The sequence below is a fragment of the Pinus tabuliformis genome, chromosome 6, assembly GCF_031772625.1.
Source record: "Pinus tabuliformis cultivar Carrire ecotype Pingquan chromosome 6, CPIR1, whole genome shotgun sequence".
Lineage (NCBI taxonomy): Eukaryota > Viridiplantae > Streptophyta > Pinopsida > Pinales > Pinaceae > Pinus > Pinus tabuliformis.
The window spans coordinates 1,923,838,438-1,923,910,526 of NC_142292.1; the positions used below are offsets into that span (position 1 = coordinate 1,923,838,438).

Consider the following 72,089-nt stretch of genomic DNA (forward strand, 5'->3'; position numbering starts at 1 on the left):
TCTTGGGAATGTTGGTGCTCCGTATATGGCGACGTTGTCCCTACCAGGGTTAACTGTCGGGTTGCCTGTGTGGTTGTTTTCAACCTCTTTGGTCCCTACCGTATCGGCTGTTAGTCCATCAGTCCCTCCACCTGAACAACGTCATGTTGATCCTAAGGTGGATCTCTCCCCTTCGACGCCTACTTCTATGTCTTCCTCTTGTACTTCGCCTGGTGAAACTCTCGATGTGGGTAACCAGGTGGCTAAGAAGAAGAAGAGGAAGACCAAGAAGAAGAAGTCCCCTAAGGGAGAGCTTACACACACAGTCCCCCCCTCAAGTCCAGCTATCCCCTCAAGTATACCTGAAGTCGGGTCACCTTCTACTCCTCCGCGGAAGGTTAAGTTTCCTTGTCGATTATGTAGGGAGGACCATCTGCTTCGTGATTGTCCTGGCATTCCCAGGGTATTAGAAGTTTGGTCTCACGATCCGGCCCGCCCTTCATCGTCCACTGATGATCATGGCAATGCTACCTCATCAGTTGGGAATAGTAAGGAGAAAGGGAAGTTTTGAATCCCCTGTCGACTTTGTGAAGGCAAACATCCCCTTCACCTTTGTCCACTCATGGATAAAGCCTCTGCTGTGTTGGAAAGTCTTGCTGCTCCCCCGAATCCATTTCCCGCCGGTTATCAACGTCTTTCTACAACTGTAGATCGTGCCCTTGTTGACAAAGAGATTGCTTCAGACTCTTCTCTTGTCCAGCCCCCTCTTCCCGAACCTGGCTGTTCCCAGCCCGTCCTAGACCAGTCATTGGTCGGAAAGAGTGTGGACTCGAGTTCGCCACTCACTCACTCTGTTCCGGAAGAGCAAAATTCCCATGTTCTTCTCGTCTCCTCAGATTCTCCTGAGCTTGATAAAGGTTCTCCTGAAACCTCTCCGGAGAATTTAGATTCGGTTCTTTCCGAGCAGGGGGGCAACCATATGGTTCCCCCACCAAGTAGTTTGGTCATTTCCTTTGATTGGAATCGTTTGACTGCCCCTCCCCTTCCATCCCATGTGCCTTTCTGGGTCACCGCCTATGCCTGCAATATGGCGTTGCCTGGCACTATGTTGGATGAAGGAGCATCGGTTAGTCTTATGCCCGTTACTACTTGGCGAGCTTTGGGTTCCCCATCGCTTGTACCTGTCGCACCGAATCTCACCGCCTTTGACGGAGGAACGAGTCAACCATTAGGGATCCTTCCACAGTTTCCTATTACTTTGGGAGGCAAGACCGTCTATATAGACGTCTCGGTTACCCAAGGTTCTTTAGACTTCAGTCTTCTTCTTGGTCGTGACTATGTGTATGCCATGGGAGCCCTTTTTTCTTCACTTTTCCGTGTGGTTTGCTTTCCACACGATGGAAGAATAGTGACGATCGATCAATTATCGTTCGTTCGTCCACAAGCCCCTCCGGCACAATTGTCCTTCCCTCCTGGTTTTCATCCACCTGTTGCATCTGTCTCACCCCAAATCAACTACGTGGCCACCTACCCCGTGCCCTTACCCAGTGATGACACCATCGTGCATAGTGTCCTGGGGGCATTAGGTCCTGATTTCCAAGATGTCGGCCTTCCCTCCGGAGCCACTTTCTTGGGGGCCTCCACTTCCCATTCATTATGATGAAGTCTGGAGCGGAGCATAGTTCCTGATCTTGTGTCAAGCTCCTTAAAAAATGAAACAAGGGTTGTGGAGCATAGTTCTTTTCCGGTGTCAAGCTCCTTAAAAAATGAAACTGAGTCTGGTTGGAGCATAGTTCTTTTCCAGTGTCAAGCTCCTTAAAAAATGAAACTGGGTCTGGTTGGAGCATAGTTCTTTTCCGGTGTCAAGCTCCTTAAAAAATGAAACTGGGTATGGTTGGAGCATAGTTCTTTTCCGGTGTCAAGCTCCTTAAAAAATGAAACTGGGTCTAGATGGAGCATAGTTCACTTTCCTATGTCAAGCTCCCTAAAAAATGAAATTAGGTCTAGATGGAGCATAGTTCCTGCTCTTGTGTCAAGCTCGTTAAAAAATGAAACAAGGGTTATGAGGATAGTTCTTTTACTGTGTCAACCTCATTAAAAAATGAAACACCTCCCTTTCAAAATCGAGTCTTTTGATTAAGATCTCGTAAAATACAAGTCGAGTCTTTCATCGATCTCGAGAGTGAACCTTCATTCCATCCACTTTGTTGAATGCAATGAAGCTTGGGGGGCATGTACCTCGATGTGCGTCATTATGCTGGGGGCATGTGCGTCATTATGCTGGGGGCATGCGAGCTTATAACAAGCATAGTTTTTCGTTTCAAGCTTGTGTAAACATGAAACCGAATCCAAGCAAAGTTCTCCACGGTTCAAGCTTGTGTAAAAATGAACCCATACCCGATTTACATCTCGTGATTGCCATTTTTATCCGCTGAATTCTGCTAGATGAACCTTGGTTGTTTCATTCCATTGCTACCATCTCTTTGGCCGATCATATGCTCTCACTTGGTTGTTTATCCTTTCCTGAGGAACCGCAGCGATGAGTGGTTTTATTAGCCAGCCTCTTAACCATTACATGTTTTGAACAGTTCCACCATTACCGGAACCAGTTGCTACCCTTTATACCACTCGTTCCTCTAGGACGAGTCTTCTTTAAGCTCTTTTCTGACTCGTAAAATGTGAAAAGATTGCCGAGTATTTTTCCCTTTTTGACTCGTTAAAGAGAATAAAAATGGAGGTCTGCTTTCAGCTCTTTTCTGACCGTTTAAAGATGAAAAGATTGCCGAGTTCCCTCTTGACTCGTTAAAAGGAATGAGAGGCGGTCGCCTTTAAAGCTCTTTTTTCGACCGTTTAAACTAAAAAAGATTACCGAGTTTTTGTCGTTTCGAACTCGTTATTGGCTCCAAAACGACGTGCTTCTGACCGTTTTTTTACTTTTTCGGGTCGAAGTCACTACTTACGAAAAGTACTCCTCGATCATACTGATCGGGCGGTTCTTTTGAGCATTGTTTTATACTTTTTCGGGCTCGAGAGACACAACTGTACGAAAAAGGACCCCCCTGGAGTCTCCTTTTCCGCTATCTTTTCAGACTCTCTAAACAAGAAAAGACGCCGAGTTTTTCCTTTGTCAGACTCGTTAAACACTTGATGACATTGGGCATTGTCGAAATGACACTCTTCAAGCATATGTTATCCCCGTCAAGCTTGTCATCCAAAAATAACCGGGGTACCTGCCAGAAATGGTGGGGAAAATGGAACTGTAATAATTGTCGTGTCGGTAGTATGTCGCTCTTGAACATGGCACTAGCCTGCATTCGTGTCTGGGTGGGGATATCTCATCTCATTTCACATTAGCCTCCGTGGGTTTGGGTTACCCTGTTTTGACCTCTCATCTGCTCATTGCCCTGTCACCATGACCTCTGCTCATTTGATGTCAAATACTGCCAAATCCGTTATAGTGCCGCCGATATGTTCAAGAGAAGTTGACCTCTGCAATAATACAACCTCATCTGCTATCTCACACAAATCATTTTTCCTCTGTCTCGCGTCGATGATGTGGGAAACATTATGGCCCACCTTCGATCAAGGTCACTTCCTGTCGACTTCAGCTCATTATCCGGGAAGGTGACTTAGAGACTCCCTTCAGGTGCCTTAGAGCCTGCATGCCTCAATGGCAGGTTCTTCGTGTTCGACGCGAGGTTTACATCATTGGCCTCCGATCGAATGATTCCGTGGGTGTTCGACACCAGCTCATTGATTCACATGCCACGGATTGTACCTATAGTACCTTGAGGGCCATTGTCATTATTAGTGGTACCTCTCACGTCTGTTAACAGTTTTCATCATTGACTGGTAATCAGACGATGTTCATGCATGTTCGACTTCAACCCATATATTCACATGCTTGAACTTGTACTTTGTTCGGATCGGGACGGAGCGCAAGACCCTGGATCCCTGTCTGTTATGGTCCAGGTTGCGATTTTTTGGATGATCATTACATGACTCATTGATGGATGGCTGCGCCCATACCTGAGTCTTCATGGATGGCTGCGACCATACCTTATCATTATTATGGTCTTTTTAGCTGGGTGGCTGCGTCCATTCCACAGACCTTTTCGCATGTCTTTTGGATGGCTGCGCCCATGCCTCGACTGCATGTACTTGATTATCAAAGATATTTCGGTCCTTCCTGGTGACGTTCCAGTTCGGTGTGTGTTGTAAAGCATTTCACCCCTCCCACTCTCTCGGTCTTCATGCTTTAGGGGGCATCTGTTACATAGTAATTTGTCACTGCCTTCTTGTCAGTCACCCTGCTGTGCCAATCACTAAGCTTCATGCCTTCTGAACTGGCCCAAAAACCCATTTTCCTAAAGTTTTGTTCATCAGCGCGTCTGTTTGCAAAATATCCGCGATGACTGGCGCCCTGTAGTGTATTCCGTGCGCTGCCAGCTCGGAAGGACATCCCTTTTCCGCGCTGGTCGACAACGCGCCTTTTCCGTGTGCTTCCGCGCTGACATGACTACCCCAGTTATTGAGACGCGGCGACAGCGCGACAGTTTCCTAATAATCCGCGCTGATCCAGTTTGGGCGAATTTGTTCAAACAACCAGCCTTCCAGATCACTCCAGGCTTGGTTGTTAGCTTTGTGAATGTCGACTTCCTTCTATGGCATGTCTGTTCGACCCTTTCCAACAACTTCCCTTGAAGATAAGCTCATCCTTCCATCCTTATAGGAGACTCCTTCTCCTATATAAACTCTCACCATTACCATGGGCAGCTAGTTTTGGATAGTTAGACATAGCTTGGATTGTATAGAGCTTATAGTGCTCAGATTGCTGCTACTATAGGTATTTGGTGTGCTAGGTGTGGAAGTGATTGATTGCTTAGGGAAGGTTGTTTTGTGTTGCTTGTGTGAGAGAGAGAGTTGTTTGTCTTGGGAGAATCATCCTCAAAGGTGAATGCTTGAGATACATGCTGACTGGCCCCTCCTGAGAAGGTTACCGACGTCAGAACATTTGGTTGTACTCTTCTCTATTCTGATTAATAATAGATGACTGTTATTATTGTTCCATTCTCATTTGTACTTGCAATGGTGAAATGTGAATTACATCTTTTCTGACCGATGTATGGTTGCTTTTACTAGATTTCACGCTTGCGTTTGTTTCTTCTTCATGTGTGCAAGTATCTATTCGCGGAGATCGTGAGGGATCGTGACCAGCTAAAGCGAAGGAGCGAAGGCAACATCTCTTCGTCAAACGACAGCGCTGGAATCCAAGTAGGTGCTCTTTACCTCTTGTTTAATTGTAATTAGGAACATGCATAGCAGCATTGTTTGATTGTTGCTAGACCCGTGCTGGGCTAGTAGGGATCGCCTCTATCCGTAGAGGGGATTTACCTCTCCAACACTTACTAAAGGAACAACCTTTGCATGTATAAACTGTCTGCTCCAGTTTTCCCTTGGGAAGTTTGGTATAAATCTGTTGCATGACCTTCAAGGCCCCATGGTGCAAGTGGCCCAATCTTCTATGCCATAGCTCACCAACATCTTGGCTTTGCACCACCTCTGCTTTGGAACTCAATGCAACACAGTCATCTACCTCTAGCTTGTAGAGATTCTTTACTCGAATCCCAATCCTCTTGGTTTGTCCAAAGCTGATATGCCTCAGGAATACCTTTCCTTTACTAATGACTACATCATAGCCTTTATCTTCTAGCATAGCAACGAACACAAGATTCTTCTTCAGACCTGGGACATACTTTACATCATTCAGGGTGAGAGGAGCTCCATGCTCCCTCTGAAACACAACCATACCTTCACCTGAAACAAGATACTTTCCATCATCACCCATCTCGATCCACATCTGGAGATCCTTCTCCTCCAAGGTACTGAAAAGATTCTTGTTGCTGGTCACGTGGAATGAAGCTCCACTGTCCAGGTACCAAACACATCCCACCATGGATGAAACCATGCATGCGATGAGAGAGAAATCCAACTCAAATTGTGAGGCCAATGCCTGACCATCTGATCCATTCAAGGATCCCTTCTTGGATTTCTTTTGTGGACAATTCGTAGCATAATGGCCCACCTCATGACAATGAAAGCATCGCACTTTCAATTTGTCAAACTTCTACCCACCATGGGAAGAACTGGATTTGGAATGGGAAACCTTCCCTTTCCCTTTCCTCGCCTTACTCGCTAAAGCTAGATTTTCTTCATCATCTTGTTTTGATGAAGATCCATCTTTGGTGCTTCTTCTTATCTCTTCATGCATCAGATCCGACCAAAGTCGTTCCCAATCTGGTAGTTTCTCTCTTCCATTTATCGAGTCTTGGTAGCTATGCCAACTCTTAGGAAGACTGAGGAGAGAAAGACTCACCATGTCGTCATCGGCTGTCGTGATCCATACACTTCCAAGCTCATCCCTACAGGTGGTGAGCTTGTTCAGATATGTAGAGATCATGTCACCCATTTCACACTTGATTTTTCGAAGCTTGTCTTTCAGCACCAACTTCCTCTGATCGTTGTTGTTCTGATATAGATCTTTCAATGTTTTCCACGTTGAAAACGGTGTCTCCTTCCCATGGAGACTCGAGATTATGTGGTCTCGAACTCCCTCCAGAAGGATTCTCCTCGCTCTAGCCACACATTTCTTCCATTCCGAATTCTGTAGCATTAGCCACTGCTGGCTTGGGGACTTCTTGATCAATGAAGTCCTTTAGACCGTTGTCCTCTAATATTACTTCCATGCGATCCTTCCAGGCTATATAATTCGAGTTGCCATCAAGGGCATACTCGAGTCTTAAACCGTTGAATGCCATTGGTGAAATTTGAGATGTGATAAGAATTTGAATTCTATAATCAGGAACTTCAACCTTCAAACTTCTCCCTTCTTTGTATACTGTTCTTCGCTTTGATCACCTTTGCTTTGATACCATGTAGAATTTCTCACTGTAGATCAACAGATTATGCAATATACTAAAGAAAAATACAAGATCTACTTCTACAACAAACTTGCGGAAGCTTAATCGATTATGAGCAAGATCAAATAGAACACATATAACTGAGAATGAGAAAGCAATCACACATGAACACAGAAGAATACTCTAGGGAAACCCTCAGCTAAAAACCCCAATCTCTGTAATATCGTACAAGCGGAAATATGAACGGATTACACAAAGCTTTAGCTCACAATCTATCCAGCTCTCAATACAATCCCTCAATACAGCTCATAGACTGAATAGACACAACATATGCCTTCCCTCAGCCCTCCAAGCCTCCTATTTCCTTGTGTAGTTTCTCTTGGGGTCTAATGCTGCCACCTGTGTGAATTGGGCTCATCACACACTCATCAAACTCAAAAGTAACTGCGCAATATCCAAGGAATGAATTCCTTTTGCATGCAAGAGATATCCTTAATGAAATATTCCTGCAACTGATAGTACACTGTCCCATCACTTGATCTCAACTGGGTCTCTGACTAAACTGACATGCATGAGTTATTTATGAGAGAATATTCAGTTATCTAAAGTGCAGCAGTTACATGCATTCATGCATTAACTAACTGAACTCACAATTAGTTCCACAAACTGTTGGAACTAATCTAACTAGACTTAACTCAGATAACTGAGCTAACTAATTACAACTCAAAGTACAATTCATCCTGATCTCCTTAATCAAGGGGTAACTTCCTCAATCAATGGAGAAACTGTTGCATGTCTTCACATAGACTTCATGTTTGATTTCCTACAACTAATTAACTCAAGATGAATTAATTAATTATTTTACAAACAACTGCTAAGATCAAATTTGAATTTGAATTCTCAATTTTAGTTCAAGGACTAACTAAAATTGGAATGTATCTCGAAATGCTATTCATAGCAATGCTAATTTTAGCACTTCTAGTTTTAGCATTTCTTATTGCAATTTTCAACACATTTTAAATATTGTATGGGCAAAGCCTAAGGGTTATTGTTGCATGAAATAGGGAGACATAGATAATGAATGGACTAATATTGAGATCAAGCCTAAGAACTTCTAACTCACTACCTTTTACTAGTAGATAAGGTCTCTTAACAATAACACTAAACTAGGGTGTTCAACAAGGTACCTATTGATGTTAGTATTGTATCACGTCGACAATGATAATCACATAAGTATTAGAATGAGGGAGGATGTATCAGATAGAGTCATGTGACATGCCAAATGGAGATGGCTAGTTTAATATATGTGTAAATGAGTTACAAAGGAAGGACCGAGTTGATGGGTTATATAAGAAAATATGAGGACAAGTAGCCCTAACCTCAAGGCACAAAAACAATAGTCAGACAAATGTGCTAGACATCATTGATGGACTCTAGAAGATCAACACATTGCGATGATAGGAAGGATCATGGAAGCTAGATGGATAAAATGAGGGGTGAAAATGAATGACATACATGATATATTAATCAAACAAGTTACATTGCATAAAAAAAAATGTCAAGCTAGAAAAATTAACAATACCAAAATTGATGGAGAAAAAATGAATGGAGAAACATTAATACTAAGGCTAAAAGCTCATAACCTTTTACACCTATATATGAATCCTTAACCAAAAGACCTCAAGAAGGTGTTCAACGAGGTACCCATTGAAACAAATATGAAGAATTTAATGCTTAAGGCTAATTCAAATGTAATAAATCCACAAGATTCATATTGTAAGATACAATTTTTCCAACACACAATTTTTTGTGGTATTTTTCATTAAAATTTCATTATTGATTGTTACACAGTAATTTGTCATTGCCTTTACCCCAGTCCTTCTACTCTGTCATGTGTCCAAGTCAAACATGCTCGTATTGAACAAATGCTCTCTTGTGCTGCCAATTGACCCACTTTTCCTAAGTTATCTGCCTCATCGCGACTGTGGACTTAATATACGCGCTGAAGGGCGCTCATAAACAGTCTAGCCGCACTGCTAGCGCAGAAGTACATCTGATTCCTGCGATGGTCTGATTTCATGCTCCAGCGCGAGGTTACTTATTATCTTTAGCGATGATCTGACTAGCTACATTGCTCACTAGCGATGTCAGCGCTAAAGCTCAGTTATACACCCGCGATGATCCAGATTGGGCGAATTTGTTCCAACAGTCGGCCTTCTGGATGACTCCAGACCTGGTTGTTGGCATAGTTTGTGTCGCCCTTCCTTCTCTGGCATGGCAGTTCCATCAATTGTGCTACCTTCCTTGGAGATAAGCTCTCTCTTCCACCTTTCATGGAGACTCCTTCTCCTATTTAAACTCTCACCATTGCTATGCTCTGCTAGTTGGATAGTTGGCTAGTTGGTAAATTCTTGGATTGAGCAGTGCTATTAGTGTTTGTGAGTTTGCTAGATAGCTGGTGTGAGTGTGACAAGTGTGGGATTGTTGATAGTTTGTGGAAGGTAGTGAAGTGCCCTTAACTTTGTGTAAAACTTATGAGTGAGAGAGACTTGTATGTTGGGAGATCCATCTTCAAAGAGTGAATGCTTGAGGAACATGCTGGCTGGATCCCTCTAAGAAGGCTTGCGACGTCAAGACTTTGGTTGTAAGCTTGCTCTTATTTCATTATTAATACGATCAATGATGTTTTCCTATGTCTTGTATGTAATTTACTTGATAGCTCATGACTTCTTGACTTTGTGAGTAAACAGATTATTGTTGTTTTCCGGTTACGTGCTTTGTTGTATTTCCTTTGCATTGTTTCAGGTTGATCACTCATTTAGAGAAGGAAGCGGAAGCTGGAGTTTCACAACGGAACTCCATTGACCACCGGTTGAGGTAGGCCTCCAACTATGAATGTTTAAGGAAAGCTATTGTTGATCTATCCTTGTTTGTGACTAGACCCACTCTAGGGCTAGAGGGGTTGCCTCTGTCCGCAGAGGGAACACTTTCCTGCATCACAAATTGGCAACTCCACTGGGGAGTTTGGTCTGTGTTCTTCTCTTGTTTGCTTTTGTTTTGATTTTGATTTGGTCTCTCTCAAAGTTTGGGGATTAACTATCAGTCTTTTTAGTTTCCTGGGTTGATCTAAGAAATACCTCTATTTGATTGAAGGACTGACTGGTTTTGGTTTGGGAGTTTTTGCTCATTTTTCATTGTTTTTTAACATCATCGCGGAAGATAGCCTAACAGTCACGACGTCATCACCATTTTCTAGCTTTCTACCCGCAGTGATCTCGGGTTGCTAGTTTAATTCCCACGACGACTCTTGAAATCGCACCATCGCGGACAATAGGTGTACTTTCGCGACCATCTCTAGTTGTCAGTGTAACACTTGTGATGACATCTCTAGTTGTCTATGCATCACTAGTGATGGTCTCTATTTAGCGATGACATTTCTAGTTGTCTGTGCATCACTAGCGATGGTCTCTATTTAGCGACGACATCTATAGTTGTCAGTGTAACACTTGCGATGTCAGCTCTAGTTGTCTGTGCATCACTAGCGATGGTCTCTAGTTTAGCGATGACAGCTCTAGTTGTCAGTGTAACACTTGCGATGATTCCTGTAAAGTTTTTTTTACAACTTTACCTCCTGAATTCATCAATCTTGTTTATCCCCTGTTATTTCTTGTCTCTCATTGGCTTGTTTTAATTGCTTTTGGTTAGGGTACTGTCTATTTGATTTCATTGAGTGAGTCTTGTGTTTTTAGACCATGTGACCTATCCCTTTAGAAGTTTCGTCGAGAAACTGTTTTCTTGGGTTACTTGTCTGTTCAAGGTTCATCCACAACCCTCTTGTGATTTGCTTGAGGCTCTTTCACTGCTTGTTTTCTTGCTAGTTGATTTTTAGTGTCGATTATTGAACCAATTTTTTTATGTTGATTCGATTTCTTCGCTACCAAGCATAGATCATAATTGTTTAGATCGATCAGTTCACACTTGCTTGTTTGTCTCTTTAAATTCAAAAAAAAAAAGAAAATCAAAAGTTTGCATTCATTTAGCATACGAAAGTGAAAGTACATTTGCATTACGAATTTTCATGTTTGAGAAATTGGAAAGCAAATTTTAAATATTTCATTAGTAGTATCGATGCATTGTGAGATTAGTGTGTTGATGCATTGTGTTTCTTAGTGTTTGCATTCACTTATCTTGGTTTGGGAATGATCTCTCTACCCTTCTGTAGGTAGGTGTTCATTGAAGTAAAAAGATGCTTTACTCATTTTAGCTGCATCCTAGGTTTTGTTGTATACATACGGTAAGGCCTGAAAACTGAAACATAATTCAAGATCAACCTTAAAACGAACTGAATAAACCTAACAACGCATTGGAACATAACACACACTATTTAGAGGTCTAGGCTAGAGACATGCTCCGGCATCATTAAACCTAGTCACTATTGTTTGCACTCAAGGTTGGGTGATTCCCCCTTCTGTGACTCAATAGCGGTCTAGTACGGAATTATGCTCCCATGTATCGTCGAGTATATGTTGGGAGACCCCACTAGGTTATCATCCTTTATCCCTAGGAAGCCGTGTCTGCCGCCTTACAAACCGTAACGCACCAAACACAACATTCAGGAAGATTGACTACCATACGGAAAGTCCTTGGTTTTCATATGACTGCCAAGGTGTATATGTAGTTTTACGGGTTGTTTGGTAAACCTTTTGCCTAGTTCTCCAGAGTAGTCACTTTCGTTCCTTTTCGGACTCCCTAAAAGAAAAGGTCCATCTAAGCACTTGTCCTTTCAGGCTCATTAAACCTCGAAAGAGATAGAGTCACCTTTTCGTCCTTTTCTCGACTCTTGAAACATGAAAAGGTCAAGTTTTGTTCCTGCGTCATAAAATTTACTGCCCACGAAATATTCCTGGTAATAGTTCGAGTTCTTGGTTGTGAGAAGAGTGTTTTTTCAGGCTCGTTCTCGATGGCAACATTCCCCGAGTCTACCGGCCAAGGTTTTCCCCCAGATGGAAATCCTGGTCTGTTTCCTTCATTTGGAAATGTTGGTGCTCCGTATATGGCAACATTGTCTTTGCCTGGGTTAACCATCGGTTTGCCCGTATGGTTGTTTTCAACCTTGGTGGTCCCGAGCGTCATGACTCCTATTCCACCGTCTTCTTCATCTGAACCACGGCATGATGATTCCAAGGTTGATCCTACGCCTTCTTCCCCTGTTTCTTCACCTTCATCTCCTTCTTTGCCTGGTGAAAGTTTCACATCTAGTAACCAGGAGACTAAGAAGAAGAAGAAGAAGATGAAGAAGAACAAGAAGTCTGATAAACACGAGGCCACCTGTGCAACTATTGCTCCAAGTACATCTTAGGTCGGACCACCTTCTGCCCCTCCCCGGAAGGTTAAGTTTTCTTGTAAATTGTGCAAGGGTGACCATCTTCTTCGTGATTGTCCTGGTATTCCTAGGATCTTAGAAGTGTGGTCTCACGATCTGGCTCGTCCCTCACCATCCTGTGAAGTTCTTGGCGATGCTACCCTATCAACTGGCAACGGTAAGAAGAAAGGGAAGATTCGATTCCCCTGTAGGCTATGTGAAGGCAACCATCCCCTTCACCTTTGTCCACTCATGGATAAAGCTTCCGCCATTTTGGAAAGTCTTACAGCTTCTTCACCCCAACTTCCCATTGGTTATCAGAGGCTCTCTTCAGACCCTCTCCCCATCGACAAAGAGATTGACTTAGATTCTTCTCTTGTCCGTCCTCCTCTTTCCGAGCCTGGCTGTGCTAAGCCTGTTCCAGACCAACCATTGGTCAGAGAGAGTGTCGACTTGGGTTCACCACCTATTGATCACTCTGTTTCGGAAGAGCATCATGCTCATGTTCTCCTCGTCTCATCAGATTCTCCAAAGTCCGAAAATGACCCTCCTATCCCTGCTGATCAAGAGGGTCCTCCTTCGGTTCCTGTAGAGCATGGGGGCCATCATATGATACCCCTACCAAGTAGTTCGGTCGTTTCCTTCGACTGGAGTCAATTGACCACCTTCCACCTTCCATCCCATGTGCCTTTCCAGATTACAGTACATGCCTATGATAAGGCAGTACCTGGCACTATCTTGGATGAGGGTGCATTTGTTAGTCTTATGCCTTCCACTACTTGGCAAGCTTTGGGCTCCCCACAGCTTGTGCCGGTTGCACAGAATCTGTTAGCATTTGACGGAGGAACCAGTCAACCTTTAGGGATCCTCCCGAAGCTTCCTGTTACTTTGGGGGGCAAAACCGTCTATATAGACATCATGGTTGTCCAAGGTGCTTTAGATTTTAGTCTTCTCCTTGGCCGTGACTATGTTTATGCCATGGGGGCCCTCATCTCTTCACTTTTCCGTGTGGTTTGTTTTCCACACGATGGAAGAATGGTGACCATAGATCAATTATCATTCTTTAGTCCCCCGGTGCCTCCTGTGCAACCATCGTCCCCTATCAGTTCTTGCTCGCAAGCAGTGCCTTCCTTGCCACAGGTCAATTATGTGGCTACCCGTTCTGTCTCCACCTCTGCTGATGATCATGCAGATGGTCTCGTACATCATGTATTGGGGGCATTGGAACCTGATCTGTCATTGGTGCATCATGACATGTATTCCTCCCAGAGTGTGTTTCTTCCATCCCGTGAAGATCTCTTGGGAGCCATGTTCTCATATGGCCCATGAGCAGGTGTCACGAGGATAGTTTGTTCCTGTCTCAACCTCGTTAAAAAATGAAACCAAGTGTTACGAGCATAGTTCCTTGTCTTGTGTCAAGCTCGTTAAAAAATGAAACAAGGAGTCTCGAGCATAGTTCCTGATCTTGTGTCAAGCTCGTTAAAAAATGAAACAAGGGTTATGAAGATAGTTCTTTTATTGTTTCAACCTCATTAAAAAATGAAACAACTCCCTTTCCAAATCGAGTCTTCGATTAAGATCTCGTAAAATCCGAGTCGAGTCTTTTCAAGATCTCGAACATGAACCTTCATTCCATCCAACTCGTTGAATGCAATGAAGCTTGGGGAGCATGTACCTCGATTTGCATCATTATGCTAGGAGCATGCGAACTTATAACAAGCATAGTTTTTTGTTTCAAGCTTGTGTAAACATGAAACCGAATCCAAGCAGAGTTCTCCATGGTTCAAGCTTGTGTAAAAATGAACCCATACCTGATTTACAACTCGTGATTGTCGTTTTTATCCGCTAAATTCTTCTAGATGAGCCTTGGTTGTTTCATTCCATCGCCGCCATCCCTTTGGCCGATCATATGCTTTCACTTGATTGTTTATCCTTTCCTAAGGAACCACAGTGATGAGTGGTTTTATTAGCCAGCCTCTTGACCATTACATGTTTTGAGCAGTTCCACCATTGCCGGAACCAGTTGCTACCCTTTATACCACTCGTTCCCCTAGGAAGAGTCACCTTTAAGCTCTTTTCTGACTCGTAAAATATGAAAATATTGTCGAGTTATTCCTTTTGACTCATTAAATGAAATAAGAGGCGGTCTACTTTGAGCTTTTTTTCGACCGTTAAACACGAAAAGATTGTCAGGCCTTTGTCGTTTCGGGTTCGTTACTGGTTACAAAAGAACGTGATTTCGATCACTTTTCTACTTTTTTGGGTCGAGGTCACTAATCACGAAAAGTACTCCTTGATCGTAATGGTCAAGCGGTTCTTTCGAGTATCGTTTTATACTTTTTTTCGCTCGAGAGACACGAATCTACGAAAAAGCACCCCCCTGTAGTTTTCTTTTCCGTGTCTTTTTCAAACTCTCTAAACATGAAAAAGACTCCGAGTTTTACCTATGTCAGACTCATTAATCACTGACGACATTGGACTCATCACCATGACGAGACTCGAGCTTCTCCTCCCTAGGGCTCGTTAAACTATTACTAGGTTGGATTCAACCGACAGTCGAACTTGTATTACAAGCATATGCTATCCCCTTCAAGCTTTTTTTCAAAAATAATTGGGGTACTCGCCAGCAATGGTGGGGGGAAAATTTAGAAATCATCATTGGCAGCTAGTCACTCTTGAACATCAACAAATTTGCTTCTTGTCGGGTTGGGACATCCATACATTGTCATTTGGCCTTTTGTGGGTTTGGGTTGTCATTTGGCCTCATTCCATCTGATCCATGCTGTCTCCATCGAGCCTCTGATCCCTTGGTACCTAAATGCTGCCACCCTTCGGAGTCGTGTCGCCAACATGTTCAAGAGTATAATCCTTCTGCAGTTTACACCCTTTCCTCCTCCTCTGATACTCTGTTTTTCCATCTACCACTTGTTCCTTATCTCATGCCGTTGATGGGGGAAACATTATGGCCCTCCTGCGACGGGTCGTCCCCTGTCGACATCAACTTATTATCCAGGAGATTGATCTAGAGATCCCCTTTGGTACCTTAGAGCTTGCACGCCTCAATGGCAAGTTCTTCACACCTGACGGTTGACTTTCATCATTGGTCATCGATCGGGTGATTCCACGAGTGTTCGACTTCAGCTCCTTCTTCACGCTTCGTGGATTGTGCTAGATAGTACCTTGAGAACCATTGGCATTATTGGTGGTTTCTTTCACGCTTGTTAACGATTTTCATCATTGACCGGTAATCAAGCGATTTTCTATGATGCTCGACCTCAACACATATATTTGCATGTTGTGTTGAAAATGAAACAAGATGATGGAGCTTAGTGAAAAGAAGTCGCCTTCACTAAGTGGGCCCGCAGACTATTTTTGGCACAAAGTCTATTTTTAGACTAGGTCTATTTTTAGACATATGGATCATGGTCTATGAGTTGCAAGATGCTATTTGTGGATGATTGGTCATGTTGGTAAAAATAGATGGACTTCTATTTTTAGACATATGGGCAGAGTTTATTTTTAGACTGCCAGTCTAAAAATAGAACAATTGAATATTATTAGCTCTTAATAATATTCGGACTATAAACATTATCTTATCCTCTTGGAGCACTTCAGTTTGAGCTACGGATGTGGCACATGCAACTTCCAGAAGGAAATACGCTTTTCTTATGGGTTAGATGAGCTATTGCATGATGGACTTCAGTTAGAACTCAAGTGATTGAGTTTGGTGGAGTTGATTCAGGAGTTGATGGAATTGTGTTCAGTTTGACTTGGTTAACTAGTTGTATTTAGTCTAATTGTAAATACACTAGTGATGAGTGATGTGAATTAATTATTAATTAATTCACTAATTATTAACTCATAAAGCAACTAAAGAATACATCAGTTAACTCAATGCATGGACAGTTCAGTGGAGACAGGTGTTAGAGGTGGAGACTACTATCAGTTGTGACTATAGCTGTGCATGAGATTTGCACAATCAATGATGGAGATTGCCAATGAGGATTGCACAGTACAAGCCAAGGAAAACGAGCTTGGATCATTCCTATTCTCACATTGGATTGCGCAGTAGAGGCAGGCAGACAGCGGAGGAGATTTGAACCTGTGACTTGATTCAGATCTGAGCTAGTTTGTGTGTAGCAGGTGGAGATAGTACTGAGTACTTGTGAGGAGTATTGTACTATGTATTGTTACATGTTCTCTATCATTATAATATACAGATAGTTGGGGGTTTTCAGCTGTATGCTTTCCCCGGTACATACTGTGTTAATGTGCGCATGCAATTGATGTTTCATTATTTTTAATTCCGCAAAATTGATGATCAACGTAGAGGAGGTTATGTATTATGCATGCATTTCGCAAATAGTGTATAATCAGGATAATCTCTGTGAATAAGTATTATATTATTCAAAATTTCTACATGGTATCAGAGCGAAGTTGATCATCAGATCTATTATTCAGAAAGTGATTACATTTTATTTCTTCAGGGAGAGTCTGTAATCGGGCCAGGCAGCCTCTGGATTCATCCTTCTTTTGGAAGGTGAGATATCCGGTAAAATCTCATACATTCAATCTCTGTATGAGAAATACTTTATTCTCACGAATTTTAGATCAGAAGCGGTTGAGTTTTCAGCTGGTGGAATTCGAATTTGCACCAGTGTTTTCTTGGTGTCAAAGTTGAAATGTCTTTCAACGAATTGCGATTGGAGTATGCTCTTGAAGGCAGCTTGAACTATATTGCATGGAAAGACAGGATGGAGGCAGTGTTAGATGACAATGGGTTGAAGGAGTTCATAGAGGCTGAGGTCCCAAAGCCTACTGATGCTGCTCACATTGAGGCTTGGCAAAAGAAGACAGCAAAGTGTCGAAGGATTCTGTTGGAGGGCGTGAAGGATCACATTGTATCCAGCCTACATGGAAAGGCTTCTCCATACTTGATGTGGAAAGCATTGACAGATTTATTCCAAAGCAAGAGCGACCAGAGGAAGTTGGCGCTCAAGGATAAACTTAGAAACATTAAGTGTGAGAATGGAGACAGTATGCCCAAGTATCTCACGAAGTTCACCCAATTCCGGGATGAGCTGGGAAGTGTGCGGGTGACTGTCAATGATGAGGACTTGGTGAGCTTGGCTCTCCTTGGTCTTCCGAAGAGTTGGCATTCCTATCAGGACTCTGTCAATGGTCGAGAGAAATTGCCAGGATGGGAGAGACTTTGGTCGGATCTTGTGCAAGAGGAGATCAGGCGGAATACCAGGGACGGATCTTCATCAAAGGCATCTGATGAAGAAAATTACGCTTTGGCTACCAAAGAAAAGAAGGGGAAGGAGAAGGGTTCTCTTTTCGAATCCAGTTCTTCCAATGATGGGAAGAAGGTTGACAAATCGAAAGTGCAATGCTTTCGTTGTCATGAGGTGGGCCATTATGCTTCAAATTGTCCACGGAGGAAATCCAAGAAGGGATCCAGGGAAGGATCTGAAGGTGAGGCACTTGCTTCACAGTTTGAGTTGTATTTCACACTCTTTGCATGCATGGTTTCATCCATGGTGGGAAGTGGTTGGTTTCTTGACGGTGGAGCTTCTTTCCACATGACCGGTGATAAGAGTTTGTTCAGTACTTTGGAGGAGAAAGATCTCCAGATACTCATAGCGATGGGTAATGATGAGAAGTATAATGTCTCAGGTGTAGGCACGGTTATTTTTCAGAGGGAGCATGGAGCTCGGCTTACCTTGACCGATGTCAAGTATGTACCAGGACTGAAGAGAAACTTGGTGTCGATCACGATGCTGGAAGATAGAGGCTATGATGTAGTCTTCAGTAAGGGAAAGGTTTTCCTTGGACACTTCATCACTAGACAGGTGAAGTAGATTGGTTCACGGGTCAAAAACTTGTATGCTCTTGAGGTTCAAGATGCATGCAAAGCCTTGAGAAACGAGTCAATTGATGGAGACTTGGTGGTTGAGAGGGAGCGTATATTACCTCTCAACATGCAGAGCCAGAAGAAGTCTCAGATGATTGTGGAGGAGCCACGATTGGTGCAGCAGCTTCAGGAGGTTGTGGAGCAGCCACAACAAGGGAAGCTGAGAGGAGATCGAGTAGAGACATCTACTCATGCATAGACCTCCAGTAGGGGGAAACTTCGAGCCAGGTGGGCTGAGGGATCACATGCAGCCATACCTCCAGGTAGGAGGTGGGGCGATATAGAGTGATTGTCCCAAGGAGGAGGGGCAGGATCCTTGAGGTACCCAACCTCTTGGATGAGACCTCGCTACGGGAGCCCCGATGTGGAGTAACAGGAACTAATTGATTGGGTAGAGACAGATGCGGATGGAGCGGCAGAGAGAGCGACAGTGTAGGGAATCCCAGGACAGTGCATAGCTAACAAGCTGTAGCAATGCGAGAGGCACAAGTGTTTTGCACAGTGTTAGGTGGCACAGAGAAGTGTGCAATGATGCGAGATGCATGGAGATGTTGCAGTAGCATAGATGTCAGAGAGGGAGCACTTGTCAGCAGCAGGTAGAGCTTCAGCATCAGAGTATGTTCCTAGCCCAACAGAGTGGTCAGTTGGGAGTGTTTTTGTTCCAAGTGTTGTTGGAGCAAGTGGACCGGGAAAATGTGTTGCATGCAGAACATTCCAGAGTTGCAGGATAGGGGTTGTAGATAATCCATATCTTGTTGAGAGGGAGTGTTGAAAATGCAACAAGATGATGGAGCTTAGTGAAAAGAAGTCGCCTTCACTAAGTGGGCCCGCAGGCTATTTTTGGCGCAAATTCTATTTTTAGACATATGGATCATGGTCTATGAGTTGCAGGATGTTATTTGTGGATGATTGGTCATGTTGGTAAAAATAGATGGACTTCTATTTTTAGACATATGGGCAGAGTCTATTTTTATACTACCAGTCTAAAAATAGAACAGTCGAATATTATTAGCTCTTAATAATATTTGGACTATAAACATTATCTTATCCTCTTGGAGCACTTCAGTTCGAGCTACGGATGTGGCACATGCAACTGCTAGAAGGAAATACGCTTTTCTTATGGGTTAGATGAGCTATTGCATGATGGACTTCAGTTAGAACTCAAGTGATTGATTTTGGTGGAGTTGATTCAGGAGTTGATGGAGTTGTGTTCAGTTTGACTTGGTTGAACTAGTTGTATTTAGTCTAGCTGCAAATACACTAGTGATGAGTGATGTGAATTAATTATTAATTAATTCACTAATTATTAACTCATAAAGCAACTAAAGAATACATCAGTTAACTCAATGCATGGATAGTTTAGTGGAGACAGGTGTTAGAGGTGGAGACTACTATCAGTTGTGACTATAGCTGTGCATGAGATTTGCACAATCAATGATGGAGATTGCCAATGAGGATTGCGCAGTACAAGCCAAGGAAAACGAGCTTGGATCATTCCTATTCTCACATTGGATTGCACAGTAGAGGCAGGTAGACAGTGGAGGAGATTTGAACCTGTGACTTGATTCAGATCTGAGCTAGTTTGTGTGTAGCAGGTGGAGATAGTACTGAGTACTTGTGAGGAGTATTGTTCTATGTATTGTTACATGTTCTCTATCATTATAATATACAGATAGTTGGGGGTTTTCAGCTGTATGCTTTCCCCGGTACATATTGTGTTAATGTGCGCATGCGATTGATGTTTCATTATTTTTAATTCCGCAAAATTGATGATCAACATAGAGGAGGTTATGTATTATGCATGCATTCTGCAAAAAGTGTATAATCAGGATAATCTCTGTGAATAAGTGTTATATTATTCAAAATTTCTACATATTTGCATGTTGGAATTTGTACTACGATCGGTTGGGTTTAAGACCCCGAACTCAGATTACACATGTTCGGGCTGCATGGATTGGTTCATGATTACATGACTCATTGATGGATGGCTACAACCATACCTGAGTCTTCATGGATGGCTGCGACCATACCTTTATCATTATCATGGTCTTATTAGCTAGATGGCTACGTCCATACCACAGACCTAGTTCGTATGTCTTTTGGATGGCTGCGCCCATGCCTAGACTACATGTATTTCACTATCAGAGATATCAGTTGTACTTGCGTGCAGGTTCTTCCAGATGGTGTTCCAGCTCAGTCAGTTTCGTAAAGCATTTCAACCCTCCCATTCTCTCGGGCTTCATACTTTAGGGGGCATCTGTTACACAGTAATTTGTCACTGCGTTTACCCCAGTCCTTCTACTGTGTCATGTGTCTAAGTCAAACATGCTCATATTGAACAAATGCTCTCTTGTGCTGCCAATTGACCCACTTTTCCTAAGTTATCTGCCTCATCGCGACTGTGGACTTAATATACGCACTGAAGGGCGCTCATAAACAGTCCAGTCACGCTGCCAGTGCGAAAGTACATCTGATTCCCGCGATGGTCCGATTTCATGCTCCAACGCGAGGTTACTTATTATCTTTAGCGATGATCTGACTAGCTACATTGCTCACTAGCAATGTCAGCGCTAAAGCTCAGTTATACACCCGCGATGATCTAGATTGGGTGAATTTGTTCCAACAGTCGGCCTTCTGGATGACTCTAGACCTGGTTGTTGGCATAGTTTGTGTCGCCCTTCCTTCTCTGGCATGGCAGTTCCATCAATTGTGCTACCTTCCTTGGAGATAAGCTCTCTCTTCCACCTTTCATGGAGACTCCTTCTCCTATTTAAACTCTCACCATTGCTATGCTCTGCTAGTTGGATAGTTGGCTAGTTGGTAAATTCTTGGATTGAGCAGTGCTGTTAGTGTTTGTGAGTTTTCTAGATAGCTGGTGTGAGTGTGACAAGTGTGGGATTGTTGATAGTTTGTGAAAGGTAGTGAAGTGCCCTTAACTTTGTGTAAAACTTATGAGTGAGAAAGACTTGTATGTTGGGAGATCCATCTTCAAAGAGTGAATGCTTGAGGAACATGCTGGCTGGATCCCTTTGAGAAGGCTTGCGACGTCAAGACTTTGGTTGTAAGCTTGCTCTTATTTCATTATTAATACAATCAATGATGTTTTCCTATGTCTTGTATGTAATTTACTTGATAGGAATCCCAGGACAGCGCATAGCTAGCAAGCTTTAGCAATGCGAGAGGCACAAGTGTTTTGGATAGTGTTAGGTGGCACAGAGAAGTGTGCAATGGTGCGAGATGCATGGAGATGTTGCAGTAGCACAGATGTCAGAGAGGGAGCACTTGTTAGCAGCAGGTAGAGCTTCAGCATCAGAGTATGTTCCTAGCCCAACAGAGTGGTCAGTTGGGAGTGTTTTTGTTCCAAGTGTTGTTGGAGCAAGTGGACCGGGCAAATGTGTTGCATGCAGAACATTCCAGAGTTGCAGGATAGGGGTTGTAGATAATCCATATCTTGTTGAGAGGGAGTGTTGAAAATGCAACAAGATGATGGAGCTTAGTGAAAAGAAGTCGCCTTCACTAAGTGGGCCCGCAGGCTATTTTTGGCGCAAATTCTATTTTTAGACATATGGATCATGGTCTATGAGTTGCAGGATGTTATTTGTGGATGATTGGTCATGTTGGTAAAAATAGATGGACTTCTATTTTTAGACATATGGGCAGAGTCTATTTTTAGACTACCAGTCTAAAAATAAAACAATCGAATATTATTAGCTCTTAATAATATTTGGACTATAAACATTATCTTATCCTCTTGGAGCACTTCAGTTCGAGCTACGGATGTGGCACATGCAACTGCTAGAAGGAAATACGCTTTTCTTATGGGTTAGATGAGCTATTGCATGATGGACTTCAGTTAGAACTCAAGTGATTGAGTTTGGTGGAGTTGATTCAGGAGTTGATGGAGTTGTGTTCAGTTTGACTTGGTTGAACTAGTTGTATTTAGTCTAGCTGCAAATACACTAGTGATGAGTGATGTGAATTAATTATTAATTAATTCACTAAGTATTAACTCATAAAGCAACTAAAGAATACATCAGTTAACTTAATGCATGGATAGTTTAGTGGAGACAGGTGTTAGAGGTGGAGACTACTATCAGTTGTGACTATAGTTGTGCATGAGATTTGCACAATCAATGATGGAGATTGCCAATGAGGATTGCGCAGTACAAGCCAAGGAAAACGAGCTTGGATCATTCCTATTCTCACATTGGATTGCGCAGTAGAGGCAGGCAGACAACGAAGGAGATTTGAACCTGTGACTTGATTCAGATCTGAGCTAGTTTGTGTGTAGCAGGTGGAGATAGTACTGAGTACTTGTGAGGAGTATTGTACTATGTATTGTTACATGTTCTCTATCATTATAATATACAGATAGTTGGGGGTTTTCAGCTGTATGCTTTCCCTGGTACATATTGTGTTAATGTGCGCATGCGATTGATGTTTCATTATTTTTAATTCCGTAAAATTGATGATCAACCTAGAGGAGGTTATGTATTATGCATGCATTCTGCAAAAAGTGTATAATCAGGATAATCTCTGTGAATAAGTGTTATATTATTCAAAATTTCTACATATTTTCATGTTGGAATTTGTACTACGATCGGTTGGGTTTAAGACCCCGAACTCATATTACACATGTTCGGGCTGCGTGGATTGGTTCATGATTACATGACTCATTGATGGATGGCTACAACCATACCTGAGTCTTCATGGATGGCTGCGACCATACCTTTATCATTATCATGGTCTTATTAGCTAGATGGCTACGTCCATACCACAGACCTAGTTCGTATGTCTTTTGGATGGTTGCGCCCATGCCTAGACTACATGTATTTCACTATCAGAGATATCAGTTGTACTTGTGTGTAGGTTCTTCCAGATGGTGTTCCAGCTCAGTCAGTTTCGTAAAGCATTTCAACCCTTCCATTCTCTCGGGCTTCATACTTTAGGGGGCATCTGTTACACAGTAATTTGTCACTGCGTTTACCCCAGTCCTTCTACTGTGTCATGTGTCTAAGTCAAACATGCTCATATTTAACAAATGCTCTCTTGTGCTGCCAATTGACCCACTTTTCCTAAGTTATCTGCCTCATCGCGACTGTGGACTTAATATACGCACTGAAGGGCGCTCATAAACAGTCCAGCCACGCTGCCAGCGCGGAAGTACATCTGATTCCCGCGATGGTCCGATTTCATGCTCCAACGCGAGGTTACTTATTATCTTTAGCGATGATCTGACTAGCTACATTGCTCACTAACAATGTCAGCGCTAAAGCTCAGTTATACACCCACGATGATCTAAATTGGGTGAATTTGTTCCAACAGTCAGCCTTCTGGATGACTCTAAACCTGGTTGTTGGCATAGTTTTTGTCGCCCTTCCTTCTCTGGCATGGCAGTTCCATCAATTGTGCTACCTTCCTTGGAGATAAGTTCTCTCTTCCACCTTTCATGGAGACTCCTTCTCCTATTTAAACTCTCACCATTGCTATGCTCTGCTAGTTGGATAGTTGGCTAGTTGGTAAATTCTTGGATTGAGCAGCGCTGTTAGTGTTTGTGAGTTTTCTAGATAGCTGGTGTGAGTGTGACAAGTGTGGGATTGTTGATAGTTTGTGGAAGGTAGTGAAGTGCCCTTAACTTTGTGTAAAACTTATGAGTGAGAAAGACTTGTATGTTGGGAGATCCATCTTCAAAGAGTGAATGCTTGAGGAACATGCTGGCTGGATCCCTCTGAGAAGGCTTGCGACGTCAAGACTTTGGTTGTAAGCTTGCTCTTATTTCATTATTAATACAATCAATGATGTTTTCCTATGTCTTGTATGTAATTTACTTGATAGCTCATGATTTCTTGACTTTGTGAGTAAACAGATTATTGTTGTTTTCCGGTTACGTGCTTTGTTGTATTTCCTTTGCATTGTTTCAGGTTGTTCACTCATTTGGAGAAGGAAGCAGAAGCTGGAGTAGCACAACGGAACTCCATCGACCACCGGTTGAGGTAGGCCTCCAACTATGACTGTTTAAGGAAAGCTATTGTTGATCTGTCATTGTTTGTGACTAGACCCACTCTAGGGCTAGAGGGGTTGCCTCTGTCCGTAGAGGGAACACTTTCCTGCATCACATTGATCATTGTTCCATCCTATAAAGGTGCTTTGGTCACAATTCCCTAGATTCTATGGGTTTTGAGCATTGATGAATCAATTTGTGACCTTAAAAGGGTGCATTGTCGCTAGGTTAATCAAAACATAATGCATTTATCATGCCAAACTTTGACAAAGCTGCTAAAAAATGTAAGAAATAGTTGTTGATAAATCTATGTAAGAAAATAAATCAATAACTGATCGGGGTTACTTAGACGAGGCCTAGGTTCAAATCCATCTATCACTATAACGCTTACGCTAGTGCCAACAACTTATAAAAGGAGGACATGGGGGTGAGATTTGATGTACCTATGTTTGTGGTTTAGGGGATCATTAATACAACCTCTCTAGGTGTAACCACACATTCAACTGCTACCTCAAGGTATCCCCATTTAAAAATTGAAGGACATGGAGGTGGGATTTGATCCACTTATGTATGCATGGGTCATGGGACCATTTAATATAGTGGGCCTAATGGTGCAACTTGAGTGGGCCTAATGGTGAAGAATACTTGCTTACTTGTAAGAGGTCACAAGTTCAAAACTAGAGTTGGGTAGAGTATGTACACTTCCATAGACTTTATCAGTCAAATCGTTGTGCGAAGGTGGGTCCCTTGTTCCACAAATAAGGGGGTCTCATACACCAATTTAGTGTCTGGCTTAGCCATGAGCTTAAAAATAAATTATTATTATTATTATCTCTCCTATTGAAACCACATGTTTGACCACTATCTCAAGGTGCCCCATGTCTTCAAACCATGCCCTCATGGAAATTGAACCTTGTTGAACAATGAATAACACTTTTCTTTCCACCATTGGATACAACCCATTTGGTCGAAGGATATAGTAGTTTGATATCGTTAACAAACTCTTACAAAAATAAAAAGAATAATATCATGTACACAATGCATAAGAAATTTACCTTATAGAACCTTTATCTCTAAGAAAATTAAGAAATTTACCATGAAAACCTTATTTGGAAAAACCAACAAACTTGAAGTGATACCACTTTCTCATTTTATTAATAAAACAATATTTAAGAATTCATAACCATGTTTAATTTTAATCTACTAACTTACATTATAAAATATTAAATATAATACCATGGGTCCAAAACCATCCATTCAAAAAAAAACATTTCTCTAATAACCTTTGTTGATCCCCTACACCCCAATTAAGAAGCAATGATCCCTAAACCCCATGACACTCTCAAGATGCACATTAATAATGGTCCTTAAACCCCATGATCATATAGGAATACACATTACACTTTAGTGTAAAGATTAATTATGTTTATAGACATTTTTATTTCAAAATAGACCTTCAAGAATTTTAATTTAATTATCGATAATTATTTAGTGGATGGTAGAGATTTAATCTCCATGGAATATCGCTGAATACTCATAGTAGTATTCACATATCAAGGATTAATATTTATCTCCAAGTTAGTTATGCTCTTCTAATAAATTTATCTCTAATTAATTAATTAAGAAAAATGTCATATCAATATGTGTCATATTGGGCATGTAATATTGATAAACCATGGTACTCACTCATGATATTGTAACCAAAGCTATTTAGAAGTTAAGAATTTCCATGAAAGAGCTCACTTATCATTTAGTCAACTGAATTAAATTTTATAATATTTTTAATATGGGCAATGTGAGATATGTCATGGAGTAAGTATTTTGATACTTATCATTAATGTTTATATTAATAATTTAATTTATATAAAATTTCATTATTAATAAAAATACACATAATTTAACTAAGAAAATTAAAAAAAGTACCATAATTTTTTTTATTAAAAACCAATTTAAAGTAATACCACTTTCTCATTTTATTAATAAAACTATATTTAGAAATTCATCACATCATTTAATCTTAATATACTAACTTGAATGATAAAAATATTAAACATAAAACCATAATTTCACATCGATAACCCAATTGTGTCACATTCTTTCAAAACCATAAATGATAAAAACAAATTGTCTCAAGAACTTTGTTAGTGCCCTATTACCTAATTGAGAAGCAATGGCCCCTAAACCCTATGACAACTCTATGCCACAGTGAAGATGTAAGTTTTTTTTTAAGGGTGCTACATTTATAGGAAAATCTAGGTAGATCAACTTGAAGGGATCTACACGCCATCCAAATTAGCAAGGCCTAACTCCAAGGACATCGAGGAGATTTGACCCCGTGACCTTTCGATATACAAGGTATTTAGCAAAATGAACTTGACTAAGTGAGCTATCCCTTGGGGGCGAAGATGGAAGTTAGTGATGGTTTTTAAACCCTATGACCATGATGCATTCATGCTATTTATTCCTTTAGATTGATTGATTTCCAACCTTGTCCTGAGGATGAACCACATTAATTGGTTCGAAACATCGACCAAATCCTAACAATGTGATTAATCCAAAGGACTTATGTCTACATTATGGATCACAAAAGTGTTAGATCTAACAATATTACATATGCTATATTTAAAAATAAATAAATAAATATTTCAAATAACATAAATTTATAATTTTAAAGTGTAAACTTATTATTATTATTAATTAGAATATAGACTTAAAGAAATAAGAAAATTAAGAAATTTATCATGAAAACTTATTTGAAAAATCAACAAACTTAAAGTGATATCACTACTCTCCAATTTAGTATGGGTAGGTGTAATATAAATGCTCTCCAATCCAATATGATAGAGATGTTGTAATGTTGTATCTTACTAAACATTTTGACTAAGTCAAATTACATAAAAATAAAAATAAAATAAAAAATAAAAAATTATAATTATCAATAAAATATTTTGACTCGCTCAAATTACTTTTAAAAATAATAATAATTATTATAGTTAATATATTTAAAAAATAATGATTATAATTATAATTAATAATTAAACCAATCTAGATTAATCTTTAACTGCCCATTTTCTTGAAATGCAAACCTCTTTTAAAGTAAAAAGAGATTTGATTTTTTTAAACACTCTTAATCTATAATTAAACTAAATTTAAACTAATTTTAATAAAATAATATTTAAAAATTCATAAAATAATCTAATCAATAAAAATAAACCAATAATTTCTAAATCACCCCTAAATAATAAAAAAAAATATTTCAAAAACTTTTTCATTGCCTTACACCTCAATTGTTCCAAACCTCTTTTAAAATGAAAAAATAATTATTTTTTCTAAACAATCAATAACCCATAATTAAACTAATATTAATAAGTAAATATTTAAAATTATTTAATCGACAAAAATAAATTATAAAATATTAAATTTAACCAATAAGTTCATAATCACCCCCCTTAAACAATAAAAAAAAAAGTTTCAAAAGCTTTGTTATACCCTACACCCCAATTGAGAAGCAATGGTCCCTAAACCATATGACAGTGTCAAGATGCACATTAATGATGGACATTAAACTCCATGATCATATGAAAATACACATTATAGTTTAATGTTAAAAAATATATTTTCCTACCTTAAAAAAATAAAAATAAATAACACAAACCTATAACCGTAAAATCTCATTACTAACCATAAATACAACAACTTTAATACATATCATTAAAATTCTATGATGTTCCAAATTTTATACATCATCCTTAAAAATATATCTATTTTTAAATGAATTCAAACATTTATATACATCATCCTTAAAATAAACCTGTCCAATTTTAAATGACTTCAAACATTTGAAAAGGGATCAAAATTGCAACGAACATTTAAAATAAATCGAAATTCCGGATTGTTGAGAACTTTGACATCTTATGTCACGAAATTCAACATAGAAAAGGCGAAGTTCACAAACCAAGTGGTGGTGGGTGTGAGCCTTAATTCTTACACAAACCAAGTGTGGACATAACGTCATCAAGCGCCCCCGCAATTGGTGGCTCCTCCGCCCTAAAATGGACCAATTTCTTTTGCATTTAAACTCAATATGAAAAAACCAATTTAAACTAATAATAAAACCTGTGACCACCACCCTCCCCACCTCATTACAGTTCATGTGGCCAAAGTCAACTCTTGGGAGCAGAGCCGCCCCCTTCAAGATTCTTCCCTACCGAAACCATGAGCGGCAGCAGCTTCTTAAGCCCTGTGGCGCCCAACTACCTGCAAGATTTTCGAATGGCAGGGAAGGAGTGACACAAAATGGAAGGAAACGTAAGCAGCAGCAGCGGTGGCGCAAGGCCCAACAGTAACAACAGTAGCAAAAACTCTCACAATCTCGGTATCAACAGGCAGAGCAGCAAGATCGGAAAACCCCTCAAGCGGAGCAGTAGCGGCGTTATTCAGCAGCAGCAACAACAAGCGGGCAAGCAACCTCCGCCTCCTCCTGTCTATAACATCAATAAGAAAGACTTCCGGGACGTGGTGCAGCGGCTTACTGGCTCGCCGCTGCCGGAGCCCTACCAGCCCCCTCCTCCGCCTCCACCACCGCCTCCGCCCTCGGCCGTCGCCCCCAAGCCTCCCAATTCCCGCCTGCAGAAAATTCGCCCTCCGCCTTTGGATGGCCTCAACCCGCCGCCGTTCCACAGAGGCGGAGCAGCAGCAGCAGCAGGGGGACCAGGGCCGGCGCTCATGAATTCGCCATACTTTCCCCCCCTGCCGCCGCTCACACCGGGCGACGTCTGGGCCAACGGCGCCATGGAATCGCCCGTGTCCCTCTATATGCGATATCTTCAACAGACCACTCCCAATCCCTTTCCTCGCCCGCCTCCGGTAGCCGGATCACCTGGCGGTTCACAACGCCCGCCTCTGCCCTACCCTTCTCCGCGTCCGCCGCCTGTTTTCCCTTCCCCGACCGGGCAGTTCCTTCTTCCCTCGCCGCTCCCCTCGCCCGGTTCGTTCACGCCGCTCCCTTCGCCTGGTTCATTTACCCCGCTTCCGTCTCCTGGTTCCTTCCCGCTTCCGTCTCCTGGCTCCTTCCCGCCGCTACCCTCGCCGGGGTCATACATGCCGCTGCCTTCGCCCAATTCGATGAATTTCTTTTCTCATTCTCCATCAGGACAGTTTGGCTTCCCCGGCGGAGCACCGTTCTTGCCTCCGTCTCCTGGCCTCACTTTCCCCCCTTTATCTCCTGCCGGGCGGTTTCCTGCGGTTAGCCCTAGGTGGCGAGATTCGTCAATGGGGGATTTTTCGTTCTCAGAGAGAGATCGCCGTTTGTAATTATAATAATCTAGACAAATCAAATACCTCGAGGTACCAATCTCAATATTATGTATTAGGTTTTTTCTCAGAGATATAGCAATTCCTAGAGCAATCAATCTCAATTTTATGTTTTCATGTTAATTAAGTTATTTCTGTTTTGAGAGATATCAAATTGTGCATGTTTGTGTTTTTGGAGTGAGACTGCTTCTTATTGTTGAGTACCCTACATTTTGGATGAAAAATTTGGTCCAGTCTCACTTTAAAAACTATGGACACTGGCAATTTCATTAGCTGCAAAAGACTAAATTGTTAAGATATTAAATGCCTTGAAGTATCAATGTTTTCGTCTTAATAAAACCTGTTGGGATGAAAGATATCAATCTGTCCATAGACTTGTGGGGTGAGACTGCTTCAATTTTTTGAGTTTCCAACGTTTGGGTAAAACCCATGAAGATAGTTGGATGCAGTCTCACTCTGAAGAACTATGGGCAATTTTATTAGCCTTGATAGTCTAAATGATAAGATATTGAATTCCTTGAAGTATCAGCCTCAGTGTTGTGTTATTGTGTGAATTATGCAGGGTGAAAATATGTTAAATCCTTCGAGGTACCAATTTCAATGGTGGCCCGGGCTGTAGAATGACCTCAAAAGGTTCAATCGTTGCGTGGTACCTGAAAACCCCAATTTAAGGCCATCGCTAAACGCCCATGGATCATGGCTAAAGTGTGGCCACCCGTGTAAACATGTAAGCACATCTTGGAATATGAAGCAGGTTTTTCCTCTGTAAAATGCCGAGGGAAAAGATAACAAAAGTCTGATGGAGATGAGGCCACTGAGGGGCGCAAGCTGAGATCAAATCCTCTTCTTTACACAGAGCATTAAGCCCTGTAAGATGACATTTCGAACATGGAGATAATTGTGCAGAACTGATTCTTTTTGCCAAGTGTAGATTAGCTGGTTTTTATTTGGATTTTCAGATAAGTACACTGTAATTTATTCTTTGAGAAAAAGAAGTTATAAAATTCATATGCTTCTTTTTGGTGAAACCTGTAGTCATTGATATGGTTTAGATGGCTACTGGTATTAACTTTAGTTCTATCAAGTAAAGTTTGTCATTGATATGGTTTAGATGGCTACTGGTATTAACTTTAGTTCTATCAAGTAAAGTTTGTGTCAATTGAATCTTTCATTTGTTCATGGGCTTTAGAAAATGTAATAATTAAATAGGGACCTGTAAGCTGTTAGCATAGTTGCCATTTAATAGATTCAGTGCTTTTTATATGCTTTTGCAGATATGTACTGTAAATTGTAATGTATTCTTTGAGAAAAATAAGTTATAATGTTTGACATGCATCTTTTTGGCAGCAGCTGTGGTCATTGATCTGTTTTAGATGTTACTGGTATTAACTTTAGTTCTAGTTCTATAAGACAAGTTTGTGTTACTAAAATCTATCATTTGCTCATGGGCTTCAAAGAAAGTAACATCTAATCAGAGGCCCGTAAACTGTAAGCATTGTTGCCATATATGATTCGAAGTCTTTACAATTTGGCACAGATTCAATCTAGAAAAAATTATTAAAGTATATGCATCAACATTAATAGGAGACGATATACAAATTACACAAAATGTTTGGAAACCGTTCTTTCCTTCTCTAAAATGTCACTCCTGCATTATAAAGTCCCTAACCTAGTCTTTTGCAGCTTGTATTTACAAATGCCTATGCTAGTTTGTATTTGTAGTTTAAATGGATAAATGTGATTTGTAGTTGGAATGTCCCTTCTTTTAACATGTTAGGATTTCTGTGAATCCAAGTCTAGGAGAAATTGGCCTAATCAAATTCCTCGTCGAAGCTTTGGACAGAAAGGCCGCCTTCAGTTGAAATCTCCTATTATGTCTGGAAGCAGAATCTTTAATAAAAAAATTGGAAATTGAGAGAGTCTGCGTGCTTTCATAATAGCAATGAAAACTAGGAAATTGAGGATCTCCTTATGTTTTACGCAGCTTGCATTATTTTTGGATGGTAACTTCACATCAAAAGGCATTTGGAATAACAGTAGTTGGCTTTTTACTGAAAATGGAAAGTGTCCTTTAAATTTGCTCTTTATTTTGGGTTCTTTTGGTTGGGTATCAAGTTTCTTCGCACAATGATTTTTGGGAAGCTTTATCTAAATAATGAGATTGTTGTCTTGACCTTTGTATGTTCTGCAAGATATTTCCCATTTTAGGAATATTGTACAAGTTTCCTAAACTGTTATTTTAGGAATAAAAAGGGCTTTTTTTGGTTGTGTATCAAGTTTCTGCTCACAATGGTTTTTGGTAAGCTTTATTTAAACAATGAGATTGTTGTCCTAGCTTTTGTATGTTCCAATGAGATTGTTGTCCTAGCTTTTTGTATGTTCCTTTGGTTCTGCAATAAATTTTCCATTTTTAGGAATAATTCAATAATGTACAAGCTTGATTAAACTGTTATTTTAAGATTAGAAAAGGAAGCAGCACATCAATGTTATGTATTTCAACACGGTCATGTTGCAGAAAAGTTTAATTCCTGCATATAGGCTTATTAGAAGCAGATGTTTACTGTTATTAGAGGCAGAGCTTCTGCCTTTTGGGTATATCTGGACCTTGTTCCATGGTGATGGATAAATTAGTTTTATTACAATTATTCTTTGGTGTACTTGATTTTCAGCACCTGACAGTATTCATAGTCGAGTTCATATATATATTTTTTGTCAAAGTTCTATAAAATTGCTATTGTATGGCGAATAATTGAAATTATTGAACTGGATATCCATTTTGTTAATTTCTACGTTTTGCCTTTGTGCAGTTTTTCAAACAGGATGTTTGTCCAAAACTGTAGTTATTGAACTAGATATCCATTTATTATTTCTATGTTTTGCTGACATCTGGAGATTGGGGAGTTTTAGAATGGCTCGAGAGATCGCAAAAAAAAAAAAAAAAACTACTAATACTTTAATTGATCTGCAAAATGTGAGGCTTGGACATTGATTTTCTTGGGGTTCAATTACTTGTTCCATCCTGGTCTGCATATTTCTAACAGAATTGGTGTCTTATAACTGAAATAATTGAACTGGATGACCATCTTGTTAAATCTTATGGTTTGCCGAGGTTTGAGTTCTGGAAAATGTGAGGCAGCTTATATACTTGAGTTTTAATTGATGTGCAAAATGGAAGCCTCTTCTGTTGTATTTATACAACGCAGTGTTTGAAGTTTACACCAGGCTTTCAGAAATTGATTTCTCTGGAATTATTGAAGTTTTGGACCTTTTCGTGGACAATTTTTCCAAATTGAAAACAAAAATTTGCCATCCTAACATATTATGGAAGTTGTTGAAATTGCATGGCGATTGGTATTTTCCAGGACGGAGAAGAAAGGCAGATGGGATAAAAGGTGGCCCATTTCCAGCGAGGATAGCATGGTATATCCCACAAGCACCTCGGAAAGTCTTGGGACATCTCGGGTATGGCAAACTATCGATCTCCTACATCGACACCTTGAGACATTTCAGACGTTTCCCCTCCTGGGGATGGAGGGTTGCAGGAACTGCAGAGGACATTTCCCTACGGAATACCGATTAACGCAGCTACACGTTGTGGCTATGATATTGCTAACAGTGCATAAATTCTCGTAGATAAATGCGTTTATGTAAATTCTCGTAGATAAATGTCTTTCACAAAAAGGATTATTTTGGCAACATTTCTCCCCAGATATGAGAATCATAGATTGTGCTGGACATAAATATTCAATGGCTATTGGGCAGATGGCCTGACACTAAACTGATAAGGATGATAGAAAAATAGCATGGCCTTTGCAAGTGTCCCAATCATGAATCTCAAAAAGGTCCAGATTTTTTTCCAATCATGAATCTCAAAAAGGTCTGCACTCTTTTCCAATCCTGAATCACTAAAAGGTCCAAACTTTTTACCGATGGGTGTATTAGTAAGTTCCTTTCTGAATTGGGGCATGGGAGTGCTTCCTAGCTGTTATAAGAAGAGTCACAAAATAATTATAGATCATGAAGGGCGGTGACCACACGTGATAGCCCCCCCTCGTTTTAGAAGCAACGAAACCCCCCTCGTTTTAGAAGCAACGAAAAGTTTGAAGGGCTGTTTCGACTTCAATTTTAAGATTATCTACATGTTCTAAAAATGTCAGTCCCGGCTAAGAGCCGCGGAATTGAAATTTCTACCATCAGACAGATGCCTATCAACATGAGATGTACCACACACTTTTGCCTGCTTGTTGGATATCATTCATTTTGTATCCAAAAAGAACTCTTTCCCAAACGGTAAGGGGCAGCAATGGGAATACCATACACGGCAGCTGTCTATACCCTAAAAGCTCTGGTAACTTTGCAGTTCTACATAACATACTAAACTGTTTCCAGAGTTGGGACTTGGGAAAATCTCTTTCATGTAATTCTAATTTTAGTCCCATTTACAAGGAAAACGAAAACACTGCCATTTTTTAAATGTGGAATTCTTACTGCAAGTCATCCTCTGGTGTGGCTTGGATTAAACATTCTTCAAGTTTTTGCTTTGGATGAAACATTGAATGCTCACTTAATTTTGAATGGGCGAATTCTTTAAAAGCAGTGGATCGTGAGGCTTATGAGTGCTACACAATGTTGAATACTGTATGAAGGTAGGGTGATTATAAGGTTTATTTATGCAGCTATGGAAATGTTGAATGTTTAATTCAAAGAATGTATTATCTTGAAGCTCACCAGCGAGATCTGGGATCATACCATTGTAGGTTGGTTGGTCAATGCTCTCTTCTTTTAAGCGGGGGGTGCAAAGTTTTAAAATTGAAGTTCATAAATGTTATGCTCTTAATTTGCAAGACGACATCAAAATACCAAATATGCGAAGAAATATATCCAGAACATAGAATAATGAGAAATAACAAGAAGTATTTTATTATTTAGAAAGCAATGTTCACTTGCCTTTTCAAGGGGGCAACTTCCAATAGAGCAGGGCTCGGTTACAAAATAAGACATGATGCTCCTCGAGGGGAGTCTCTATCCTTTATATAGAATTCATACATGCAATACCATGGTTCTTATTAATACCATCTATCTAATATCATGACCAATTTGCAACTAATTGTGGTCCCTTCATTAAAGGCGGGTTAACCACTTACAATTATTAGTATGGGCTTTATTGACTCTTTACTTAACTATAACTATGACTCGATCCTATTACATAAATAGGGGGGTTAGGGTGGTACCCTAACATGCCCTCCCCCATAAGAATGGCCTTGTCATCAAGGTTGAAGTTGCAGAAACTGCTGAAAAATAGTGGTTGGTTCCCAGGTTGCATCTTTCAGAGAGGAGAGGTGTCTTTCCACTCGATGAGGACTTCCTTGATCATGTGGCGACGCAGTTGCCTTTCGCCTGTAGACTAGTTTGAAGCCAAATTTACTCTTTTTCATCCAATTCAGGTAGACTAGTTTGAATTTTGCAATTGTTCCCAATCACTTTCTTGAGGCACGAGACATGAAAAATTGGATGGATTTTTGCAGTGGGTGGCAAAGCTAGCTTGTAGGCAACTTCTCCAATGCGCTGAAGTACTTGATACAGTCCGTAGAATTTTGAAGATAGTTTCTCACAACCCTTGTCTTTGAGTGATGTTTGCTTATATGGTTGCAGCCTTAAAAATATTTGATCTCCTTCTTGAAATTGGCATTCTGAGCGATGTTGATCTACCTGTTGCTTCATGCGGTTTTGAGCTTGATGAAGATTCTCTCTAAGGTCGGCCAGCATGGTTGTGCGGTTCTATAGGAGTTGATACACTGCTTGTACCTTTGAGCATCCCTTGATATAAGAAGTAGGGGAAGGAGGAAGTTGACCATAAACTGCGTCATATGGAGTCATTTTGGTGGTGGCATGATGGTGTTATACCACCATTCAGCTAGAGGTAACCACTGTACCCAGAGATGTTGCTTTTCTAAAGTAAAACACCTAAGGTATGTTTCCAGACATTTGTTCACTGCTTCAGTTTGACCATCAGTTTATGGATGATAGGAAGTATTGAGTTGTAGTTGGGTACCTTGTAGTCGGAAGAGTTCCTGCCAAAAGTTATGATGAAGACCGGGTCACGATCAGACACAATGGAAATGGGCATGCCATGCAATTTGAAGATCTGATCCATAAAAGATTGAGCGACCAAAGTCGGTGTAAAAGAGTGGGGTAAGGCGCAAAAATGAGCATACTTAGAAAATCTGTCCACAACCACCATGATGACTGACTTGTTTCTTGACTTTGCAAGCCCGTAATGAAATCCATAGAAGCCTCCGTCCAGATTGAGGCCGAGATGGGCAATGGTTGTAATGTGCCTGGGGATTTCACTGTTTCTCCTTTGTGGCGCTGACAAATGTCACATTCAGCTACAAAAGTAAGAATGTCCTTTTTCATGCTTGTCCAAAAAAAAGATCTTCAAGTGCGAGCATACGTCTTTTGAAAGCCTGAATGTCCTGCAGTGGGCGATGAGTGCAACTTCGCCAAAATGCGGCTTTTGAGGGTGGATGTTGGTGATATTACGACTTTGTTCTTGTAGCGAAGAATCTCATCCTGCCATGAGTAGCCCGCTGTGGAATTTGGATCCGCCTGCAATTGATTAATGAGTTGGAAGAGCTAGGGATGTAAAAACCATTCCTTGTGAACCTCTTCAATCCATTCTACAATGGGAAGAGAAATTGCGAGTAGGGTACTTTCCTCCTCAAATTGGAGGGATAACGCATCTGCTACAATAATTTCGCGCCATTTCTTGTAAATTATCTCATAATCATATCCCAGCGTTTTGGCGAGCCATTTATTTTGTTGTGGTGAGGATAGGCATTGCTCCAAAAAATATTTAATGCTTTGATGGTCTGTGCGGATTTGGAAACGGTGCCCCAATAAGTATGTGTCAGGCCAGGGTAACTCCAACAATTTATGAGTGCAATACTGAATTGATTATTTCACATTAGATAACTATTATTTATATACACAAGAAACGGATCAGTTCATCTTCTAGATGACTGTCCGGCTTCACCTCATCCGTTTCGGATTAGGTGTCAACATTCCCCCCCTTAATCTGAAGGGATGTTGGTGAGTCCAAGCATCGTTCTGAATCTTTCAAGCTTTTCTCTTCCAAGCGCTTTGGTGAAGATGTCTGCAATTTGTTCGTTTGTGGAACAATGACGGAGATGGATTGTTTTGGCCTCAACATGATGTCTGATCAGATGATATTTAGTATTGATGTGCTTAGTACGATCATGGAACTTTGGATTCTTGGCCAACTTTATTGCAGATGTGTTATCAATCATGAGTGGAGTAGATTGTATTTGTTTTACTTGCAAATCTTCAAGAATTTTCCTGAGCCACACAATTTCTTTCGTTGCTTCAGCTGCTGCCACGTATTCTGCTTCTGTTGTGGAATCTGCTGGTACTGATTGTTTGCGTGATCTCTAGGAGACAGCTCCCGATCCAAGACTCATAGCATATCCTGAAGTAGATACCCCAGTTTCTTTGTCTCCATCGAAGTCTGAATCAGAGTATCCAATCAAGTTGAAGTCGTCCACCTGTGAATACTTGATTCCAAGGTTTTGAGTTCCCTTCAAGTACCTTAGAACTCTTTTTGCAGCAGACCAATGTCTCTCACAAGGCTTTTGCATAAACCTGGAGAGGATTCCAACAGCAAATGAAATGTCTGGTCTGGTAGTAGTGAGGTAGATGAGACTTCCTACAAGCTGTCTATACCTTGTTGCATCCTCAAATTCCTTTCCTTCAGTAGATGTGAGCTTCAAGTTTTGTTCCATTGGAGTAGAAAGGGGATTGCACTCTGTCATGCCAAATCTGTATAACAAATCTCCAATGTATTTCTTTTGAGAAAGAAATATGGACTTTGGATGTTGGGTTATCCCAAATCAGTCATTTCAAAAAATTTTCCTAATTCTTTCTTTATGGATGCAATATAACTTTCATTGTTCCCTGTCATTAAAAGATCATCTACATATACCACAAGATATACAACTGTTTTGCCAACTTTCTTGACAAATAAAGTTGCATCATCAAGATCAAAATGTTTGAAGTTGAGTTTCAGAAGATGCTCAGTTAGTTTTTCATACCAGGGTCGTGGTGCTTGTTTGAGGCCATACAAGGACTTCACAAGTTTGCATACTTTGTGTTCATGTCCTTTCACAGCAAATCCTTCAGGCTGGGACATAAAAACATTCTCTTTTAGATCTCCATTCAAGAATGCAGTTTTTACATCCATTTGATGGACTTTCCAACCGTTCTGAGCAGCTAGTGCAAAGAGTGTCTGGATGGTGGCCCATTTTGCTGTGGGAGCAAAAGTTTCCTCGTAATCGACCCCTTCTTTCTGTGCAAAACCTTTTGCCACAAGCCTAGCTTTGTGCTTGTCAAGTGAGCCATCAACTTTGTACTTGTTCTTGTAGACCCACTTGCAGCGAATTGGTTTGGTTCCAAATGGAGGATCAACCAGCTTCCAAGTGCCATTCTTTATGAGGGCATCATACTCCTTCTGCATCGCTTCTTTCCATTCATCATAAGAAGCAGCTTCTTTGAAGGAAGTTGGTTCAAAATCTGTAGACAAGTTCAATTCACAATCATAAGTAACATCCATATCAACAGGTGAATTAGAGTTATCTACATCACCTCCATCTTGTCGATTTGAATTTCGGGTTCCTGTTTTTCCAATTTCATCAGGATGAACACTTTCAAGTGTCTTTGTCAGCCACTTTGGGGGACCTTTCTGAGATGGTCCACGCTGTTCTGTTGATTGAGTTGGGTCTGAATCAAGATTGAGTCTCCCAATTCTATCAATTACATCACTTAAAGCATCATCCGTTGTTGGAGTGTCATGCAGGGGAGATTGTTCTTCAGAAGAAGATTCCACATGTTGATCTAGTATAGGAATCCCCCCTTCAAGATGTGGAATCTGATTATCAAACTCTTGGAATGATTTTGGTTTTGTGAATCTATCCAAGCGATCAAGTTGCCGCTCAACAACACTGTCAGATTTGGATGATTCAAGAAAAATGACATCTCTAGATAAAACAAACTTTTTATTTACTTCATCATAAAGGCGGTATGCTTTAGATGTGTTTGAATACCCCAGGAAGATACACTTACGACTTCTTGCACCAAGTTTGTTTCTATGTACCTTTGGTATTAAAGCATAACAGGTGGAACCAAATATCCTGAGATGTTTTACCGAAGGAACATGTCCATACCACAATTCATAAGGAGTCTTGTTTCTTATAGTACTAGATGGACATCTATTCTTTATATGTGCAGCACATAGAACAGCATCAGCCCAAAACATTGTCTTTACATTTTTGAAGAAAAGCATGGATCGTACCATATTCAAAATTGTTCTGTTCATTCTTTCAGCTACACCATTCTGTTGAGGATTATAAGGCACAGTTGTTTGATGTTTAATCCCATGTTGGCGAAGATAGTGTTCAAATTCATTTGATGTATATTCTTTTCCATTATCAGTGCGAATAGACCCAATATGAGATTGTGCATCATTTTCAATCCACTTATGAAAATTCTTAAATGTTTGAAAAGCATCAGATTTGTTCTTCAATAAGTAAACCCAACACATTCTGGTGTAATCATCAATAAATGTCATGATATATTTATTTCCATTTGCAGAAGGAACAGGCATTGGACCACATAAATCTGAATGAATAAGTTCAAGCTTCCTATGTGCTCTTGAATGTGAATCATGAAAACACTGTTTGCTATGCTTTCCTAGAATGCAAGCATCACATTGTTTATGTTTTCTAGGAATTGTAGGCAAACCAACAACACCATTTTTCTTCAACAAGCGGAGACTATCATAGTTTAAATGTCCAAATCTAGCATGCCATAATAAACTTGATGGAAGTGCACCTTCTTCATGATGAGAAATATATGAGAAATGTTGTGCATGAGCAGAGGTTCCTTGCAGTTTAAGGAGTCTTTCTTCTTCTATACCCCTCATGACAAGTGAGTGGTCAGATGCCTTTCTTACCTCAAGCTTGCCATCAAACATGTGAATGGAGTGACCTTGCTGGCGGATGTGGACCAGGGACAGCAAGTTTCTCTTCAGCTGTGGGAGATATAGAACATGATCCAGAAGAAAGTCTGGAAGACCAGGCAGTTTAAGCCTGATTGTGCCAAGCCCTGATGGCTTGATTTTTGACTGATCTGCAAAGTATACTGCTCCATCAACATTGTTAGTGAAATCTTCAAAGAAATCTCTCCTATGAGTCATATGACAGGTTGCTCCTGAATCAAGCAACCAGTCATTTTTCGAAGAAGCAAGTGAAGCATTAAACAAATCTTCATTTACTCCAATATTACATTGTGCCTCAATATAGTGAGCGGATTCAGGTGCTTTACCTTTGTCTGTGTCATCAGTTTTACCTTTCTGCTGGTTTCTTCTCTGCTCAACCTTGTCCCATGGTAGCTTGCATGTAGAAGCATCATGTGATCCATTTCGTTTGCAGCGAATGCAATGCAGATCTGCCTTTTCTGCTTGAGAATGTCTGCCCCCCCTGCCTCTGAAGTATCTTCCTCTTCCTCTTCGTCCACCTCTTCCTCTTGCAGAATCTTGAGCAGGATGCTTTTCTTTGTGAGCAAGGCAAACAGTCTCTTCAGAAGATTCAGGGACTGTTTTCTTTCCAAAGGCTTTCTCTCTTTCAGCAAACTTTTTCACAAGAGAGTCAAAGGTTATATCTTTAAGGTTTCCATTTGCTTGTAAAGACTCAAGATAATTGGAGTAAGTAGGATAGAGTGCTTTGAGAAAGGCAATAAGAGAGATATCCAGCTCAACTTTAGTGGATTTTATATCATGCATTATAGACTTTATTTCAGATGCAAGAGCAAGAGGATCATTATTTTTCAGTTCAAGAGTGAAGAGTTTAATCATGAGCTGAACAACTTCAAGTGCAGAATGTGTATCATAGAGTTCTTTCAGCTTTTGTAAAGCTTCAAAGGCAGTGGAATAGCAGGAAATATGACGACTTACTTCCTCATTGACAGATGCTGCGATCAATGCAAAGGCTTTGCTGTTCTTGTTTTCCCAAATGGCGAGTTCTTTGTCTGATGTGGGCTGCACAAGGTCTCTGTCTTCTTCTCCGACACACACACCTTTCCACAGCGCATTGTAGATAAGGGTGTGTTTTACCATCCGGGACCATTCAGAATAGTTCTCTTTGCCAGTGAGAACTATTCCGACCATAGAAATGATTGAATGCATTCTGTAAAAAAAATATCTCTGCCAAAAAACACTTCTGTTGAGAGAGAAAAAAAATCCTTATATGATAGCCTTATGCATTCTCCATATATATATATCACTGCTCATATATATATTATTGTTCAACAAAACTAGGGTGGTCACTGCTTACATATATCAATATCTTCAACAAAAAAATAGCGCTCACATATATATGAATGCTTACATATATGACTGCTGAACAGAAAAAAGGGCGCTCACTGCTTACAACTGTTCATATATCACTGTTCAATAAAAATGGGGCTCATATACAAATCACTTCTCACATATATCAATGTATATCACTGTTTTAAAAAAGGAGCGCTATATATATGTATATCACTGTTTTGAAAGGGCGCACATATATATCACCGCTTTGAACAAACAATAAGCAGCCTCTATCAATAGCATTCTTTTTACAAACAATACGCAACCTCTATCAATAACATTCTTTTTACAAACAATACGCAGCCACCAGCGTAATTTTGAGAACCCGTGGGCGCCAGAACTGCACAACGGTTTGAGAACCCTTGCACTGTGGTAAAAATATGTGGAGCAGTCAAACAGAATGCAGCGAATACCTCAGTTATCAAAAAGGCAGTCACCATATGTCATGCAGCGAAAAAAACGCAGTCACCATACCATTCGAACACAAACAGTTTAAATGCACCAGGGCACGACCCATTCAACGCATAATTCATAACACAACACACTTTCCTGGATGCGCACCAGATGAGATGGCGGCCTTCAATGTTGAGAGGCAATGCGTTTCAATGGATATTTGATGGTGTATTTGAATGAGATGGCAGCGTTAAAATGGCGTAGAATATAAATTTCAATATCGCTTGTCATATCCTCCTTAAAACATTCAAACAGTTTTGTGTTCAACGAATGTATGAAAACGACCCTCGGCATAGCACTTGGGAAAGGGTACCCCCATTTGAAACACGATTTCTACCATAAACACACTCAACCATAAACGCAGACTTCAAAACGTTAAAGGCATAACATTAAAGGCAGCGAATGCAATGTTTCAGGCCAGGTCTTCAATACGCAGATTTCATTAACAACGGCAGTCATTAATTCATAAACGCAGTCATCTATTCAGGCCTCAATACATGAAACGCAGGTCTCAATACCTTGCAAAAAAAGCAGGTCACAACATCATCACCTTCTCTTCTTTGAACGGTCCTCAACGCAGCGTATGCAGCGATGTCATAAGGGATGTCAGGCTGGTGCGCCAGGGAGCAGAGGTTTCATGAGGCAGCAGAGGAGTTACACTATTTTAGGGACTGGGACCTGGGCTCTGATACCATGTCAGGCCAGGGTAACTCCAGCAATTTGTGAGTGCAATACTGAACTGATTATTTCACATTAGATAACTATTATTTATATACACAAGAAACGGATCAGTTCATCTTCTAGATGACTGTCCGGCTTCACCTCATCCGTTTCGGATTAGGTGTCAACAGTATGGTCGCTAGGTATTTACTACATGTAAGATGGCCATCATTTCCTTCTCATAGGTAGATTGTCCCAGATTCTTCCCACTTAGTTGTTGGCTCGTGAAAGCCAAGGGTCGACCTTCCTGCATTAAGACTGCCCCAATACCCATACCCGAAGCATCACATTCTATCACAAAAGATTTGGTGAAGTCGGGTAGTGCTAAGACTGGAGTGGAACACATGGCATGTTTGAGAGCTGTAAAGCCCTGTTGTGCTTCATCATTCCAGAGGAATGAATTTTTCTTGAGGAGTTGAGTGAGGGGCTTAGCAATGCGACCATAATTGTGGACAAATTTGCGATATTAGCCTGTGAGACCCAAAAATCCTTTCAGGCTCTTCAAGGTCTTAGGTTGAGGCCACTCTTGCATTGCCTGGATCTTTTTGGGGTCCACCCTGACACCTTCACGCCCCACAATGTGGCCCAAATACTCAACTTCTTCCATGCCAAAAGAACGTTTGGACATCTTGACAAATAATTTATGCTTGTGGAGCAGTTGCAAGAGCAGATCTACATGCTGAAGATGTGCGGCCTAGGTGCGACTGTAAATGAGGATGTCATCAAAGAAAACCAGGACAAATTTTTTGAGATATGGTTTGAGCAGGTGGTTCATAAGGCTCTGAAAAGTGGATGGGGCATTACAAAGATCGAATGGTATGACCAGGAACTCATAATGGCCTTCATGAGTTCGAAAAGCAGTGTTTGGAATGTCTACTTCTTTCATGCGAATTTGGTGGTAGCTTGAGCGAAGGTCGAGCTTAGTAAAGAATTGAGCCCCATTTAGTTCATCCAGCAAATCATCGACAACCGGGATGGGAAATTTATCTTTCACTGTCAACTTATTAAGGGCTCTGAACTCTAGACACATACGCCATTCCCCATCTTTCTTGAGCACCATGGCCACCGGCGATGAATAAGGACTAACGCTGGGACGAATGACCCCTGCCTCCAAGAGTTTCTTGATTATTTTTTCTATTTCATTTTTTTGGGCAAATGGATATCTATATGGGCGCACATTTGGTGGTTCAGCGTCTGGGACCAAAGTAATGCTATGATCATGTTCCCCTCTCCAGGGTGGAAGCTCATGAGGTTTGTCAAATACTGGCAGATGGTTGTTTAAGATCTGTTGCATCTCAAAATGAATATGAAGATAATTGGTTTCGAAGGCTTGGATGGCATTAAATTGAGCTATAACTCCATGGTGGCCCATTTTTAACAATTTTTCCATCTGATGTGAGCTGATGATAGAGGGACCTCCCGCTTGGAGTCCGCAGAAGGTATGTGTGTGGTTGTTCTGCTTAAAGCTCATATATAACTCCTGGAAATCCATTGTGATTGGGCCAAGTGTGTGAAGCCATTCAACGCCGAGGACAATATCGCACCCTCCCATGTGTATGGCAAACACGTGGGTCTTTAACTGATAATCCCCCATTTTAAGTTTGGCATTTTCACAGGGGCTTTCACATTTCATTGTTCCCCCATCAGAAATTTGGACCTGGAATTTAGAAACTGCTCGGACAAAACAATGCACTGCTTCCGCGACTCTTTGATGGATAAAATTATGTGTACTTCTACTATCAATCAAGACTACTATTGGGCGATGTTTAATAACACCTTTGATTTTGAGAGTTTGAGGGGAAGAAATCCCTGCCAAAGCATGCAGCGAGATAACTGGTTCTTCAGGGACATTGTTCTGTTGGTTGTCTTCTTCTTCCTCCTTTGGTTCCTCAAGTGGTGGGGCTTCCTTCGATGGACTGTGATCAGTAGCATCAATTTGAAAGAATTTGGGCTCCTTGCATTTATGCCTAGGGGAGTATTTCTCATCACAGTAGTAACATAAGCCTTGCTTTCTTCTTTCTGCCATTTCCGCTGGTGACACCTTTTGAACCTTGAGTGTTTGGTTAGTGCTTTGAGACTGTGGGGGGCAACCCTTGGTGATGAAATTTGGGTGATTGGACTGGGCCACTAACGCACGTTCGATTTCACGAGTTATCCTGCAAGCATCCAACCATGAGCTAGGGTGGTGCAGTGGAACGTGGGCTTGTATGGCTTCTTTGAGACTACTAACAAAACATTCAACGTAAAACTCATCGTGTAGATCTCCAGTGCGGAAAGCTAAGGCTTCAAACGCTGCAATATATTCATTCACTGTTCCTGTCTGTCGGCGTTGAGTGAGACGACCCAAAAAGTCAGGGACCTGGTCAAAGCGATCCATAAGAGCTTTTTTCAATGTCTCTCACGTCAAGAGCCTTCCATAGCAACGTTGATGCCATTGCCACCATTGCCATCTTTTATTGTCCAAGTACATGATACCCACACTAAGCTGAGTCGCATTATCGAGGATGTAATTTAGATTGAAATATTGCTCCATTTGTGCTATCCATGCGGCCGGGTGAGAGCCATCAAATTTGTACATGTTCAGCTTGGGTGGTCGCGGATGGGATTGTTGGCGGGTGCCCCAGAGGTGAAGCGACTGGCTAGAGTCACCCTCACTGTTTTCATTGCCAATATATGCGTCCTTGCGTGCCTCCACCTTGCCCTTAGAGAGTGTTGTATTTAAGTTCTGCATCAACGACATGAGCTCGTTCAATGTTGTTTCAAGTTTGTCGATTTTCTCATTCGCCATAGCTTGAGCTCTAGTTTCTACCACGCACTGATCCAATGTACCGAAATTTTGGGACCGTCGGAATTTTTTGGCTCTAACAATTGAATGTTACCACCTTGCTCAGCCTGTCGTCCTGACTCTAATGGGCTAAGTCTTTAGTAAGTGCCCCGGGGAATCATAGAGTTTTTTTTTTTTTCGTTGTTATTACTTTGAACGAAGTTTTACTCCTTGCTTAGGAATACTACGTTGGTCGAATCCCAGAAATGTCAATGCTGCCAAAAGTCTTGCGAAAATCATGCCCAGCTATAGGAACCCACACAACTCCTCAAATTTGGATGGTAGAACTGATTGCTGTTGCTGCGACCAAACCCCACTTGCGAGATCTGATCTGGCGTGATCCAGAGATAAAGAAGGGAACTATGGTCTCCAGGAGTGTCAGGTGCTACAGATTGCAATATACAGAAGGGTCTGACAGTAGTACTCAGCCCAATTTTTCAAGGCACTAACCAAGGAGGATCAACCGTACAACTCGACTACTCTATCATACGCGCAAGTAATCTCTTCGAGCGCTGTTCTCAGTGTACTGTAGTAGCAAGATCGCTGACGGTTTATCTATGGCAAGGTTTCAAGGGAGCTAGGGGGCTTCCGATATACCCAGACAGTACTTGGAAGACAATGCGTGCGCGGTTCTGTCTAATGCGCTACTACTCGAAGGGGTACCCATAGGGGTTACAAAAGAGTCCAACAAGCGTGACCACCTCTTGTATTTCTTGCGTGCATGCCTCCCCAAATCCGTAGGTTTATGCGCTCAACAACAGATCCCATGGTTTAAAGACGACGAAATACTTCTCTAGCCAAAAACAAATTGCTAAAAATTGGAGATTTCACCGGCCCTGGGACCTGGCTCTGATACCACTTGTTATGCTCTTAACCTGTAAGACGATACCAGAATACCAAATATGCGAAGAAATATACCCAGAACATAGAACAATGAGAAATAACAACAAGTATTTTATTATTCAGAAAACAATGTTCACTTGTTTCTTCGAGGGGGCAACCTCTAATAGAGCAGAGCTCGATTACAAAATAAGAGACGATGCTTCTCGAGGGGAGTCTCTATCTTTTATATAAAATTCATACATGCGATACCATGGTTCTTATTAATACTATCTATCTAATAACATGACCCATTTGCAACTAACTGTGGTCCCTTCATTAAATGCGGGTTAACCACTTACAATTATTAATATGGGTTTTATTGACTCTTTATTTAACTATAACCATGACTCGATCTTATTACATAAATAAGAGAGGGTTAGAGTGAGACCCTAATAATAAATGAGATGAATGAGACTTTCCTCTGTGTTTAGAAAAATCTTCCAAACCAATTCGATAAATGTATGAAAAGTTTAACTCGGAGGCGAGTGGTTTCGAAAAAAGCATGAAAAGTTTAGTTTGGAGTCAAGCGTTATAACTCTTTACAGTTGAAAAGTTTTTAGCTATTTGAAAACAAAAAAACCCTAGCTGCAGACTTTAGATAGCATTTTAAATTGATACACTGTTTCGAAAGCCATGATGCCGGTGGAAAAAGTAGACTTTCTGACTTTCTGCTGCGCCGAGAGGAATTTTCCATATTTATTCCATAAGTATAAAAAGTTTCGTTTGGATCCAGCTGGACCTCCCGTTTCAGCTTTTGACTTTACAATGAGAAAGGCATCTATGTCAAGGAAAAAGTAAAGGTTATCGATTATGTACTACACGAAATTTAGGTTATCGATTATGTACTACACGAAATTTTTGTTCGAAGGCGAAATGGTGTAAAAGTCAAAAAAATTATTTGTTGTGCAGCCAGAGGAATGTGATGTGAAAGTCTTGTTCGCATTATGCTTGACTACTGGTTTACTTTAGAGAAAGACTTTTTTGGCGAAAATTACATGGAATAACATTTGTCGACGTGTTTCGAACCAACTAGTGTGGTTCATCGTCAGTACAAGTTGAAGAAACAGACCAAGCTTTCAAGGCAACAAGATGAAAGTGATATGACGGTGAAAGGTTAAAGGATATTATTTATCATGTTGGCACATGAGAAATGTGTGGTATCTCCAAAGCATTCTTTGGAGATGAAATTGAGCAGCAGCCTGACGCTGTCCCCTTCTGCAGTTAGTCTGATCTCAAAAAGTGCCTATCAACATTTCTTTTGTTGGTTGGGCTGTGGCTTGATGGTAAACTGGTGGGAGTTAACTTTAATTGGTCAGGTGTTTTCATATGCTCTTATCCACTTGAGAATCCCGTGTGATACCTCCCGGGAGATTGACCCCACTGTGGCCCAAAGAAAGATTGCTTCATTTTTTTCATGGATGTTAAAAAATGCCAGTGGCCTAAATTTTCAGGTGGGAAGTTTTTTCGGACCTTATCATTGTCTTATAGGGACCCTTTATCACTTAGCCTGAGATATACCCGGTGAATGGCATTGGACTTGTACGAGTCTTTCCGTGGCAAGGATGACTGCATTTGAAGACTCAGAATTTGCGTAATTGCAGAGATCCGAATGCACCAGTAGCTCTAAATATGATTGAGGCGCAGGCCCTACAAATATGTTTAAATGTCAAATACACATTTTACAGCCAAAATGCACAGATAATTCAAATATTCATCAAAACACATTAGTGATTTACTTTTTAATTTTTTAACTCTAGGTTCTAGGTTTTGTATATAGTCTTGGTTAGCTCTAATGTTGTGTGGAAAAAGGAAAGGATATGTTTAATAGTGGGATGAATGCTGTGTAAGAAATCAATAAGATTGTGTAATATTTGATTAAGCTTGATAGTGTAACCTCACTATTGTCTCCCGCTTTTAACTTTTACTAATAAAATTTGAACACGAGGTAACTATTATTTCCGGCTTTTAACCTTTAATTATTTATGCAGTGGCCTGGATTATTTATCAATTAATTATTTATGCAATGGCCTGGATTATTTATCAATTATTGTTAGAATGCCGTACAAGAATGGGCTTTTGTATTACAGATTTTCATTTAGTTTAGCCTCATGTTGAAACAGAATACACGTGACTACATGAAAACAATGTGCAAGAGCAAATGAATTGCCTGTCGCTATGGACATTTACTAGATTTCTGATTACTCAACCTCATACGGCCTTTTGAAAATGATTGGGTCATTCAAGTAATGCTCCCAATTCTGCCACCACAGAAGAATTTGTTAGAATCTCATGCTAGCCACAGAATGGTTATTGCATGGTGTATATATATATATATATATATGTGGTTCTATTCCACTGGTTTTGCTTTTGTATTTAAAGAGCGCACATTATTCAGCACCTAACACTATCTAATGTCTCATGCTAATATATTGGGTTTTGATTTTTAGTTGGAAAACTTTTTGCCAAACATAATTAATTCCATGTTTATTATGTCTTCATAATTAATAAGAAAGGAGAAAATATTTACAGTGCCATGTTATTTGGAGCAGTGTCTCCTGTGTACTCAGACGAAATTAATTTTTATGTAGTGTTTTCTGTGAGGATTTTTGATAAATATTAAGCAATATGCAGTAAGCCTATCGTTGATTTATGGTCTTTTCATTCTGTCTATTGAATATCAGATTACAAAATTAAAAAACGGTAAGCCAATCATTTACTTACTACATAATAATTAATATTTACCATTTATCTTCACTTATAATTACATGTTTACTAATAATGATAAATTGCACATTTCTATTCTATCACAATTTGTTTGTTTACAATCGCATCACCTTATGTGTAACCGGATTTTTTTTCCTTTGCCAACCAACGCACCATCACATAGGCTTTGGATGATTGCGCCGCCGAGAGACGCTGCTTTACTGTTTACTTGGGAAGAGATGTAAAGGTATTGGATATATCGTAAGAAAGTTTGAATTTCAACCTTTTTTAAATATTTTATTTCAATTTAATTTCATAATATTTTTTAAATTAAATATGGTGGAGATATAGTGGTATAAAATAATGATTCTATAACTATATTTAAATTTAATTAATAGGCACATAAAAATTTAAAACTTACAATGAACTTACAATATAACAAGATTCATAACCATGGATATTCACCTTCATTTTACCATGGATATTATTAATTTATAAACAAGCTTTGTTACAATATCATAGGCCAATACTAAGACTTATCAATACCACATGCTCAACAACCATAACTCATTTTAAAATCAAAATAATTTTTAAGTATTTTATTTTGACTAAATTTTATAACATTTTTTAAATTAAATCTAAAAACAAAAAAATGTTTGGAGGAGATTTAGTGGTATAAAATAATGCTTTTGTAACCATCTTTAAATTTAATTAATAAGCACATGAAAATTTAATACTTGCAATAAACTTACAATATAAGGAGATTCCTGGATATTCACCCCATTTTATTATGAATATTATTACCTTGTAAATAGGTTTTGTGACGATACCATGGGCCAAGCCAATACCATCTTATTAGTATCACATGTCCAAAAACCATAACTCATTTCAAAATAAAAAATATTTATAATTTTTTTGGTTTTATTTTATAACATTTTAAAATTAAATCTAAAAGTAGAAAGGTAGATGTTGTAATGTCTCTTAAATCTTTTGATTTGGTCAAATTACATAAAACAAAAAATAAAATAAAGTAAAATAATAATAAAACTAGCGGGGGTCCATCTTAACTCGGGGTCTACCAAGTGTGATCCATCTTAACTCGGGGTCAACTCGGGGTCTACAAAGGGTGATCCATCTTAACTTGGAATTAACTCGGGGTCTACAAAGCATGATCCATTTTAACTTGGGGTGATCCATCTTAATTTGGGGTCTACCAAGCTTGATCCATATTAACTAGGGGTTAACTCGGGGTCCATGGGTCTACCAAGCGTCGAGAGGGATCAAAATCTTAACCCCAGATCTACTAAGGGCAGAGAGAGATCAAAATCTTAACTCAAGATCTATCAAACTCTGAGAGCGATCAAAATCTCAACTCAAGATCTACCAATTGTAAACCTCTTTTAGAGTAAAAAAGATTTGATTCCACCTCTTTTAGAGTAAAAATGATTCGATCCCACCCAAACCTCTTTTAGAGTAAAAAAAATTTTGATCCTTCTCACAACCTGATAGATCCAAAATTAAAATAAATCTAAAATAATTATATTTCAATTAAAAAATAATTAATATTGAGATTAATTTATTTTATAAAATATATTACAGTATGTGTAAAATATTATGATATTTTTAATTTAATTTTTTAATTTATTTGTATCTGCAATAAAAACAATGCCATATACTTAATAATATAGCCCAATATAAAACTATTCCAATTATTACATTTGTGATACATGAAAGAATCAAACCCATGCCATAAAAGTATAAAACCATCCCCATTGTCACATTCGAAAAAGGTTCTGCATGACACAGCAAAAGCCCTGGTCTAACAAGTACGAGTGACCAGACTTTCAGACAATATATATTAATATGGATATGGATACTCTGGTGGTTGTTGGCAGATATGATGGAGAAATAGTTCTCACATTATAAATCACATGAAACTTGATATGGTTACTCTGGTGGTGGTTGGCAGATATGATGGAGAAATGGATTTCATATTATAAAACACATGAAATTTGTTCATGCAAGGAAAAAATATTATACCCGTATCTCACTTGTACCGCAGATCATTATAAAGTCAAATTTGGATATAGTCACTGCCTTTAATTAACTTCAGTCCTGGAATTCGACGTTCCACGGAACTCAAAATATTTTTTTCAAAATGTCATTTTGAGATTAGGACTTTTAAATTATAAAATTATTTGTCTAAATTTATTGTATCTAATTTTTATATATATATTTTTTAATTTATGGAAATTAAGATCCTAGTGTATAAGTTAATTTATAGGTGACACTTATTTCTTAGTCTATAAATTTATTAATGCTATGTTTATTATTAAATCATCAGATTTTGTTTTAATTGTTGTATGCATGATTATATATATATATATATATTTGTTGTTCTATTTCACTGATTTTGCTTTTGTATTTAAAGAGCGCACATTATTCAGCACATAGCACCATTTAATGTGTCACGCTAATATATTGGGTTTTGTTTTTTACTAGGAAAACTTTTTGCCAAATATAATTAATTCCATGTTTATTATGTATTCATAATTAAGAAAGGAGAAAATATTTACAGTGCCATGTTATTTTACACATGGTGTATCTGGAGCAGTATCACTTATGTATTTAGAGGAAATATTGCTGTAAGATAATTTTTATGCAGCATCTTTTGTGATGAAAGATGTTTATTTTTAATAAATATTAAGCATCATGGCGTAAGCTAATTATTCATTTACAGTTTTTTTATTTTGTCTGTTGAATATCACATTATTTTTATCCATAAACAAAATAAAAAAATAATAAACCAATCATTTACTTACTATATGATATTTAATATTTACCATTTATACTCGCTTATAATTACATGTTTACTAATATCCATATTATTATAATAAATTACACATTTCTATTTTATTATTATGATAAATTACACATTTCTATTTTAAAATCACAATTTGTTTCTTTTACAATCACATCACCTATCTATAAGCGAAATTTTTTCCTTGGACAACCCAGGCAGCATCGCATAGGCCTGGTTGTTTTTTAAGGTTTCTTTTAAAGTTGTGTATTTCCCGGATGCATGCATCATCATCATATAAGCCCTACCTTTTAGGATTCTCATGAATCGAAAGACGGAGCTATTTTATAGGGCTTATTTGACATAAGGACGGGCTGTACTCTTGGAATGATTTGCACTGTTCTTTTCTTATTCATTGTATATATTTTTAAATATCCATAGAAAGTAAATAGTTGAATGTACCATTACTAGTGGTGGGTGATTGTTCTGGGAGATGCCCTATATTAATTTATTAGGAAAGAGAAAATTGTATGTTAATATTTTTTAAATATTTTAATTTAATTTAATTTCATAATATTATTTAAATTTAAATTTAAAATATGGTGGAAATGACATAAAATAATGATTCCATAATCATATTTAAATTTAATTAATAAACACATAAAAATTTAAAACTTACAATGAACTTGCAATATAACAAGATTCACAATCATGGATCTTCACCTCCATTTTACCATCGATATTATTAACTTATAAACAAGCTTTGTTACAATACCATAGGCTAATACCAAGATTTATCAATACCACATACCCAACAACCATAACTCATTTTAAAATCAAAATAAATTTTAAGTAATTTATTTTGACTAAATTTTATAACAATTTTAAAATTAAATCTAAAAACAAAAAAAATGTTTGGGGAGATGTAGTGGTATAAAATAACGCTTTTGTAACCATCTTTAAATTTAATTAATAAGCACATGAAAATTTAGCACTTAAAATGAATTTACAATATAAGGAGATTCTTGGATATTCACCCCATTTTATTATGAATATTATTAACTTGTAAATAGGTTTTGTGACGATACCATGGGCCAATACCATTTTATTAATATCACATGCCCAAAAGCCATAACTCATTTCAAAATAAAAAATATTTATATTTTTTTTGTTTTATTTTATAACATTCTAAAATTAAATGTAAAAGTAGAAAGGTCGATGTTGTAATGTCTTTTAAATCTTTTGATTAGGTCAAATTACATAAAACTAAAAATAAAATAAAATAATAATAAAACTAGCTTAAAATAAAATAAAATAATAATAAAACTGGCTTAGATCCATCTTGACTCGGGGTCTACCAAGGGTCGAGAGGATCAAAATCTTAATTCATGATCCACTGAGTGCAGAGAAGGATCAAAATCTTAACGCAAGAAATCTTAACTCAAGATCTACCAAGCTTTGAGAGTGATCAAAATCTCAATTCAAGATCTAAGAGGGATCAAAATCTTAACTCAGGGTCTACTAAGGGTAGAGAAGGATCAAAATCTCAAGATCTACCAAGCGTAAACCTTTTTTTGGAGTAAAAAGGATTTGATCCCACCAAACCTCTTTTAAAGTAAAAGAAGATTTTATCTCTCAGAACATGATAAATCTAGAATTACAATAAATCTAGAAATAATTATATTTCAATTAAAAAATAATTACATTAAAATTAATTTAATTCACAAAATATATTACAATATTATGTAAAATATTATGATGTTTTTAGTTTAAGTTTCTAATTTATTTATATATATACATTAAAAAAAAAATTGCCATATACTTAATAGTATAGCCCAATATAAAACTTTTCCAATTATTACATTTATGGTACATGAGAGAATCAATCCCATGTCATAAAAGTATAAAACCATCCCCATTGTCACATTCGGATAAAGTTCTGCATGACACAGCAAAAGCCCTGGTCTAACAAGTACGAGTGACCAGACTTTCAGACAATATATATTAATATGGATACTCTGGTGGTAGTTGGCAGATATGATGGAGAAATAGCTCTCACATTATAAATCACATGAAACTTGATATGGTTACTCTGGTGGTGGTTGGCAGATATGATGGAGAAATGGATCTCATATTATAAAACACATGAAATTTGTTCATGCAAGGAAAAAATATTATACCCGTATCTCACTTGTACCGCAGATCATTATAAAGTCAAATTTGGATATAGTCACTGCCTTTTAATTACTTCAGTCCTGGAATTCGACGTTCCACAGAACTCAAAATATTTTTTTTCAAAATGTCATTTTGAGATTGGGACTTTTAAATTGTAAAATTATTTGTCTAAATTAATTATATCTAATTTCTATATATATTTTTTAATTTATGGAAATTAAGATCTTATTGTAAAAGTTTATTGTATAAGTTAATTTATGGGTGACTTTTATTTTTTAGTCTATAAATTTATTAATGTGGTTGAATTGTATAGGTTTATTATTAAATTTAAAAAATATATTATTTAACAATAAATATATATAAACTAACAACATTTTTTTTCCAGAGGAAAAAGTAGCATGGTATTTGTATTATATTCAAAAAAGTTTGTATATACAGAAATATGGTGGGCATTATTCCCGGGAATGACATCTATTCTGAGAGTATTTGCATCTGTTCATTTTTCATAGATACATATACAAAATTTTGGACTGCAATTCATCATAGACTATTAGAAAATTTTCAAACTTTGTAGATACCTGTAGGTCTGTGTAATTATCCAAAAAAAGGTGTTATGAAGCATACCAGAAAATTGTCGACCTTATATGCCGGGCATTGAGAAGGGTTGAATGACAAATGTACAGGAATCCATAGAGATGCTCAGGTGCCACTTACCGAAAGGAGATTGCATTCCTTTCTTTGAAAGTTCGTCCGCCTTTTCATTTTGTTTACGCCTTATATGTGAGATAGGGAACATATCAGGATTCCAAAGAGATGCAATTCTGCCCAGCCATCCTGTAAGGCTGTCATTTCTAATGTCCTGTTTGCCATTCACATGATCTATGATTAATTTAGAGTCTCCATAGATATTGATAGGACCTATGCCCATGAAGTTGCAGAAAAGAAGCAGTCCATGCAGGGCCATGGCCTCTGCTTTGTTATTAGTCCCGTGGCCACCATTCCAAAACATGTGGTATTGGAGATTACTAGTTATACCAATGTAAACACCACAAGCGCAGATGCCATCCTTTGCTGCACCATCAAAGTGGGCCCTTGGGAAGGAAAGTTGCTGAGAGTCGGAGGTTGTCATCTGCTGATTTTTCTGTTGGGGAAAGTTTTGGAGAATAGAGAAATAATAAGGAATAATCTTGTCCATAACACACCCAAAATTCTCCTTGCTGTTTTGAAAGATTCTTTTGTTCCGCCACTTCCATATGAACCAGAAAACAATTAATGGAATGGGTTTCCAGATGGCTTTTTGATTATCCCACCATTCATATGCTTCTGTAATGGATGGGTGAGAGATAGCAGGAAAGCCAAGATAAGATGCCAGTTGCATCCACAAGTCCTGGGAATGTGGGTAGTTTATAAAAATGTGCAGGTTGTCTTCAGTGTTGGCAAGGCAGATTATGCAAATGGCTGGCCCCTGCCAACTCCTTTTCTGTAAATTTGTCCAAGTAAGATTTTTGTTATGGTATACAAGCCACGAAAACATAATGATTTTTTGCGGGCAGCTTACCTTCCATAGAGAGTGAGGAAAGGTTTTGCGGGGGACCTCTCTTCTTAATTCAATCAAGGAGAGATATATGTCTCTTACTAATACAATGGACCTGTCTTTCTTTACCTGCCATTCAATGCGATCTTTGTCCTCTGTTTTATAAAATCTTGCTAATTTCATATTCCAAACAATTCTATTCCATTGGGCAGCCATTTCCCCTTCTAGGCCCAGTCTTCTGTCCGATTTCCATAGTGGAGAGGCATCCTTCCATCCTTCAATAACCTGTGCCCAGAAGAACAGTCCTTTTTGGTGGAGGAGCGAGAGCAGCTGTGGATCAATAGGAGGTTGCATTTCTACGCCCTTGATGGCATCAACACTAATAAGGATGTTGTTCCCAGTTTGTAGATTCCAAATAAGGTTTCTGTAGAAAAAAGGGAGAATTTTTTGTAGACTTCTCCAAATTTCCGATCCTTGAGGAGCCCATTTAAAACTGTGCCTGTACCAATAGCAAATGTCTTCATTTCCAAGGTATTTCTTTTTGATTGTTTGACTCCATAAGCTATTCCCAAAGACCGCTCACCACAAATATTTGCAAAGTAATTTAATTCCAAAAAGACGCAGGTTCATGATGCCCCAACCTCCCTTTCTTTTGGAAGGGAGATGTTTTCCAATTTAGTAAGATGAAATTTTCTCTTATCCTTGCATCCTCCCCAGATGAAGGTTGCCATTAAACTGTTTAACTTCTTTATTATAGCTGCTGGGAGGTAATACAGATGCGCCCAATATACACATATTTGAGCAAGAACAGACTGTGTTAATATCACTCTGCCAGCTACTGATAAGCTTTTAAATTCCCATCCCGATATTCTCTTGTAAAATCTGTTTATGATCCATGACCAATCAGAAGTATTGTAACCCGAGGGTTTTATATGATACCCTAAGTATTTAAACCCCTCTTTAAAGGAAACAACCTGTATGTTAAATAGCCGAGAAATATGTTCCATCTCTACTGTATCAACCATACCATATTGAAATGTGGATTTGCCTTCGTTGACATACAAGCCTGTGGCCCTTTGAAATAACTTTATTATCTCAAGCATTTTTTGCCAAGTAAATCTGCAAAGCATAGCGAAGAGGAGAACGTCATCCACAAAGAGATTGTGGGTTAGAAAGTTACCTCTGGAGATGGGAAGAGGGTCAATATTCCCCGCTGTAACTGCATTTTTGATGTGTAGGCTAAGGGTATCCATGACCAAGATGAATAAAATTGGAGACAGCGAGCACCCCTGGCGGAGGCCTCTTTCAGCCCAGAAAAAAGTAGTGGGGTATCCATTTATGAGAATTGCGTAATTTACCCCTTCTACACAAGCCATGATCCATTTTGTGCACAGGTTATTTAGCCCGATTTTGAAAAGTAGACATCTCAGGTAGCTCCAGTCAAGGCAATCGAAGGCTCTTTTAAGATCAATTTTAAGAATGGCAGCACCAACATTTCTTGTTTGCATTGAATGCAAAGCTTCTTGAGCAATGGCCACGGCTTCTAAAATGTTTCTGCCACTTAAAAACCCATGCTGCTCTTTTGAGATATGAATTGATAAATTGCCGCGGATTCGTTCTGCAATAATTTTTGAAGTGATTTTATAGATGACATTGCATAAAGAAATCGGCCTGTAATCAACAAAAGAGATGGAGTCCTTTCTCTTTGGAATGAGAGCTATGTAGGTGGATGAAATATTTTGATGAATTCTCCCATGTAATCTTGTTTCTTCCACCATCCTCAAGATGTCTCCTTTCATTATATCAAAGAAGTGGATGAAAATTTCTACGGTCCAGCCATCTGGGCCGGGGCATTTGTGTTAAGCTCCATTAATTATTTTAACAAATGCTGCCTACAATTATGGAACTAAACTGCAGTCTTTCCTTAATTTCTGGAAACCAACTGCAGTAATTTCCTTAAATTAAGGAAATCAACTGCAGTTAATAAATTTATTGTTTGGAGCTACTGAAGTGGTCCATTACTCCATCTGGAGTTCTCTACCTTGATCTGTGGAACACCTGACACATAGCCATCAGAAGCTTGATGGAAGCTTGGCTATAAATTTATCTGTTTGGTCCCCAAGCTTGCATCTCAATTCCCTTTAGTTTTTTACACCATCTAGCTGAGAGAGCAGAGCTTGGAAGTGCCTTCAGAATTTTTGTATTCTTTTCTTTTTGCTTGGATTGAAGCTGGAGTACTGAAGTAAAGAAGCAAGTGGACTGTGGTTTTCATCAAGTACATCACCAATGGCTGGAGGTAATTTATATTTCTGGGCATTAAGTTTTAACGATTCTTTGAGTTTTCCACATATAGAATCGCTGTTTAAGCTTTATAATTTAACATTTGGTATTGGAGCCTCTATTATCTCTACCTTGGTGTGCTCTCGCCGCCATTTGTCTTTCTGTGCACCTCTTTTTTCTCATTCAAAACTTGAGTGTAGTCAGGAATGACATAAAGCCCTAGAAATATGCCTTGGCTGCTCTTCGTGAGAATGTATTGGCACATCCGTTGCCTGACCTCCGTCTGTGGGATGACATCGCCAATGTAGAAGGGTCATCTGAAACTGCAAGCCTAATTGGATCATAAGAGAAATCCTGGACTAAAATATCAACAAACTCCTCTGGAATATCACAATTTAAATCCATTTTCTACTCATACAATTTGATGTTTTTTTTTTTAATCCAAGAAGAGCAATCCAACCATCAAGGGAGATTGATATCCAGTGGAATAGAACTCGTAAATGTCAATGGGCTTGGAAACTATCCGCAGCTTAAGAGTTATTGACCCTTGCCAAACAAAAATTTATAGAGAAGAGCACTTCCAGGTTGCATGAAAATAAGGCACCCAAAGTTTGAGTTAACTATAGTCTTGTTTTTCTATCTTCTGTTAAATTAAAATCAAATCTTCTGTTCTTCCTTTTAGCTAGTTCGATCTGAGGAAAATGAAACCTCTACAATTGCAAGAACATGGAATCCTGTTTTTCTATTCTTAACCAAGAAGAATAAAAAGAAATTGAAACGGAGAGTTGCATTTTTTTTTTCCTTGCAGTTTAAGAAATATTTCAAAGAACGATGGGTATATCTAGCTTCATATTATATTTTTCCTTTTAAAGATTTGGTCAATTCATTCATTTATGCTACCATCACACGATATATTACATTTCTTCACCTTTAAAGACTGAATTTAATAAATTTGGCGCATTGTACCATGGAGTTTGGTTGCTTCAAAGCGATTTGCGTTGAGTTAGTCAAAGGGGTTTGCGTGTCGTAGACGTATTTGGGTGAGATGAAACGTAATTTCCGTCTTATATGCATAAACAAATGAAGTAGGAAGTTTTCTCAATTGGCAAATACTTAAAGGCAAAGTCTTATTGTTTTAGTTTTCGGTTTTCCTTTTCTCCTTTTTACGAAGTTAGAAATAACTTTTTGGAATTTGGCAGCATTCATTATTTTGTTTCATATGTATTAACTCCAACATCCTTTTCACGTGGGCCACGTTGGTTGTATTGGTATTCTGATTTTTTGCTATTCTATGTATGCGGGATTTTGAGAGATTGAAATTCTGCTTGTATGCCATACCAAGTCTTTATTTCTCATTCGGGCAATCAGTGTTTTAATTCTATGTTTATTTCGCATGAAGTTCAGATTTAGTGTCGTTGAAATTTAATTTAAATTTAGTTTTAATTTGATTTATCTTGTGAGCAAAATAACTTGTTTGATGGTCTATTTTTGTTTTGTTTATAAATTGAACAATCAATTTGCAGTCATTTACGGTAATGCTGACTGCTTTAATCTTAATTTTGATTTTGTGAAGAATTATTACAGTTATATGGAGTTTATTTAAAATGCCATTTTGACTTACTCCTTTCAGTAAACATTATTTTTCTCTCTGGTTAAGTTTTGTTTATGTAACAAAAATAATGTCTAGTGATCCATATAATTTTAATTAATTAGAGAATAGCCACAACATCTTTAATTAATTAAAATTATATATTTTGATTGGTTAGATCACATAAAGATTATTTAGACATTAAATTGTAATTAATTAGACTAAATATAATAAATTTTATCCCACAGGAATTTTTATTATATTTATGTAATTAATTAGGATAAAATTTCATAACCTACCCACAGGAGTTATGAATTAATAAGTTTTATCATAAAGTTTTATTGAATCTGTTTGAATTGAAAATTTAGCCCACAGGCAATTTTTATGTCATTAGATTCAATTTTTTGAGCATGATTTACATTGGTAAAACATGAAAGTTTATTAAGCCTCAATTTTAACATAAGCATGTGATTTTTAATTTTGATGCAGTAGTAAAATCTGCAAATTTCTCTGAAATTCGTTGTGACATTCCCGAACTTAAGGGAGAAAACTATAAGGTTTGGAAGGAGAGGGTTGTTATAGACAATTTTGTGCCTTACAGCAACAGGCATGAATTGTCAATAATCTAAGGGATCCAAAGTTCCCTAAACATGATGTTCCTACCCCTAGAGGAACAAGGTCAGCAAACCAACAGCTCTCAGATCAGTTCTCCACCTGAAAACACTCAAAAACAAGCAATCCTGAAATCAAAGCAGGTGCTCCACTAGGTTTCTGCGCTGAAACTCAGTTGCTCCATGGTGTACCTGCGTTGCAAAGCAAGTGGAACAAATGCCACCTGCGCTGAGCGAGATGGGACAAGTGGCACACTGAGTCATTGCTCTGGAATCTTCCAAAAATGACACTTGGATCAGGTATTTCGCCTTGTGATGAGTCAGAGGCTCTGTTTCTCCAAGTGGAAGCAAGGTTCTCCAAGTGGACTCAAGAACTGAAGATCAACTAAAGATTAACTGAAGAGAGAGAGGACACAAGGCAGCTACACATCAGTTGCAAGCTGACTCATCCTTTCTCAATTCATCTATATATTGAGCTCTCTCCTATGAGCTCAAGAGGCTGGAATTTTGTGCAAAGTAATGCTATGCTGTTGGTTTCACTATAGAGCTATTGGGTGATTGCTTGAGGGAGGTGAAGAGGAGAAATCCTTTCTGCTGGGAGGTGTTGCTGGATTAGGACCTTCAATGGTTGTAACACTCTCAGAACCTTTACTTCTTCATTAATAAAAGCTATTGAGGTTCTTCTATATGCATTTGTTCCAATGATGTTTTGTGATAATTGTATATTTGGTTTATGCTAATCCGTGAATCAGTTATGATTGCATGCCTCTTGTAGTCTCCTTCTTTGTCATTTTGCAGGATCTCATTGTAGCTGGGCCGGCAAAAGAGCAAAGAGCTGGGAGCAAGCGGCCATAGAGAAGAGTTTGGATTCGACATTAAGCGCAAGGCAACGGTTAGTGCATTTATCCACTCTCTTTTGCTTTCATAAAGAAGTAAACCTTAAGTAGTTTTCTTTACAGTTGTTGCTGAGGTACTATCACCCTTAGAGTGGGATAGGGTCATCCGAGTCGGATACTTTTCCCTACAACAATCTGGCGACTCCACTGGGGATCGTATCCGTTTGATTGTGTTTGTAGTATTTTGCTATTCATTTCCTGAACAAAAGAGTACCAAATCGAAAAGCTTTTGAATATATCAAAAGCGAAGTAGAGGGCAGCTACTCTAGCTCATTTCTGAGCAAGTTCATGATTTGAAGCGCTGATCTACAAGGATCCTTGTAAGCTCTTAGTGATAGCTTTTCACCTTCCTTATCATCCCTTTGAGTGTGCTTGACTGATTGCTTCTGATTTGAGCAAAAACTGTGCATTTTTGAGAAAATTATGACCCGGAAACTATGAAAACGCAATTCTCGTTTTCCAAAGCAGGTAGTACACAGGCTACTTGCTTTGCAACGCAGGTCCCGAAGGGGCTACCTGCGCTGAGAGCCAGACTGGCTGTGCAGAACCTGCGTTGGCCCAATTTTTCCTAGTGCTGTTGGGGTTTCCTCCTTTTCTCTTGCCTGTTTTCACTATAGATTTGGCTGCCAGTTACCAGTCTTGCACCTGTTCTGAAACCAACATTATTTGCCATCATTCCGCCTCTGTTATATAACGAAATTGTACTTGTTCTTTTGTATTTCTTACTCATTTACAATTTCTCATAACGAAGAGTAAACTAGTCTTGCTTTTGGCCTCTTAGATCTGAACCTGTGTTAGGCATTTTGCTGGTCTAAAGAGTTAGCTTGTTTGCTGTCCATAGCTGATTAGTCATTTTACTTTCGTCATTATGGTTTGATTTCATGCATTTCCAGTGATTAAGCAAGTAAATCTTAAGGTGTCTTTTGATTTTGGACAAACTTGTTTGTTTTCGCTTTAAATCGAAATCAAAGTTATATAACAACTTTCTTTCTGTAATACATCAACATTAAGAAAGGGAAAAGAAAATACATGCATTGTGCATTTTGCATTTGACTGTTTGCTTGACGATTTAGGGAAAATTTGCATTTAGTGTGTGCTCTATGATCTGTGTGAAAAGATTTGCCCCTCTTTTCCCTCAGTAGTTAAGGTTTTCAAAGTTGAAAGATTGAAAAGTTTGCTTCTCATCTTAGACTGCATTCAGGAATTTGTTACATACATCTCGTGGTGATCCTTAAAGGCAAACTGCTAAGCAAGATCAACATTAAAATAAATCCAATTTACATAACAACGCTTTGTAACATAACGCAAACACATAGAGGTCTAGGTAGAGACGTGTTCCGGCGTCGTTAAACATAGTGACTGTCGATCTCTACGAAGGTGGGTGATTCCTCCTGAGAGTCGGTGGCACTAATACGGACTTGTGCTCCCACGTACCGTCGCGTATATATTGGGAGACCCCTATAGGCAATTATCCTTTATCCATAGGAAGCCGTGTCGGCCGCCCTACTGATCGCGATGCAGTGAACACAGCATTCACGAGGATCGACCACCCGTACCGTAAAACGTATTCTGTGGTTTTGCGAAAAGTTTGGCACACCCTCTGCCTAGAACTCCAGAGAAGTTTCTTTTGGCCTTTTTCAAACTCTATAACTGAAAAAGTCCATCCGAGCATTTGTCACTTCGGGCTCGTTAAAACATCGAAGGCGACTAGACTCATCTTTAGCTTTTTCTCGACTCTTAAAACATGAAAAAGCAAGTTTGTGTCTAAAAGCGTCGTTAATAAAACTTATTTTAAACGGAACATAATCACCTGTTATTCCCACGTTGATCTTTCAGTTGAAAAGTATGGAGCCCACCAACCAAGGAAGTAACCTTGGTGGAAGTCCAAATCCCTTCTCTTCTTGGGGAGATGTTGGTGCGCCTCATATGGCCACATTGTCACTTCCAGGATTGACAATTGGCCTACCTGTATGGCTCTTTTCAACTAATGTAGTTCAGATCGCCACTAATCCTGAGCAGTCGATTCAACAGTCAGACCAGTCTAGAACTACCCACCAGCCTTCCACTTCTTATAATTCTCCCTCTGATCCTTCATCTTCACAAGGTAGAGCCGGCAAAAGTCAGCCTCCCATGGAGAAGAAGGAAAAGAAGAAGAGAGAAAAGAAGCAGAAGGGGCCTATGGCGAAGGCGACTGGGGGCAAGCAAAAGACAGCTGACAAAAACCCACACACTGCACCGACCGGGCCTAAATCGCCATGTGTCATTTGCAAAGGGGCCCACTTCCATCGTGATTGTCCTTGTATTCCCCGGATACTAAGGGACTGGTCCCCAAGGTTGCACAATCCGGTAGCATCAACCTCTGGTAGTCATGTTGATTGCAGTCCGTCAACTAGCGAGAGTGAAGGACGAAGAGGGAGACCAAGATCACCCTGTATGTTGTGTGAAGGCGATCATGCCATCCACCGATGTCCATTCTTAGATGAGGCAAAGAGAGTTTTGGATGATCGTCCGGTTTCACCGTTACGACTTCCTCCTGGATACCAAAAACTCGCGCCTAATCCCTCGATAGTTGAAAATCCAGCTGACCCGCTCAAGTGGTCGGCTGAAGTGTCGGTCATTGAGAATGAACCTGCTGAATCCAGACCAGACGAAAGTCTAAAGGTCGAAACGACAGTCGACCTGGTTCTTCCTTCAGAGGTTTCATCCTCCAATGACTCCGTCATTGAAGACCCATCTTCAAATGACACCCTCACTGAAGAGGATAAGGATGACACCGTCCATATTCTTTTCATCAACACAGACTCTGATGAGCATCAGGGCAATGCGCCCATTCCTTTATCGCAGGAAGGAACATCGTCAGGGTCGTATCCGGCCGTGTATTCGGTCCCACCACCAAGCAACCTAGTTGTATCCTTTGATTGGAATCAACTAGGCAGACCCCGGTTACCAGCCAGTATCCCATTCAGAATCATAGTCCAAATCTACAGAATGGTGATGGCTGGAACTATCATTGATGAAGGGGCATCTGTGAGTATCCTTTCCTCTATTGCTTGGAAAGCGCTGGGTTGCCCGGCGCTTTTACCTGAGATAAGAAATCTATCAGGTTTTGATAAAGGAACCAGTCACCCGTTAGGGATTCTCCCCAATGTTCCAGTTACATTGAAAGGGAAGACAGTTCATATGAACATCATGGTCGTCCAGGGACCCTTGGTTTATAACTTACTCCTTGGACGAGACTATATATATTGCATAGAGGCAATAGTGTCCTCGCTCTTTAGAGTCATGTGTTTTCCGCACGAAGGAAGAATGGTCAAGCTCGTAGACCAACTTTCATTTCCAGGATCACGCATTGCAAATAGTCAAATACCATCCCTTAACGGTTTATTCACTCAAGGAATGCCACCACCCCCGGTTCTACTTCCCGATGAATGCGAGTAATTCGGAAAGAAAGAACTAGGACCCAGGGGGCATGCACCCTGGCCTGCCTTGGGCAGAGGAAACCTTGGGTATAAAGTTAATTTCCGCAGAAGAATGGACTAGTCCGTACCCCGTCTGAAAAAGGAAGAGAGGGTTGTTCTAGAATAAAATTCTTTTGTCAAAGTTATGTGAAGCGGAAGAATCGCTCCCTTTGTCTAAAAAAGTAGGCTCTCCTAAGGAGGAGATCCATTTGTGGCAGCAAGTAGCCACCATCTTTGAATGTCAAGCCTCACCCATTAAAACAATATGTTTTGAAGGATAAGTAGGGGCAGTCTCCAAAGAAAGAGATGAAATTGCTGAAACAAGTAGTCACCATCCTTAGCAACCTAATGATAGACATCGCCGAAAAGAGAGTTTAGTTTGCGGCAGCAAACAAAACCATTTTTCGGATAATAAGTAAGAGGACAGAATCTCGAAATTATACTTTATACCTGGGGGCATGCAAACCTTTTGGAGTGCAAGCACGGGACGACTATTTATTTTTTTAAATTTTTAGGTCCTCCCTTTAAACCTGTAGGTCTAACCCGTTAAACTCGTAGGATTAGCCGTTTCCAGCTTGCATAAAGAAAGGGTATGAGGCAAAAGTTAAAACCTGCCAAATTGGAGTAATTAGTGAGGTATCGCTCCTTAAATAAGATTACCTCACCTAAGGCATTCCTTGTATTAATACTGGTATAAATCGAGCAGTTTTAGCAATGTTCATGCTCGTTAAAAAATAAACGCAAGAATCGAGCAGTTTTTGTACAGAGTTCATGCTCGTTAAAAAATAAACATAAATTGTGAGCAATCTTTCCCTACAGTTCAAGCTCATCCAAAAAAAATGAACCGGTAAATAACCTTGAGAAATGTAACCGTTGACTGCCATGTTAAAAGCCCTTGGTCGTGTTTATATGCCATCACCCCCATCCGTTCATTTGGCCAATCGTTCATCTCCATATGTTTGTTTACCCATTTTGAGGAACAGCTGCGAAGAGTGATTTCACTTAGCCATCCTTGTGACACTGCCGTGATTGGAAAATTCCAACCTGTACCTGGAATCTGTTGCTATCCCTGTTTATCACTCGTTCCTCAAAAGACGAGTCTTCTTTGAGCTCTTTTCACTGACTCGTAAAATATGAAAAGTTTGCCGAGTTTTGGCCTTCCAGCTCGTTAAAAGGACCGGAAGAGCTATCCCTCCTCTAGATTTTAATCCTTTTTGGACCTGAGGGATTATTGCACAAAAAGATCGAGCGCTTGTTTTGTTCGGCTCGTTAAAGAAATCGAAAATTCATCCCTTTTGTATTGTTTTATACTTTTTCGGACTTAAGGGATTAGATGACGAAAAAGGAATTTTGGAGTTAACTTTCCGTACCTTTTCAGACTCTCTAAAAATGAAAAGGACCGAGTTTTCCTTGTCGTTAGACTCGTTAAAATGATTAAATAGCGACAAACTTGTCTTTAGACGAGAACGAGTTTCCCTATCGCTAGGCTCGTTAAAACATAGCGATGGGCTTGCCCAAAGGGCAAGTTATAGAACAAGCATATGTTATCCTCCTCAAGCTTGACAAAAATAAAGAGGTACTGGTCAGCAATGACTGGGGAAAAATTGGGAGAACCTCACAGCATTAATGGTAGCAAGTCGCTCTTGAACATGACACTTTGTCCTCCGTATCACATCGGGTTGGGTTGTTTCATTCACCGGTCTCATAACCATGGTCCTCGCCACACCATCCACAATTGGGGTAATGCTACCAATCCATCACATCAGTGTCGTTATATGTTCAAGAGATGTGGTTCTGCAAAGAGTCAACCGTGTCCCATCCACTGCCATACATTGTCCTTCATCCATTTCATGACCGCCACCCTGAATCATACATCACAGTTTGTTTTCACCTCATCACAATCACTAGCTCCGTTCCGTGTCACTGATGTGGGATTCATTAAGGCCCTCCTTTGACGGATCGCTCCTTGTCGACATCAGCTCATTATCCAAGGAGTTGATCTAGGAACACCCCCTTCAGTACTTTGAAGCTTGCATGCCTCAATGGCAAGTTTCTCACTTCCGGCGACAGGTATACATCAATGACCTTCGACCAGAAGATTTTGCATGGTGGTCGACGCCAAGTCCTTTATTCCCACCATGTGAATTGTACTGCCGTACCTTGAGGGTCATCATCCTTATCGGTGATTCCTCTCGCGCTTGTTAACGGTTTACATCATTGACCGGTAATCAAGCGATGTCTTTCCATGTTCGACTTCAAAAAATTCTCACATGGATCGACTTGTACATCGAGTGAAGATCGGAAGAGATTGAAGACCCCGGATCTAGTTTCATCCATCCGGGCTGCGATATATATTCAGGACATAAAGACATTTGATATGTACATCATTACAGCAGATGATCATCCTTCTCAAAGGATGATAATTTCAGCAGAGAATTATCGGTCTACAATCAGACGATCATCTGTTCTATGTACGAAAATGTATTTATAAAGCTGAGCATGGGAATGCCCGCCTCAGCTAGATCATGAAAATGTATGAAAAATAATGTATTGTATTGTATCTTATTACAGGACACTTCTCAGCGGATTGAATGAACTTCGGATCCTCTCAATAAAGCATTTCACCCGATAAACGACCTCATACTTTAGGGGGCATCTGTTATAGACAATTTTGTGCCTTACAGCAACAGGCATGAATTGTCAATAATCCAAGGGATCCAAAGTTCCCTAAACATGATGTTCCTACCCCTAGAGGAATAAGGTCAGCAAACCAACAGCTCTCAGATCAGTTCTCCACCTGAAAACACTCAAAAACAAGCAATCCTGAAATCAAAGCAGGTGCTCCACTAGGTTTCTGCTCTGAAACTCAGTTGCTCCATGGTGTACCTGCGTTGCAAAGCAAGTGGAACAAATGCCACCTGCGCTGAGCGAGATGGGACAAGTGGCACACTGAGTCATTGCTCTGGAATCTTCCAAAAATGACACTTGGATCAGGTATTTCGCCTTGTGATGAGTCAGAGGCTCTGTTTCTCCAAGTGGAAGCAAGGTTCTCCAAGTGGACTCAAGAACTGAAGATCAACTAAAGATTAACTGAAGAGAGAGAGGACACAAGGCAGCTACACATCAGTTGCAAGCTGACTCATCCTTTCTCAATTCATCTATATATTGAGCTCTCTCCTATGAGCTCAAGAGGCTGGAATTTTGTGCAAAGTAATGCTATGCTGTTGGTTTCACTATAGAGCTATTGGGTGATTGCTTGAGGGAGGTGAAGAGGAGAAATCCTTTCTGCTGGGAGGTGTTGCTGGATTAGGACCTTCAATGGTTGTAACACTCTCAGAACCTTTACTTCTTCATTAATAAAAGCTATTGAGGTTCTTCTATATGCATTTGTTCCAATGATGTTTTGTGATAATTGTATATTTGGTTTATGCTAATCCGTGAATCAGTTATGATTGCATGCCTCTTGTAGTCTCCTTCTTTGTCATTTTGCAGGATCTCATTGTAGCTGGGCCGGCAAAAGAGCAAAGAGCTGGGAGCAAGCGGCCATAGAGAAGAGTTTGGATTCGACATTAAGCGCAAGGCAACGGTTAGTGCATTTATCCACTCTCTTTTGCTTTCATAAAGAAGTAAACCTTAAGTAGTTTTCTTTACAGTTGTTGCTGAGGTACTATCACCCTTAGAGTGGGATAGGGTCATCCGAGTCGGATACTTTTCCCTACAACAAGGGTTCTCCTTCATTTGGGGTGGATGGACATAGATTATGCTATTAGGAAAGATTAACCACCGACACTCACTAATACCAGCACTGCAGCGGACATCACGCTTTATGAACGATGGGAGCGATCCAATCATCTAAGCATGATGTTCATTAAGACTAAAATTTCAGCTGGTATTTGTGGTTCCGTTGATCAGCATGAAAAGGTCCAAGACTTGTTGAAGGCCATTGATGATCAATTCGTCACTTCAGACAAGGCACTAGCAAGCACCCTAATCATGAAGTTCTCATCCCTAAGGCTCACCAGTGTGAAAGGTGTGCGCGAGCACATCATGCAGATGAGGGACACTGTGGCTCAATTAAAGAAACTCGAGGTTGAGATATCGGAGTCCTTCCTAGTGCACTACATCCTGAACACCCTTCCGCAACAATATGGACCTTTCAAAATCTCATACAACACACATAAGGATAAATCGTCAATTAATGAACTCATGACCATGTGTGTTCAAGAGGAAGAGAGACTGGTGATGGAACTGGGATAGAGTGCAATGTTGGCAACGCGTGGAAAGGGCAAATCTCAAGCCAATCGGAAAGGGAAAGGTAAAGTACCTCCCCAAGCCGATATCAAGAAGGATTCCAAGTGTTTCTTCTGTAAAAAGAAGGGACACATGAAGAAGGAATGCGCCAAATTTAAGAAATGGCTTGCGGACAAAGGTAATTAAATCTCGTTTGTTTGTTATGAATCTAATATGGTTAACGTTAATATTAACACATGGTGGATTGATTCTGGATCAACAATTCACATTTCGAATTCCTTGCAGGGTTTGCAAAACCTAAGGAAGCCAGTGGGAAGTGAGCAAAGCATCTTATCAGGAAACAAGATGGGCTCGCATGTGGAAGCTATAGGAACATGTTATTTAACTTTAAGTAGTGGCTTTGTTTTAGAATTAGAAAAGACCTTTTATGTTCCAAGTTTTTCTAGAAACTTGATTTCAGTTTCAAGGCTTGTACCTTTTGGATATTCCTTAAACTTTTCAGAAAAATCTTTCAGTCTATTCTATAAATATGATTATGTTGGGAATGGTATTTTGTCTAATGGTCTTTACTGCATTAATTTACAAAACAATGTCACTTATGATTCAATGCATGTTCACACTGGCACTAAAAGATGTGTTATTAATGAAGATTCCTCTAAATTATGGCACCGGAGACTAGGTCATATCTCCATAGAAAGAATTAAAAGATTGGTAAATGAAGGAATACTTAATACTCTAGATTTTACTGATTTTGAGACTTGTGTGGACTGCATAAAGGGAAAGCAGACCAACAAGTCAAAGAAAGGTGCCAATAGGAGTTCAGACATATCAGAAATCATACATACTGTAGTCCAGACATGGACTCAGATGGTCAGAGATACTTCATCTCCTTTATAGATGATTACTCACGATATATGTATCTCTACATGCTTCATAAAAAGAGCGAAGCATTAGATGCCTTTAAGATCTTTAAGGCTGAAGTAGAGAAACAATGCGGCAAGCAAATTAAGATCGTGAGATCAGATAGAGGTGGAGAATATTATGGTAGATACACAAAAGATGGACAAGCAGCTGAGCTATTTGCTAAATTTCTTCAAGAGCATGGGATTGTTTCCCAATACACCATGCCTGGTTCACCCGACCAGAATGGTGTAGTAGAAAGAAGAAATCGAACATTATTGGACATGGTGCGGAGTATGCTTAGCAGCTCCAATCTTCCTAAATCCTTGTGGACTGAAGCACTTAAGACGACAATGTATATATTAAACCGAGTTCCAACCAAGGCGGTTCCTAAAACGCCTTTTGAATTATGGAAAGGTTGGAAGCCGAGTTTGCGACATATGCGCGTTTGGGGATGCCCGTCTGAAGTGAGAATTTATAATCCACAAGAGAAGAAGCTGGACCCAAGGACCATTAGTGGGTATTTCATTGGATATGCTGAAAGGTCTAAAGGTTACAGATTTTATTGTCCATCTCACAGCACTAGGATTGTGGAATCAAGAAATGCAAAGTTTCTTGAAAAAGACTTGATCAGTGGGAGCGATCAAACCAGAAACATAGTTTCTGAGAAGGATCATTCAGAATCTCAACCTTCCACTTCAAGTGATAGATTGGTTATTGTTCATAGCACCCCTCAAGTACAAACTGGTGTTGAACAACCAATTGTTGAAGTTCCACAAGCTGCTGACGATATTCCAGTAGATCAAGGAGTTCAAGAGTTACCAAGAACTTTTGAACAACAAGTTGAACCACATACTTCTCAGGAAGATGATGGTACAACATTAAGAAGATCTACTAGACCTAAGAGATCAACAATTCCTAATGATTATGTTGTGTATCTACAAGAATCTGACTACAACATTGGAGCCGAAAATGATCCCGAGTCATTTTCACAAGCCATGAGTTGCAAAGAATCAGAACTATGGTACAATGCCATGAAGGAAGAGATGAATTCCATAAAGAGTAACGAAGTCTGGGATCTTGTTGAGTTGCCTAATGGTGCAAAAGCCATTGGATGTAAATGGGTCTTTAAGACAAAGAAAGACTCATTGGGCAACATTGAGAGATACAAGGCAAGACTTGTTGCTAAGGGATTCACTCAGAAAGAAGGAATCAACTACACGGAGACTTTTTCTCCTGTATCTAAGAAAGATTCCTTGCGCATAATTATGGCATTAGTAGCCCATTTTGACTTGGAGTTGCAACAAATGGATGTGAAAACGTCTTTTCTTAATGGAGATCTAGAGGAGGAGGTTTACATGAAACAACCTGAAGGATTCCCCTCTAGTGATGGTGAGCAATTGGTTTGCAAGCTCAAGAAGTCATTATATGGTTTAAAACAAGCATCCCGCCAATGGTATTTGAAATTCCATGATGTAATTTCTTCTTTTGGTTTTGTAGAAAACATTATGGATCAATGTATATACCTGAAAGTTAGTAGGAGTAAAATTTGTTTTCTTGTTTTATATGTGGATGACATTTTGCTAGCAACCAATGATAAGGGTTTGCTACATGAGGTGAAACAATTCCTCTCTAAAAATTTTGATATGAAGGATATGGGTGAGGCATCTTATGTCATTGGCATTAAGATCCATAGAGATAGATTTCGAGGCATCTTGGGTCTGTCACAGGAAACCTATATTAATAAAATTTTAGAGAGATTTCGGATGAAGGATTGTTCACCAAGTGTAGCTCCCATTGTGAAGGTTAATAGGTTCAATTTGAACCAATTCCTGAAGAATGACTTTGAAAGGGAACAAATGAAGAACATTCCATATGCTTCCGCTGTCGGAAGCCTAATGTATGCTCAAGTCTGCACAAGACCTGACATTGCATTTGTTGTGGGAATGTTGGGACGATATCAGAGTGATCCAGGTTTAGACCACTGGAGAGCTGCAAAGAAAGTAATGAGGTACCTTCAAGGAACCAAAGACTACATGCTTATGTATAGACGGACGGACACTTTGGAAGTAATTGGCTACTCAGATTCTGACTTTGCTGGATGTGTTGATTCACGTAAATCAACATTAGGTTACATGTTTATGATGACCGGTGGAGCTGTATCATGGAGGAGTGCCAAGCAGACCTTGATTGCCACTTCCACTATGGAAGCCGAGTTCGTCTCCTGTTTTGAGGCTACTTTACATGGTGTATGGCTTAAGAGTTTCATTTCTGGGCTTAGAATTATGGATTCTATCTCTAAGCCATTGAGAATATATTGTGATAATTCAGCTGTTGTTTTTATGGCTAAAAACAACAAAAGTGGGAGTCGAAATAAAGACATCGACATTAAGTATTTAGCTATAAGGGAACGTGTTAAAGAAAAGAAAGTGATCATTGAGCACGTCAGCACTGACTTAATGATAGCTGATCCTTTGACTGAGGGCATGCCACCGTTTAAATTCAAGGATCATGTAATGAATATGGGACTTGGTTCCATTATGTAGTTTCTCATTGCATGGACAATGTTATTTTAATGAAATTCTTAATTATTGTGATGTTTTTTCTCATATTTATGTGCACTTTAAGTTGATTTGAGAAAATTCATTTAAGAAGGACCAAGAATAAACATAAGGTTTATTCATTAAGAAATTGCTGCCACATAAATTATAATAAGAATAAATACATAGTAATACATGGAAGATAATACTCGTTATTAGAGAACTTATCGCCATGATTCATGTATCTATTACTTAATACAGATTATCAATGGGTTTTAAGTTGGGACATTAAGTTTGGAAGTATGGACCAAGTGGGAGAATGTTAAGCTCCATTAATTATTTTAACAAACGCTGCCTACAATTATGGAACTAAACTGCAGTCTTTCCTTAATTTCTGGAAACCAACTGCAGTAATTTCCCTAAATTAAGGAAATCAACTGTAGTTAATAAATTTATTGTTGGGAGCTACTAAAGTGGTCCATTACTCCATCTGGAGTTCTCTACCTTGATCTGTGGAACACCTGACACATAGCCATCAGAAG

At 39.4% G+C, this 72,089-nt stretch overlaps 1 protein-coding gene across 1 annotated transcript; it reads left to right on the top strand.

The window, feature by feature from the left end:
* Positions 1–28,265: 28,265 nt before the first annotated feature.
* Positions 28,266–30,500, top strand: LOC149266880 (uncharacterized). The gene is made up of 2 exons (XM_089431158.1): positions 28,266–29,525; positions 30,055–30,500. Exon 1 carries the CDS (start codon positions 28,476–28,478, stop codon positions 29,490–29,492), a length of 1,017 nt encoding a protein of 338 aa, XP_089287284.1. The 5' UTR covers positions 28,266–28,475; the 3' UTR covers positions 29,493–29,525; positions 30,055–30,500.
* The last annotated feature ends 41,589 nt before the right edge of the window (positions 30,501–72,089 follow it).

Excerpts from the sequence above, each read along its gene's own strand:
- LOC149266880 (XM_089431158.1), top strand. The coding sequence starts at position 28,476 with ATGGAAGGAAACGTAAGCAGCAGCAGCGGTGGCGCAAGGCCCAACAGT.